General features: G+C 47.0%; 1 protein-coding gene across 1 annotated transcript; it reads right to left on the reverse strand.

Moving 5' to 3' along the window:
* Positions 1-472: 472 nt before the first annotated feature.
* On the reverse strand, positions 473-29,392 carry FKBP9 (FKBP prolyl isomerase 9). The gene is made up of 10 exons (XM_075212590.1): positions 28,580-29,392; positions 18,848-18,993; positions 18,168-18,357; positions 15,917-16,062; positions 13,991-14,180; positions 11,331-11,476; positions 9,893-10,079; positions 7,172-7,317; positions 5,710-5,873; positions 473-2,050 (listed from the first exon to the last, which is right to left on the reverse strand). Exons 1-10 carry the CDS (start codon positions 28,834-28,836, stop codon positions 1,868-1,870), a joined length of 1,755 nt encoding a protein of 584 aa, XP_075068691.1. The 5' UTR covers positions 28,837-29,392; the 3' UTR covers positions 473-1,867.
* Between the last annotated feature and the right edge of the window lie 42,697 nt (positions 29,393-72,089).

Consider the following 72,089-nt stretch of genomic DNA (forward strand, 5'->3'; position numbering starts at 1 on the left):
CTCATACTACTGCTGTGCAATAGATGCAATGGCAGCTGATATCCTGAAATCACTTAGCATTTGGTTCTTAAAATGAAAATCGCATTACTGGAATAGCTTGCTTAGGTCTGCACTGCAATCTATTACTCCCATGATAACATGAAAGCTTTGTAATAAACCGCTTATAGAATTGTACCGCTTGTAATATATTCCTACATGGCTAAACCTTGTTATACAACAACTTCCAGGCATTTCAAAAGAGCACGATCGACTTGGACAATTTTGGGAGTTCCTCAATATCTGTAGTGCGGAATGTTGTAATCTAATCATTTCACAGCACAGACTTTAACTTTTCTTTTGGGAAATATAAAGCATACTCCCAGTGATCTTCAACAATCAATTGGCATTTATTTTGACATGTCCTTGGGAATATGAATAATGTAGTAAAAAGAGAAGACTACAAACAGAATAGTAGATCTACTGTACACCAGGATTTTTTGTAAAAAAAATGTATATTTATTGCAAACATTTTTCTTGTGATTGCAAATACCTATATGACCAAACTGATTTGGTCCAGATGCATCTGATCACATTACTACCTAATGCCATTTACATGGTGAAAAAACGTGTACAATATTGTGAAACAGGGATGCTCACAGAATTTCTGTATAGAAGTAGATACAACATGTTTTTAAAGGAACAGTTAACCAAAAATGCAAGTTGCCTCATATAAAAGATCTACTTATCACGTTGATAAATATGTGTTAATGTTCTAATATCTTCACAAAACTTGGGATATTTGTCATGGTATTGACATGCAGCTGGGCATAAGGCTCATTGTTATCAGCCAGTTCAAACCAAAAAATGTTGTTTGCATTTGCTTCAGTTAGATTACTGAAAGGAAGTCAGAGTTGTCATTGAAAGGAACATATTTTTCCTATGCACAGCTATGTAAATTATCTTCAGTTCTGATAAGCTCCTGTAATAGTTACATCTGTTTTTGTGAATGATATCAGCTTTTTAATATAAGCCAATTTACATGTATTTTATGTATTCCCATCAATATATTAAACTTGATTTAGTGGTCCTTTAATTTTGCCTGTGTTTCTCAATAATGTATATAGTGAAATTATTTTTTTTGTGGCTTTTCTACCATTTTCAACCTCTTGCCTAATTTAATTCAAACATGTTCTTATATGTAGTTAGCTCGTTTTTCCATTTGAAAATTAATATTATACGAGGCACCTCCAATGGCAACATTGGGGGTTGAGTATGTCCAATGAAGCCAGTTACCAGCGCTGCAGTGTTTTCTGACCAGTGCATTGTCGGAATATATAAGAAGCCGGTAATGCAACAATGAGGGTGAAAACAAATGTTAGGAATACTAGGACCACAATGAAGAAACCAAGAGATAATTTACCTGATCTAATACTGATTGTCGGCACCTAATAGAAGTAAAAGTTCTATTTGCAGTATATGCGGGATGGTTAGGGTACCCCACATATGCCTAGTGTTTGTAGGAAGGTAAATCATCAAATGACTTGTTAAGTGGCAGAACATATTAACAATTAAAGTACTGTCTGAGATTTCCTGAGAAGGGCCACATCTTGTAAAGTAGTATCTATGGAGAATCTCAAGGAAGCAAGATCAGGGTTTTGTTATTAAGCAGCAAAAAGGATACATGAGTTCTTGTTTTAAAACTAGAATTTCTGCTCCAACTAGTACCAATATACCTTGTCACAATCTGAAAAAAAATATAAAAGTCTGGAATGTTCGGCTTTGCACCCATATTCTCACATTAAACAAAGCACACATTGTTTTATTTTCCCACCATCCACGCAAGTGTAACGCTTTCACAGTGCATGCAGACACAAACTCCATCCGTCTGTTACAGTTCATCATGTCGCTCTTTATCCTCTTGGTCTTTTAATTTAAACTCTGCTTCTGTGATCTTGCCGTCTTCATTTCGATCCTGATTTTTGAACATATTCTCAATAATCTTTGCGGCATCAAAACCAGGGGCTAGCTTTCCTTTCCCAGCTTCAACCTGGGCATGAATATAGTCTGAAAACTGGAAAAACAAAGATTTAGTATTAAGACTTCCCTGATTTGGGTTCATGATCTTAACAACATCAGACACATTATTTACTAAACAGCAGCATGTAAATCCACTGTTTGCCATTAAGGGCAATTAATACCAATATGTGACACTTGTTTCCTCTGCAGCAGGTTGCCATGTTAGGAGGGGGGGTGCTTCTTTAACAGGAGAGACCGTGGCTGCAGCAACTTGGCAGATTTGCTTTTCAGAGTAGCACTGTGTGGATTGGTTGATTACTACAAAGTTGCAGGACCAGTGATGGACCCAGTCATTTTAGCTACTTACTGTGACATTAGTACACAGTGTTAAATATGTGGGACGTGTAATACTTAAAATATGTACTGAAATATCTGGTAACACATTAAAGGCTAAGATATAATACCCTAAATTACTGAAATTGACTAAATTAGTTTAGCATTCCGCTGAATCCAAGATTAAATCTAAAAAGCATTTTAGCAGAGCAACTTAACCACTTTATATCATTCTAGGTTTGGAAAGTAATGAAAGACAATAAACACAATATTGGCTGTTGATCCGCGGATCTTCTCCTCTGCTTGCGTCCCGGTTACCATGGCAACAGCTGGGACGTCACTTACAGCTTCCAGGTCCAGGATATCACCATTGCAATGACCAGGACGCTATCACTGACAGCGCCGCGTCCTGGCATTTAACGCAGCCGGGCGCAGGTACAGATTAGATTAATTTTGTGTTTACAGCCTCAGGTGGCTGATTAGATCTCCAGCACCTCCTCAATTCTGATTGGGCATTCAATGGGGCATATTCAATTCCGATCCGATCCGCGGTAACGCGCGTTACCGCGGAAAATGCTCACTACTGCCGGTAATACGGTATCGCAATAATGCAGATTTTCGTACGCAACCCTGTGGGCTGCGAACGAAAATCCACGTTATTGCAGTACCGCGGATTAGGTTCGCGGCCGTTCCGGCGCGATCGGAATTGAATATGCCCCTATGTTTTTAAAACAGGGATGGTTTAGCCTCCCTGCTGGTTATAGGGTTCACTACCCGTTTTGTTGCTGACCTGCTCATTGTCTGCTGACTTCTGATTGAACTCTTATTGTGACCCTTGCCTGGAATTGGACCTCTGCCTGTACATTGAAATTTGCTGTTTTGCTTGTTACCCTGATCCTTTGGCCTGTTTTCCTGACTGCTCTGCCTGCTTCGGACCCTTGATCCCGGCCTACCGCCGACCACCCTCCATTATCGTGGGAACTGCCTCCTGTTCCAGCTGCGCTACGGCCGCAATAGATAAACCTTTACTACGCTGAGCTTAAGACCTGGGGGCATCCAAGTACCTGTGAGCACACTCAGTTCTATGGGAAAGGCGGCTGCTAAAGACCCTTATTACCTATTGTTCTAAAAGTTTATCTTGGTAGCCTCTAGTCATAACATTGGTTTGCAGTTTTCTAAATAAAACACTCTACACATTTTTGGATGTGATCAATTAATATTTTGGGTTGTAAGACTTATTTTAGTGTGTTTTGCCAAAACCAAGACCCACCTTTTGAGCTTGCCAGATTCTTTCCACTTATTTAACATAACAGACCCACAGTTTGTCACATGACTAATCAAAGTGGTCCATGATAACAAACGTGATGAGAATATTTAATTTACACAGCTGAAGTCAATGTAAACAAGATATTAAACATGTTTGGGTGGGGAGGGCCTTGCTTTTGAGATATCTTACAATCCATTGGGAAAAGTGAATATCTGGGACAAGAGGAGATATTGTGGTTTAGAATGGAGATTGTAACAATAGTGTACCAGTGTCAGTAATATGGGTGGGAGTAGGGTAGGCTAGTAAAGAGGTGAGGTTTCAGAGAGCGTTTAAAGGTTGGGTGAGAGTGAGTAACTTAAAAGGCAGATACACTCCTAAGATCATATTGTAAGTGATTATTTGTGGGGTTTATTTATTCTTCAAATATGTGATATAATGGGTCCTAAAATGTTTCTTTAGGGAAGCTCCTCTTCTATAGAAAACCTTTAAAAATGGCTGTACTGTACAGAAGTTGAGCAGCTACACATGCCATTTATAGAGTATATGGGGCATGCTTAGATATTAAAGCCAGTTTCATATTTTTTCTTAAACACTGTCCTACGTGTGATGCATCCTTGTTAGGATACTTCTCCATGAGAGTAAAACTATTGTCTGTAGTACCAGCATTGTTTATCCATAGTTTTCAGGGGTCACAGTTTAAACTGTTGGGAAATGCTGAACACAAACTGTCCACAATAACAATACATCGCCACACCCAGGATTTGTCACCCAATAATACAGCAAGGAAATGGTTCATGTAGCACATACCCCAATCTCACATTACAAGTCACGGACTTGAACAAATTAATAAAGAAGACATCCACAATGCCTATTACAGCATACTCTTTTTTTACTATTTATATTTTTACAAAAAAGCACCACAGACTTTCAGCGGAATCATTGTGGCAGCTTCTACTCACTAGAGTTTAAAATTGTAGAACTAATGTAAGTTAGTATTTGTTACCCATTTATGGACAGATGTCTCTGACAGAGTTGATATGCATTTTATATTTTTTGTGCTTAGTGACAACTAACTATATGCCAGAACTGCATATACTCATGTTAGTTTATCATTTATCATGTTTATGTTAATTAGTTTTATAATATAACAAGCTTTACTTGCCTTATGGTGTGTTAAGTCCACCTTTAAAAACCATACTCAGTACTGTATAAAAGTGGTGGTAGTCATTTTCCCAATGACGACCACACCAACAACAATGTCATCGACATGAAGATACCGATGACGAGGATTCCGAAGGTGAGTATATAACTACATACCTTAATGTAGATCTGCACCATTTCCGATAACTGTTGTAGCCGAGACAAGACAAGTCGGCGTGTGTTAAGGCCGTCATTCCTCCTGATGGGTCCGCCTTAAAAGCGGCAATGCCACTGTTATCAGGGGGAATGACGGCCTTAACACACGCCGACTTGTCTTGCATCGCAATTCTCACATGTCGGCTACAACAGTTATTGGAAATGGTGCAGATCTACATGTAGTTATATACTCACCATCGGAATCCTCATCATCGGTATCTTCGTGTCGATGACATTATTGTCGGTCTCTGAAGGATCGCATATGCGTACCACACCCTATAAAAGTGATGTCACCCAGAATATGTATCAAGCTATCCACTATGAAGGACACCCAGGGGTAGAGTTATCAAACTTTCTAAAAAGGAAAATTGAAGATGTTGCCTACAGTAACCAATCAGATTCTAGCTATCATTTATTTAGTACATTCTAGAAAATGACAACTAGAATTTTGGTTGCTATGGGCTACACATCCACATTTCTTTAGATGAGTAGTCCTGTTGCAATCAATATACTAGAATCTGATTTTTCTCTGTACAATGAGCATTAATAACTTTCACCCCCAAAAATGTTAATCCTAGCTGTATGAGCGCTCGCTCAGGCCTTTAGAGTTTACCTGATTTCCACGTTAGATAACCCTCTTAAGTTGCTTTGGGCTTTGTGAAAGTTGGGTTATTTCTTGTGTAGGCCTTCTAATAAGGTTATAGTGATGAATTGCTCTGCTTCTGTAACACTTGCACACAACCATATCTGACACTTACCTCATTTAGAAATATCTCCCCATCTGTGTTTTTGTCAATGTCTTCAAAGAGGTTCGGTGACACTTCTCCATTCCATACAAACATGTAACCATCAGGCAGGCCTGGTACCAGCTCCAGAAGCTCAATGTCAAACACTAATACGGCACTTCCTGGCACTTCCCCCTCTGCCATATGGTGGGAGAAAGAATGCAATTAAGTAATAGCGCCAAACTGAAGCTCAATAGCTGCCACTGATGTAAAGTAATGTGCACACATAGCGAAAATACAGATTGTGTGGGCTGAACTAGTATATTGATGGAATAAGAGGATAAAAGGACCCCATTTAAATGGTACAACCATTGCGCTAGAGCTAAACTGAGAGCCTGGCTGGTGTTAGCAAAAAATAACCGGTGAGACTAGCAGTGGACAGAATGGGGTTAAAATGTATTTTATAGAGTGTTTCAAAATCACATAAACTGTCCATGGTGGTAGAGCAGATAAATGGACCAAAACATACATACAAGGCTGTTTCTCCTCTCCCATACCAGCACTCAGATATAACCTTTTAACTGTTTACTGTACCATCATGTACAATGTGTGTGATTTTAAAATGCCACAAAAGATAGATTTTAACTCCTTACTGCCCACTACTTGTCTCTATGGTTATATTTGTCTTTGCGAAAGAACGCAAAGAGAAAAAAATAAAAATATAGAATTAATGTCACCTGTTAATAATATAGGCATTAATGATGAAACAGTAAACATTTTTAAAAAAGGTCTTTTTTTTTTTTTACCCATGAAATACAATTATTAGGATGTTCTTAATGTCTGCTGAACATAAAATTAATTTTTACATCTCCTGATTACAAACACATTTTATAGCATACGAGACGTCATCACTACTGATGAGGACTTCGACTAGCCCTGTAGCTGAAGCAAGAGATACGGCAGAATAACAAGTAACTTTGAGATGCTCAGAGCCTGATTTGGACGCACTGCATGCCCTTCAGTTTTGCATGCCTCTACTGTATGTTGACTATAGCAAAGCACCCCTTCCCATCCCCGTTCACTCCCCGAAATCGTATACTGAAGTAAGTGTCCTTTGTGTTCGAAGACAGACGGACAGGGCTGTATTGACGAATGTATCTCCCGATTCTGGGCATGACCAGAGTGATTCTGTGTACAATACACTCAAAATTGGCAGATACCTGCCTTGACCAGTCAAGCCCTAAATGTGCATGTAAACAAATGGCAGTGTACCTAGATCTAAGCAGCACTTAATTTGTTAGCACAGAGAAGTTGACTGTACAATTCATTGGGGTTTATATTCTACAAAGTAAAAATATACAGAAATCAGTAGCAGCCAATTAGATATTTGCTTTCATTAATTTAACTTGTAGCAAATGATTTAATGCTAAATGTGATTTCTGTCTGCTCCTGCACATTATTAGTATATAGCAGGGTGATTTACTAGCACACTTACCTACTCCGTCTTCACCATAACCCATATGGGGAGGAATAACAACTGTACGCTTCTCACCAACACACATGTCTTGTAGACCCATGTCCATTCCTAATACCACCTGTCCAGATCCAAGAACTATGTTGTACGTTTTACCGTATTGGTGCCTGTGGAAATAAATTGGCATTAGAGACCATTCTATACTAGTAGGTGTGCCTGTATGTGTACACTACTGTCACTTACACACTCATCTACCATCAGGGTAAAATTACTTTCACTGTCCTAGAGGTAATATCTATTAGAATTTATAGAAGGAGGTTAAATGCACTGGCAATTTCGATGTAAAACAAGAACCTAACTGGTTCCAATCCCAGAGTCAGGTACTTTTGGAAACCTAACTTTCTGCGACACCAAATGAAATTGTAATTAGAAAATAATATTTTGCCTAAAACAATCTGTGCACAAATATTACATGATAAACCTGTGAAAAACTGAGGACAGTCCATCCAGACTATTTTTGATATGCCACTTGGCCTATGATTAATGCTACACACTTATACTGCTTATGATGCAATTTCTCATAATTATAGACTGTATCAAAGTAATACAATATTAAATAAAAAGTTGAGTTTGAATATCCAGAAATAAATTGCTATAGCTTACTGTACTGATCCAAAAATGTGACTATGTGTTGTCATCAAATATATGCATTCTAATACGTCCTTCTTTCATGTAGACCCAGAAATATTCCTGTCCAACTTAATATGCCAAATATTCTGCTACCTTATCATCTACCCTCAAACCTTCCCCAATTACAACTTAAACACACCCTCCTCTACCCAGTACCTGCAGTCCTGTGCTCCTCATACAGTAACTACAGGAGATGCAAAGACATTACACTGTGTACTTCCTCCTCCAGAGACTGTATGAGAACAACGTTAGTGACTAAATGCAATACAGCTTCCCTGGGAGGTTAAGGAAGTAGTCCCCATAATTTTCAATGGGGACTACGGTTTTGGTTAAATTTATCAAGCACCGAAAAGCTTAGCTTGACCTTGATCTGAAGATGGCGTTAGACATTCAATCCTATGAGGAGAGCATCGCAAAAATGAGACGGATGATAAATAGGCCCCTTAAAGAGGCCTTACTGTGCACAATATTTGACAATACTTAAAGGGGAAAGCCACACAGTTTTTTTTGTCTTGACAATATATATCCCCCAATGAAAAATTAGAATATTTGCGAATATTATTAACAACTTTTCTGTTGCCTTCTGGTAGAAAAATAAGTGGGGAAACGCATTAGGATTTCCAGTACTACTTTGCACAGATAAGGTATTTTAATCTATTGCAGATCTTTAGTTTTGAACTGCAGGTTGATTTGAGCTAAACATTACTTAGCTCACTCTGCTCCTTTGTGACATGCAGCACAGTGATACCATCATTTCAGCTGCAGCTTATTTGGACTGCTGGCACTTTGATTGTGATTCTCAACGTTTTGATACAATTGCTACAGAGGGAACTAATATACACAAAGACAGCATTCTGAATGATCAATGTGGATTTTTCACATTGTCCAGTGGGACTGTATGTGACTAGCTCATTCCATTGTGTGGAAACATAACTCATCTCCAACTCTAATTTAACCACAGTTATACCGTGTGGATGATTTTTGGTTTAAGGAAGAGTGGAAGAGGAAACTGTTTGGTCCCTGAATATTCTTCATACTTGCCTATATTATTGGCCGAGTATATGATCAATTGTTCTGGATAATTACCACAGGTCCCTGATTAGATATTGTGGGCACTTTGAACAGTTTCATTTCTCTCAAAATTATTTATGAATGTATAACATGCAATTTCTTTGAAGTAGAACAAGGTCTTACATATCTGTAATTTATGTTTTTGTTTTGTTTTTTCTTAATTTGAATTTAAATATTTTTGTTTAGAAGATTGGCTGAAGATTATATTTTAGACTGAGATCAGGACTGGTGGACTCCGTTTCAAAATACAAAAGGAGTAGGAAGTTACAGACAGACATAACTATTTTCTGTTTCTATAAGTTGTTTATAAAAAAGAATAAAATAAATGGATAGTTCCAATTCCTGTTAGATATTTTTATTTGAAATACTGCTTATCTGTCAAAAAACATCAATTTGTGTTTTTTTTCCTTAGTAATGATTACTGCCATATATGAATATGTATATATATATTTCTGTAATTATAGGACATAACAAGATGGGAGGGGAAAGAGCGCACTTCCTTACTGCCGTATTTCATGTCAGAACTCATCTCTCACTATTGGATATTCGTCTTGGTCAGACACAATGTAATTAGCTAAACAAACCCTAACATTGTGTGCCTAAAAAGAGGTGTTATCAGACGAGTGGACCCCCAAAGGAGGACAAACAGGGACACAACACCTGAGGCAGTGGGAACACAAGGTTTGGTACACTATAACATTCATCATGAATGCTCCTACAGAACACTGAGAAGAAGAAGAATTTAATGCTTCTGAATAAGATAGTCATGTTTCTTAAGCTGTTCATAAAGAGCAATAAAACAATGTCACCTGTAAGCTACCAAAAATGACCACAGTAAAATTGTTAAACTGCATTAGATTTTACACTACATTTTAACATTATATTTTGATACTATACCTCATTTGACGTAGACTACACATACTCTGTAACAAATGACTTGTTGATATGCCCATATACTATTTCTCTATAAAGTGTCCTTACGTTGAATCTAGTACAGTGCCATCCATGAGAGTTGCATTATAATGATACTTCAAATAGTCCCCCTTCTTGCTCAGGACAGTGCAGTTGCTTGGTTTAAACTGCGATGTGATGCTGACAGAGTCATCGGGGTTGTGGAAATCAACGATGAGGATATCGAACACTAACACCGCAGATCCTGGAATTTTTCCTTTGATGACAAGAGTACCAATATTACAAATGGTCTATAAGTTACCGCAGTGGTCTTTCAGAATGTCAGTAAAAGATGATGTTAAATGTAACATCATTAATCAATTTTAATGTAACAACATTAAATATAACATTTATATATATTCGTCTAAACTGTGCTCAAGCAAAATTGAGACCACTCTGCATAAACAGATAGAAGAGGGGGAGATAAGCCACACAGGCAGTCAGAGGCGTACAATGCTAACTAAAGTGGAGTCGTTTTTTTTTTAGAGGGTTACATTTCTATCTCTAACTGTTTTCTCTCTTTTTGATAGGTCTACTACTGTCTACTACTGTCTCTACACCGGTGACTGTCTTGGAGAACTGCGACCTGTGTACCCTATGCAGCTTAGCCCAGCTCAGCCCAAAAGAGTCCCTGGTGAATACCGGAGGTAGTTTGGACTCCGCGCCTCCCTGTTCAGTTGCGCTAACACCAGTTAGCGGACATCTCTGCAATTCCGTGACAAGGGGCAACACCTCCCCTTTTACTTTGTAGAAGCTTTAGTAAATCTACCCCCTGGCCTCTTATTCTCTCCTCCCTAGTTGCTGAAAACTGAGGAGGTGGTGATGATTAGTGACTGAGTTTGTATAATGAATTTACTTGGTTAACCAATGGCATTTTGCACTGAATGTTTTCCCTACCTTCAAGGATCAGTGAGCCTACCAGAGTCTGGTTCTTACAAGCAAGCACAAGTAACGCCACTATGTCACCAGCTACAATTCGGTTACTAACCTATATATCCGGAACTAAACATAGAACACCATACCATTTAGTGTGGGTTGTCAATTATCCCCTTTACTCCAAAGCAACAATATAATTACCAACTAATAGAGTAATTCATAATTGTTCTCCGTCATCCTGTTTATCACATCAGCCACAGTATATAATGACTTAGACTGTGTTCTTAACAGACAGCACTACAGTATGTTGCATTTGCATTGAAAGTGAACTTTAACTTTGACATTTTTTATGTTAATTTTTTTTTTCTTTACCATTGATTGGGAATTACGTAAAATGCAGTCAGATGATGAGGTCATTGAACAATAGCACTTGCATTCATTCGCCATAGGATCTGGAGTCTAACTGTGCGGCCAAACTGTGCATGTGTGGCCAAACTGGAACATAAATGGGTCGCAAAGTACTCAGGGCCAGCATCTAGATCTGCCTGTGTACAGTAGTTAGGTGCTTAAGGACATGCTAAATAGCACCTACCTGTCCCCTCTTCACCATAGGCAAGATGTGGTGGAATTGTCACCTGCCGCCTCTCTCCCATGCACACTCCCAGCAAGCCTTCATCCATGCCAGCAATCACATAACCCTTTCCAATGTAGGTGTCATAGGTGTGGTTTCGAGAGTAACTAAAACCAAGGAGAAATTTCATTAGCTTTGAAGAAATGATAAATTAATCAACTTTAACTTGACAGAAATTAAAAAGTATACAGCAGGTACAGTAAAAAAACTGACTTTATGAATGTGGTAATGCCTTTTGTTAACGCAATAGTTTTCACAGAATTTAAAACTGACCGATGCAAGGGATATAATCAATTTTCTAAAGCAATACAAAAAAGGAACAAATATATTGACACTACAACTCATGCTAAATAATGCTTATATATCTAAATAACCAGACTAAGGGGGGGGTATTCAATTGTTGCTCCGGAACGCAAAAAAACGAGCGCGTTAAAACTATTACCGTTTATACGGTAAACTTGCGCGTAAAAACCGTTAATACGGTAGTTTACTCGCTGAATTTCATCTCGCAGCTCAGGGAGCTGCGAGATGAAATTCAGCGAATAATTACCGTATAAACGGTAATAGTTTTAACGCGCTCGTTTTTTTGCGGTCCGGAGCAACAATTGAATACCCCCCTAAAGGTGTTAAATAAAACATTTTTATTTTACATTCTACTGTGATTCATTTTATATTATTATTGGTGAACTGATTGGGCTTTCATTTGTAGCATACTTGTGCAAACATCTTGTTTTATTTTATAGCCACTGTATAGGGAAGACCAGGCAAAATGGGAGAGAAAAAAAATCACACTTCTATGATTCTCATTATTCCTCTCATGCAATTAAAACAGGCCCAGAACAGTGGCGGATCCAGAAGGGGGCGATCTCCCCCCCTAGCAGGGGCTTGCCGCCGGCGGCTGCACAGTATGTGCAGGCCCGCTCGGCAGTGACAGTGTGCTGCCCGGCTGCTCTGATTGTGTTTAAAACACAATCAGAGCAGCCGGGCAGCACATTGTCACTGCCGAGCGGACCTGCACATATTGTGCAGCCGCCGGCAGCCTTGAAGTCAAAAAGGGGGCGTGGCCTAAATCGCCCCCCCCTAAATCGCCCCGGTAGGATACTTTTCTAGATCCGCCCCTGCCCCAGAATGTTACCACAAAATAAAAGAATGCATAAATATGTGTATATTATGTAAGCTCTGCATGACCAAAGGTACATGGTTACATTTTTTTTTAATGTAAAATATTCTGCGACTGTACATGGGAGATTATGACAGCAGTAAGGGAAGACAGGGCCAGTGGTAGCCACACACAAATGAGGGGATGTCTCCTCTTTATGGTTTTGGGCAGCTTTTATTGCGGGTGAAACTCATACATTGTTGTATGAGTGTGTGAAGCCTACAAATTGAATCGGCGTCACTACGAGTGGGTGACATGCCCGTATGTCCTAACATCCAGGGGGTCAGATCTATATCCAATTTGGCTATGCACATAGACTCTGATGTAGATCTAACGCCAATTTTCATAGTGTTAAGTACGCAAATGTTTTCTGCAGGAACAAGCACCTGTCAGTAGGCATATCTTTTGCAGGTGCTTGAGGGTTGAGTATATGTAATATAAAGTTATAACAAATATTTTTTTTTTTTAAATGGCATGACACTAACCACAAGGAATGCTCTGGCAGCCATGGGCATGCTTCTACTTGTAGTTCTAGGTTAACAGGGGTGCTGGAAACACTTTTGGGGGAAGAGGGCATACTTTTTTTTATATTATTTATTATTTTTTAAATTACATTTAAAACCAATTAATAGCATTTTATCATGCTTTACGCATACACACATTTACATGTGAATACGTAAGATACATAGGCCACAGCAAATGGAGTAGATGCAATATTTTTGGGTGCATGTTTTTTAGTGTAAATTTTGCCCATTTTAGCGCCAGGCCCATATTGCATAGAGTGACAAGAGATAATATTGTTTTCTAATCACTACTTTTATTTGCTTGTTCAAGTCTCAGAATGAATATTGAAAACCACTAAAGTATAAGTTAGATTATTAAAAATATGATTTCAAAAATATGATTTATTTTCCTGTTATGCTATTGCATGTATAGTTATTATTTCCATGAAATTAATGTTGGAATTGATACTATGTATTTCCTTTTCAAACTGTTTTGAAAGAGTCTATGGTATTGTCATTTATTTGCCCTCTGACTGCTTAATAAAGGACTGGGAGGGTCTGAATGCTTGTTTCCCAGATTGCAGTTCATAAAATACATTGCATACTGAAACCGAGTGCTCCTTTCTACTAAACCTCTGGCATTCACAGTGCCAATACCGTATTTGCACCATTACGGACGCAGAAGTGAGTCCAAGTTACTGTGTTTGCATGATAGTAATACTATTAACAGAACTTTGTGGCACAAAAGTTCAGGGGATGAATAGAAAATAGGAACATATAAAGCCAATGTCACTGTAATTCCTCAAGTTTCAGATAATTTCCTTTTAAAGTCAAATTATTCTTGCAGTAGCAGTCATGTAGCATTTAGGAAAATCCTGCAAAGTAGGTAAATTATCAAATTTTACAACTATCATAAAGTATTCAGATTTTCATTAGTGTCAAAATGAATTTTTATAAACCTGGAGTCGAAGAAGGTGCCATCCAGCAGTGTTCCATTATAATGGTATCGGATGTAGTCACCGACCTGAGTTTTCCTCTCACAGTTTTCTGGCAAATACTGGACCTCAACGGTGATGCGATCTTTTGGGTTGTGCAAATCCAATAAGACTACATCAAAGACAAGTGATGCCTGGGAGGGAATATCTTTACCTAAGAAAGCAAAAAGAAGTTAAACAGAGTCTATGGGGTATATTTACTAAACTGCAGGTATCAATCAATCAGATTCTAGCTGTCATTTTGTAGAATGTACTAAATAAATGATAACTAGAATCGGATTGGTTGCTATAGGCAACATCTCCACTTTTTCAAACCTGCAGCTTGATAAATTTACCCCTATGTGTATTACTAATAGGCCTTTCATATATTTTCAAAGGCATGAGGCATGTTACTGACTCCAAGTGATTGGAATGGCTGCATTTTTGTGTATTTTTATTTAGCGCACAAAATGGCTGCCTCCCAAGGTGAGGGCTACCCTTTTATTTACTTCAATTTCATACTCATGACACAACCACAAAATCACTGCTTCCACTGTATGTAGGTTATAAATACACTTTAAATATTTACATAGTTTGTAAGGTTGAAAAAAGACACAAGCCAATCAAGTTTAACCTTTCATAAATTCTAATTGCACTGATTCTGAGCAAGGCAAAACTAAACCCTCATTGTGACAATTATCAATATAGGGGGGAAAAATCCTTCCTGGCCCCCAAAAAACAGAGTCGGATAAATTCCATGGAACAATCACAACAATAATGTCCTCTAAGTAGGTAAGTGCTGCAATCCGTTATTAAATTTGCCATCACCACCTCATGTGGACCTCAGCTTAACCACCCTTACAGTAAAGAACTCCTATCCATACATATGGAGAAGCCTTTGCATTGCTATAATGCCCTAGCCCTGGCTGGCACAGCCTATTGCTGATATCAGCCTTTTCAAGGGGACTCCACGCTTTGTGTCTCCCCGGTTTTGCCGATACCATCCTAGGCTCACAGCGCTAGTGCGGAATTTACTTTTTGCTGGGGACCACATTTTTTTTTCATGTATTTTATAATGCCAGTGCAGGATATGTGCTGATAATCAGCACATATTTTGCACCAGCAGCCGCAAGAGACATATTCCTGACAGGTGTATCAGTGGCTGCATCCTAATCTACATAGTATATGAACTGTGTGAAATGCCCTTACTGTACATGGGCTTTGCTATCCCTCCTCTGTTCTGCATACAGACTTAGACATATGCCATGTTACTGCGCAAACACCAACTCTGCGTGAGGCCCTCAGTTAGCAGTCAATAACCAGAACCAACAATGGACTAGAATGTAAACAAACCAGCACACAAGAAAGCCCTTGTTTGCAGAGCTACATGAAGTTCTTTGTTGAGAACGCTTACAAATATTAGCTGTGACAATAGAAAATAGGAGTGAGATAACTCACAGAACTATATTTACAGGTGCGCTCACTGGTCAGTGTAGAATATATGTGGTTGCAAATTTGTTGTTTTAGGCAAATTTGCATCTGAATGCCACAACAGATGTGTCAAAAATGTGTCTGTTTCAGAAGATGGAATTAAACATTTGTAATTCGTATTTGCAACAAAGTTAAAATAAAATGTGTGTGAATCGCATTCAGTGGTGGTACGGAAAGAAACACAATCCTCTCGGAGAACACTGATAAACAAATCTATGTTACCAAGAGATAAGTAGGTATCCTGTATCATTTCTCAAACTGCTTCACCCAATCAGAACAAAAATGTAAAAATTTGCAGAGCATCTTTTGTCATCAGAGCATTGTATCCAACATACATGTTGTTTTAAGTCTGGGAAAAGATATGATTAAAACATGCACTATTTACTACACTAGGGACTTGTCAGGTAATTCTTCACTTACCATCACCATCTACCCCATATGCAAGAGATGGAGGAACTGTGATTATACGTTTTTCCCCCACGCACATTCCCAGAAGACCAGTATCCATTCCAGGGATCAACCAGCCAATTCCTACATAGGTGTCATAAGTTTTCATGCGATTGTGACTAAGAGAAGAAGAAAAAAACAATGTTACTGTATATATATATATATATATATATATATACACACATACATACATACATATACATACAAACATATATATATATATACATATATTATATATACATATATTTGTGTGTATATCATCATCATTTATTTATATAGCGCCACCAAATCTGCAGCGCTGTACAAAGAATATTTGTCATTTACATCAGTCCCTGTCCCATTGGAGCTTACAGTCTAAGTTCCCTAACACACAAATAGGGCTAGATTTACTAAGCTGCGGGTTTGAAAAAGTGGGGATGTTGCCTATAGCAACCAATCAGATTCTAGCTGTCATTTTGTAGAAGGTACTAAATAAATGAAATCTAGAATCTGATTGGTTGCTATAGGCAACATCCCCACTTTTTCAAACCCGCAGCTTAGTAAATCTAGCCCATAGACTATGTTTAATTTTGTTGGCAGCCAATTAACATACTAGTATGTTTTTGGAGTGTGGGAGGAAACCGGAGCACACAAAGGAAACCCACGCAAGCACAGAGAGAACATAAAAACTCCACACAGATAAGGACCTGGGGCCTGGTTCATTAAGTAATTAAGAAGTTTCTTATTTAAGTCTCCTGGACAAAACCATGTTACAATGCAAGGGGTGAAAATTCGTTTTCTGTTTTGCAGATAAGTTAAATACTGACTGTTTTTTCATGTACCACACAAATACTTGATAGCTTATTTGTACACTGAAATTTAAAGTTGATATTTGTGTGCTACATGTATTTAACTTATGTGCAAAACAGAAAACTAATTTTCACCCCTTGCATTGTAACATGGTTTTGTCCAGGAGACTTAAATAAGAAACTTCTTTATTTAATTTAAGTTCCTTACTGAAACAGGCCCCTGGTCAGGAATCTAACGCATTACCCCAGCACTGTGAGGCAGAATTACTAACCACTAAGCCACTGTGCTGCCCGGTGGCTCAGTGGTCAGCACTTCTGCCTCCCAGCGCTGTGAGTAATATATAGTAATAAAAACTTATTTTTTTTGGTAAGCACATACTTATTTTAGCTTCAAATTTAGATAAACGTATCTCCATAGCACTATTAACATAAAATATCATCACTGAAGACACACATTCCAACCCTGAAGATAAAATGCAGACGAAATTATTTTAGGAAATCTGTCAAAATGTAATACTAAAAGACAAAACACTACACTAGTTCTTTTCTCAGAGCAACTTATGAACAGTTATATTTAGTTCCATAAAATATAATGGGCTGCTGAGAATCGTTATTAATCCTGTAACAATAGAGTAATACAGCATGGCACAGGACATCATATATTGTCAAGGAGCAGTACAGGCAGAAAAAAGGATGGTTTAAAGAGACACTAACCTTAAAAATTGTCTGTGCTTAATATGCCTAAGCACAAAGTAACATACATTATAGATACAGTTGTATGTTATCATATTTTCGGACCTGTTTACAACCACAAGTACATAATATCTCACAACCAACTATGTCATACATAACCTTTGCAATTAGACCACAAGCTATTGATAACTAGTGGATGGGTGATTTGGACAGGCACTCTTTTTACTGAGTATCCCCAAACTCCCATATGTAGATGTTTTCCCCTGTTAGGGGGTGTTTCTGCAGACCATCATCTTGGTGTGTACCTAGATAAGACAAGTAGTCGCAATTGTTCAGCAAGAAAGGTAATGCTGAACAACATTTTATGTGGTTCTTATATGAACATAATGTTTTCAGTATTTTTGTTGACGAGAAGATATATTTAATCATCTGACTTTCTCACAGTCCTACTTCCTGTATTCAACTTCAAATTTATGCAACATTTTGCTTCATAATATAAACTCTAAGTTCTCTAAATAATAATCACCCTAAGTACGAGATGTTTCTCAGAAAAGAGCACTTGTAAGATTTGGTTATGTATATGGGTAACAGTATAGCTGTGTAGATTTGTTCCCATGAACACAACATTTTCTGGCTGCAAACCAATAAAAAGACATTGCCCTTCTGATGTTGGGTTTAGTTAAAATTTACTACTATAGTCAAACCTTAATATCAATAATAAAAAGGGTGTTTTAAACATAAACCTGGAATCAAAAAGTGTTCCATCCATCAAGGTTCCATTGTAGTGGTAGCGAATAAAGTCAGACACTTCTACTGTTCGAGAACAATTATTTGGTTTATAATAAGTCTCCACTTGGACTTTATCTTCTGGATTCCAGATGTCTACCAGAAGGACATCGAAGTGTAGCACTGCATCTGGGGGAATGACACCAGCTGTGAAGAAGAAGCAAAATTATAATTATAGCACTTACATACCATTTACATACTAGCACTAAGTAGTTTAAGAATGAGGACTATATTTAAAAGAATATTAAACCTAATATATTAATTGATGTGTATTAAAGATCAAATAAGGCCAACATATAGCATAATATATGAATTTTAAGTCATTGTTTAAGTGGTCTTTTAATGTGTGGATATTACAGGTACCACTGTAAATAGACTGTTCAGTCTTAACCTGACATTTCACTGCAACTATTTGTAAAAGTTTTTCATTGCCAATCAATTATGCAAAGCATCAAATCCTCCACAATTTTTACCACAGTGTCTTGCTGGGGTCTGATACAGGTCAAAAAGCTAATACAGAACAAAGTAGTTGAGACATCTTGTTTTATTAAAGAAGCCCCTCCATCCCAACATGGCAAATTGCTACACATTAAAGGAACTTATATCTCTATACAAGGCATGGAGGTAGGTTACTTACCCACTCCTTCACTCCCGTAGGCAAGATTGGGTGGAATCTTCACTAATCTCCTCTCATTTATACACATTCCAATCAGGGCTTTGTCCATTCCTGCAATGATGTGCCCTTTTCCCACAAATACATTGTAAGTGGTGCCTCGGTCATAACTACAAAATAAACAGTTGTGATTGTTCAAGTACATCTGTTTTTTAATAAAGGATTGTATAGTAGATCACACCAAGAACAAATATGCCAGCACTACTTTAACACAAACCTGCAAACTTGAATACAGTGCAACTGTTATAGAAATGAAAATGCAAAGAGTGCTATAAAAGTAACGTATTAATCAGACACCACAAACATTTTCATTTGGCACACCATTGCAGTAAAAATCATAGTGTGATAAATCAGTGTGATGTGTGAAGTGTGAATTAGCTTTCAATTATAGTAAGCATTACATATGTGAAAAAACATATGCTTGACATGAATAAATAGTTTATTCAATATGTGCACACAAGAAATAAGTTGTCATCAGCCTCAACTGTCTCCTCACATGCCACCAAATGACCTCATCCAATATAACTTACCAAATATGTTTCTTTCTCTATATATATATAGCTGTGGTAGTCATGTTAGCGATACTGATAATTCCAACTTCAAGAATGCCTATAAGATGGAAATCCAGACTTACTATAAAAAAGACATCACAGACATGACTCCTATATATTCAATGCGGGGAGTTGCAAGTTACGTCATTTATCATGCCAACAGTGAGAGATCCGGATTTAAACTGGCAATGCCAGGACCCGACACCTTCATCATCTAATTTAAAAGTTAGGTTTAGGCATAGGGTTAGAATTACAATTAGGATAAAGGCTTCTACATTATACACGCCGGTCCCGGCATTGCCGCTTTAAATACAGAAATCTCACTGTTGCTATGTTAACTGACGTCAATTGCAACTGACAGCATTTAGTGCAATTGGAATATATAGGAGGAATGTCCGTGATGTACACTGTCTTTTTTATTGTAAGTCTGCATTTACTTTTTATAGGCATTCTTGGAATTGGAATTATTTCGAAGATATAAACTGTGTCGGAATTATCAGTATCGCAAAATTGAACCCCACCCATATAGAGCCTATATACCTGAATGTAACTCACATGCCATTATATAAGCTCAAATACCATAAGCCTAAAATGCTGCTAGAAAGTTTGGGAACCCTTTAGAATTTTCTGAATTGCTGCATAAATGTGACCCTAAATCATCATCATTTATTTTTATATATATATATATATATATATATATATATATATATAGCGCCACTAATTCCGCAGTGCTGTACAGAGAACTCATTCACATCAGTCCCTGCCCCATTGGGGCTTACAGTCTAAATTATCTAATATAGACACACACTCACATACTGACACAGACAGACAGAGAGGGAGAGACTAGGGTCAATTTTGATAGCAGCCAATTAACCTACCAGTATGTTTTTGGAGTGTGGGAGGAAACCGGAGCACCCGGAGGAAACCCACGCAAACACAGGGAGAACATACAAACTCCACACAGATAAGGCCATGGTCGGGAATTGAACTTATGACCCCAGTGCTGTGAGACAGAAGTGCTAGCCATTAGGCCACTGTGCTGCCCCTAAATGTGATCAGATCTCAACTAAGTCATAAAAACATACTTACCAAGCTCCTTTCTGGTACATCCCGAATGGGAGGTCAAGTGTCCAGTATGCTGGGGGAAGGTGCTTTTACACTTAGATAGCTAATGTATTATGGCAAACAGCTCCCTGCCAATATTGTCTGGCAGGGCCGCCATTAGGGGGGTACAGCCAGTACAGCTGTAAGGGGCACGAACAGACAGAGACCTCCCTCTGTCCGAGCCCCCTGGACAGTCTGTGCTCCTTAGTCTGACTGACCACCTTCCTATCCCTCGAGATGCGGCGGCTCCCAGGCATTGATAGGCTGAGACAGCGCGTTGCAGTAACATCATCACTGTACGTAGTGATGACGTCACTGCGACGCTCCCAGTCTACCAGTGACTGGGGACCGCAGCATCACTTCAAGAACAAGGTAATTTAATTGGGCATTTATTATGATAGGAGGGATGGAGTATTTATTATTAAGGGGAGGAGAGTGGGCAGAATATTTACTGTCATGGGATGGAAGCATTTAATATGATAGGGGAGGGGTGGAGCGGAACATTTATTATGATAGGTGAGGGGGGTGGAACATTTACTGTGACGGGGAGGGGGGAGCGGAGCATTAACTTTGATGGAGAGCGGGGAGCAGAGCATTTACTGTGATAGGATGATGATGGGGGAGCGGGGCATTTGCGGTGATAGGTAGGGGGGGAGCGGCGCACTAACTGTGATGGGGAGTGGGGGAGCAGAGCATTTACTGTGATAGGATGGTGACGGGGGAGCAGAGCATTTACTGTGATGGGGAGGGGAAAGCGGAACATTTACTGTGATGGGATGTTGAGGGGTAGTGGAACATTTACTGTTATGGGATGGTAACGGGGAGTGAAGTATTTACTGTGATGGGGAGCGGATCATTTACGGTGATGGGGAGGGGGGAGCGGTGCATTAACTGTGATGGGGAGTGGGGGAGCGGAGCCTTTACTGTGATATGATGGTGACGGGGGGAGCAGAGCAATTACTGTGATGGGGAGGGGGAAGCGGAACATTTACTGTGATGAGATTTTGAGGGAGAGTGGAACATTTACTGTGATGGGATGGTGAGGGGGGGGAATTACTGTGATGAGATGGTGAAGGAGGGAGCATTTACTGTGATGGGATGGTGACGGGAGAGTGGAACATTTACTGTGATGGGATGGTGAGGGGGGGGGGAATTACAGTGATGGGATGATGAGGGGGGGGAAATGACTGTGATGGGATGGTGAAGAGGGAGCATTTACTGTGATGGGATGGTGATGAGGGAAACAGAGCATTTACTGGGATGGTGAGGGAGGGGAGCGGAGTATTTCCTGTGATGGGATGGTGAGGGGCGGAGTGGAGCATTTACTGGCATGGTGACGGGGAAGTGGAGGATTTACTGAGATGGTATGATGAGGAGGGGAAGCGGAGCATTTACTGTGATTGGGAGGGGGAGCTGAACATTTAGTGTGACGGGGAAAGGGAGGCATTTACTGTGATGAGCGAGGGGGGAAATGTACAGTGCAGAGGGAGGGGTGTTCATGTACAGCGCAGAAGGATGGTGAGGGTGTGCCCTGTCAGATTAATTAGTACCGAGCCCCACAGATTCTGATGGCAGCACTGCTGGCTGGCAGTGGTAAGAGGAGTCTTACCACGTCTCCAGCCAGTCTGGTTCATTCTGAACGTGCTTTGTCAGTTCACACAAGCGCAATGAATTGACAGCCCGAACCTTGGCTTCCGGTTCCACTTTCGATAAAATATAAGGTCAAATTAGAATTTGAAATGTAGAGAAAAAAAAATGTAAAGAATTAAGGAATAGAAAAAAATCTATTAAAATAAGATATATGCAAAAAGTGAAATGAGAATTGAGGAGGAATATGTACTACCGATATCCTTCTTACATATGCTTCCACATAGTTTAAATTGGGAATCTTTCTCCGGAGAGGGCGGGTAACTCCTTAATTATATTGGGAGAGGCCTTTACTCAGGAGAAAACACCGGACAAAAGTATTATCTACCAATAATAATAAACAGATTCCAAAGAGAGCATAAACAGCAGATTAGTACAATACATGAAGAATGAATGAGTGTTCAAGGGGCTACAAGCTCCATTAATAATACTATGGACATGTGATGTTTGTTGATGCTTGCTGATTTCCTTCTTTATGTTTACTTCATTGGATTCTCCAATGGGCATTTATTCTAAATACTTTTGGAGAATCTGGGTGGCTGCAATTACGGAGCTGGACCCATATGGAACTGTAGTCAAGTTGTACTAGGATTTTACATAGCTTAAAGATTTCCCACAAAAATCTGATCAATTTTGCCAGCTCTGGATATAAGACGTTTGGCAGCAGGAAGCACTTTCTCAGTTTTGAATTTAATGTAGTGTCATAAGAATACAGCAGTCTCTAATTGAAAAACCATGACATTCTAGAAATGTTTGTGCAATAGCCCTAATAACTCACAGAATAAACAACAAATGCTATTTTTTGTGATTTTAATTTATGTAAAATTGAGGGAGGGCTGCATAAAGGATACACTTTAAGGGGTATATTTACTAAACTGCGGGTTTGAAAAAGTGGAGATGTTGCCTATAGCAACCAATCAGATTATAGCTATCATTTTAAAGAATGTACTAAATAAATTATAACTATAATCTGATCGGTTGCTATAGACAACATCTCCACTTTTTTAAACCCGCAGTTTGGTAAATCTAGCCCTAAATGCAAGTGAAATATTCAGTTTTCCAGAGAGAAGATCAAGATGGATTCACAAGCATTCTGTTAGCCAACTATCTAGCCCTCATGTTTCCAAAACGAACAAAAGCAGGCAAACCATTTGACACTTATTTTATTTATTATCGTTTATGTAGCGTCATCATAATACGCAGTGCTGTACAGAAAATATTGAACCCTTTACATCAGTCCCTGCCTCAATAAAGCTTACATTTACATTTCTCAATCTGTGAGCTGGTTTGGACAACAGGAGTTCCAAGGAGTTCTGTGCTACAAAGAGACCCAAGTCTACTACACTGGCCACCTAGACACTAGAGGATGTAACATTCCTGAATACTAGATCAATGCCAAGGAATTACCTTGACCATATGAGTAGGGAACTTCAGTAGCACAAAGAATGTTGTTTTCTGTGTTATTACACTACAGCAAAAGGCGTAAACAGCCTAGCCAGCTATTTAATTGAGAGGGACACAGAAGTAAGTTACCACACCCTAGGATTGTTATTTTCTTTCAAACAGTTTACTTCTACCTTTGTTTCCTCCATTGAATAAACCTACATTTCCAATTGTAGATTGCCTAGAGTATTTATTTGCAGCCAGCACCTACAATTTAGTCAATGACCAAAAGATTGCTACCTTTCACATATCTACTATATAAATGCCTAGTGGCGTGTGTGAAAAAACCCAAAAAACAAGCTGCAGCGCCACCTGCTGGGCAGAGTTATACACTGACCTATATATTTCTTGAAGGAGAACTGACAGTTGGGAGTGGTTGGTGGTTGCCGGGGGTGACAGTGGGGAGTTTTTAAAACCTTAAGTAGCTTGATGAAGGATGTGGCGATGAAGATGAAGGATGAGGTGATGGAGAAAAATGATGAGGTGGTGACATGTGGACAAAACCACATTAAAAAAGGGCGCTTGCATCGGGAAGTAACGCTCTTCCCCTGTGGAGGCCTGGGCTAGGCCCAAATGCATGACAAGAACCTTTTTAACACCTTAAGTAGCTTGATTTGACTAGAATGCATGAGTATCATGCACGGGTTAACTTGTACACTATATGGAAAAAAGTATTCGGACACTTGACCATTACACCAACAGGGACTGTAATGACATCGTATTCAAATACATTTACTTTAATATGGAGTTGGTCCCTCTTTTGCAGCGATAACAGCTTCAACTCTTCTTAGAGGGCTTTCCACAAGATGTTGGAGTGTTTCTGTGGGAATTTGTACCCATTCATTCTGTACAGCATTTATGAGGTCAGGCACTGATGTTGGACAAGAAGGCCTGGCTCACAATTTCCGTTCCAGGTCATCCCAAAGGTGTTCGATGTGGTTGAGGTCAGGGCTCTGTGCGGGCCAATCAAGTTCTTCCGCATCGAACTCATCAAACCATGTCTTTGTAGTCCTTGCTTTGTGCACTGGGGCACAGTTATGTTGGAATAGAAAGGGGCCTTTCCCAAACTGTTCACACAAAGTTGGAAGCATAGCATTGTCCAAAATGACTTGGTATGCTGAAGCATTATCCTTCCTCCCCCAAACTTCACAGTTGGAATAATGCAGTCAGGCAGGTACTGTTCTCCCGACATCCGCTAAACCCAGACTTACCCATCTGACTGCCAGACAGGGAAGCATGATTCATCACTCCACAGAACACGTTTCCACTGCTCCACAGACTAGTGTCGGTGAGCTTTATACCACTCCATCCGATGCGTGGCACTGGTCTTGTTGATGTGAGGCTTGCATGCAACTGCTCGGCCATGGAAACCCATTCCATTAAGCTTCCGCCACACAGTTTATGTGCTTACATTAATATCAGTGAGAGTTTGGAACTCTTCAGCTATGGAATCAGCACGACGTTGGCAACTTTTACGCACCATGCGTCTTAGCAGTCGTTGACCCCGCTCTGTGATTTTGCTTGATCTTCCGCTTAGTGACTGAGTTGCTGTTGTTCCTAAACGTTTCCACTAATAATATCACTTACAGTTGACCGTGGAATATCCAGCAGGAATGAATTTTCACGAACCGTCTTATTGCAAAGGTGGCATCCCATTACCATGCTTGAAGTCACTGAGCTCTTCAGAATGACCCATTTTGTATCACAAATGTTTGCAAATGGAGACTGCATGGCTAAGTGCTTGATTTTACACACCTCTGGCAACGGGTCTGCTTGAAACACCTCAATTCAATAATTAATAGGTATAGCCAAATAATTTTGTCCATATAGTGTAAAAGATCCCATACCTTGAGAGAAATTGAAATTGTCTGTAAAGTAATATCTACACCATGATTTCAATTTTATTTCAATCTCCTGGAACTTGCATATACATTTGGAAATGTTATCAAGAGATTTTTATAGAAACCATCTTTGCTGATCATGTTTGGGTGACCCTTTCAGATAACTTTTTTGTTAGAGTATCATCAGCAGCAGCTATTTATATAACGCTACTAATTTTGCAGACCTGTACAGACAACTCACTCACATCAGTCCCTGCAGCATTGGAGCTTACAGTCTAAATTCCCTAAGAAATACACATACACACAGACAGTGAGAGACTAGGGTCAACTTAATAGCAGCTAATTAACCTATCAGTATGTTTTTGGAGTATGGGAGGAAACCAGAGCACCGGGAGGAAACCCACACAAACACATGGAGAACATACTAACTCCACACAGATAAGGCCATGGTCGGGAATTGAACTCATGACACCAGTGCTTGGGAGCAGAAGTGCCAACCACTAAGCAACTGTGCTGCCAAGTATGCAGACAAATTTCAGCATAATGATCTGAGCAACTTTGACAGGGGCCAAATAGTGATGGCTAGAAGATTTGATCAGAGCATCTCTAAAAACACAAGGTATTGTGGGGTGTTCCCTTATGCAGTGGTTAGTACCTACCAAAAGTGGTCCAAGAAGGACAACTTATGAACCGGCGACAGAGTCATGGGTGCCCAAGGCTCATTTATGAGCGAAGGCTAGCCCGTCTGGTCCAAACCCACAGAAGAGCTACTGTAACACAAACTGTTGAAAAAGTTAATGCTGCATATGGAGCTACGTAGCCACAGACCGGTCAGCATGCCCATGCTGAACTGGACCATGGAACAATGAAAGAAGGTGGCCTGGTCTGATGTATCCTGTTTTCTTTTGGTGCATGTGATTGTGCGTCGTTTACCTGGGGAAGAGATGACACCAGGATGCACTATGGGAAGAAGGCAAGACGGCAAAGGCTTTGTGATGCCCTGGGCAATGTTCTGCCGGGAAACCTTGGGTAATGGCATTCATGTGCATGTTACTTTGACATGTACCCTCTACCTAGACATTGTTGCAGACCAAGTACACCCCTTAACGCTAACATGAGATGGAGTTACTTTGCTGCGAAAAGCTTTGACTAGTGCGAAAAGTTTTGACTAGTGCTGTTTTTCACATAGAGGTCTATGGGGGGTTAAGGCCAGAGAAGTCTCTGATTTCTCAGACGTTAACCCTTTGTTAAATAACAAAGAGTGTGGAGTTTGTATGTTCTCCCTGTGTTTGCGTGGGTTACCTCCTGGTGCTCTGGTTTCCTCCCACACTCCAAAAACATACTATTAGGTTAATTGGCTGCTATTAAATTGAGCTTAGTCTCTCTCGGTCTGTATATGTGTATGTTAGGAAATTCAGACTATAAGATGCAATGGGGCATGGACTGATGTTAGTGAGCTCTCTGTACAATACTGCGGAATTAATGGCGCTATATAAATAGCTGATGATGATGAATAACAAAAAGTGATGAAAGAGCCTTTTGCCAGAAGTTTATGCTGGCATGTTCACCACTTGTTAAATAGACCCCTTGATATATGGTGTATATTGTCATGACCTCAGTATTGTATGTTTCACTGGCAGGTAGTGTAACATAGCTCCATTATGCAAAATAAATATCCTGCAAACATTTTGGGGCCTATTTATTATAGCAATTTTTCATGTAAATTCCCCCAAAAACAGCTGATGCAAATTTAAGTATGATCAATATCTATATCGGTGCATCGCTGCTTTGCAATATTTGTTTTGAAATATATTGCAGTCCCCATAGATGTCTATGGGGGCCGCAATTTACCGCAATTTAATAGGCTGGCATACATTACCATATGCGTAATTTTTCAGCTCTGCTTTATGGGGAGAGCATTGCTGTAGAGGGATCTTCGGATCCCTCACCGCATCTTACTGCTCTCCCTTTTGGTCACTATCACAAAGGTGATCACTTAGCGATAGTGACCATAGAAATAATAGGAGGTCTTTGAAGGAACAGCAGTTTTTCATGACTGGTGTTCCTGTTGAAGTTTTTTAAGAAATAATAACAATATTTCAATCCTTATCTTTGTGATAAGGATTGAAAGGGATCATGTTAAAAATGCAGTCATTAATAAATATGCCTCCTATGCAGAATCTGCCATACTATGCAAATGGGAATATATATATATATATATATATATATATATATATATATATATATATATATATTTATTAATAAATATGTTTAGAACTTTTTTTTTTTTATAACATCTGGTGTGTACTATATGCTTAAATAATCAATCTAAATATTAGGCCTGTTGAAATTCTCGGCTACCACTGTAAAAACTATTCTGTCACAGTGAACAGCATCTCCATCTGAAAATCACAGGCACATGTGGAGACGTGGACAATCTGTAGGAATCATGTTTCAGCTTGCCCCTTTGAGCCAAAAAAGTTGCTGTAAATCTGGAACTTCAGTAAAGAAATGAACGTGCTGCAAAATATTCTTTTCATTCAGATTAATGGTATTAATAATTTTTACAAAATGAAAATATTATGGCCCATGAAAGGCCTATGAATTTACTGAATAATTTTAAACTGCCCAAACCTTACATTAAAGATAAATGAATGACCAAGGAACGTGATTATCATAGCGGCTCAGTTATAGCAGCATTAGTCCAAATTGAGTTATTGTGTGAGCTTGTGATCTACTTACTGACTGGTGAATAATACTTATATTGCTTGTTACAAAAATAATATATGTAATATAAAATATGTAAGCTTTGCACTATATTACATTTACCAGATTTAGACAGCAAGAGGGATTTATTTTACAGGCCTGACAATCAATTTATGTCCACACTTTAATACAGTAGTTTCCCAGAAGGTAAGATTAGTGTTGACTTTTAATTAATTAGCCAGCTCAAACTTTTCATTAGTTGCACCGATACTGAAGTAGTTTCTACACAGCTGAGGACAGATGCACTTGGAATACATTTGCCACAAATTGACAACATTTAGCAATCCCTTTCAGTGGAACATCCGCTATTAGTATTTAAAAATCAGGGTTCAGATCTTCCCTACCTGGAATCGAACTTGGTCCCATCCGGGAATGAACCTAGATAATGATACCGCACGAAGTCTCCCTCCTTGACACTGCGCCGGCAAACTTCTGGCTCCCAGCTCTTCTCGATGTGCAGCTGATCTCCGGGCACCGGTGGGGCGTCGTTGCAAGTCACAAAACTGACCAAGAAGACGGCCTGCAGGGCCAGCACCGGCCAGCGACAGACCGGCATCCCGATATAGGCAGCAGTAGGGGCTGTTCTTACTTTTACACCCATGATAAAGTGGTCAGTCAAGGAGCAGTGTCAAGGGGTATTCAGGCCAGGGATCAAGGCACAGGAGTGGAAGAGGAGAGCCCCGATCACGCAGGGATGGAGGGATAGAAAGAGGGAAAGGGGGAGGTACCGCCAGTCCGCTCTCCAGGACTTGGGAAGAGAAGAATGCGGTATGAAGTGTCAGGAATACTCAGAGCTCAGCAGTAACCTCTGCTCCCAACACCCACTGCAGGCATGTACAGAAAGTGCTCGGGGCGAGAAGAGCTGCAGTTCTCCGAGCTGGTCTCGGGATGGGAATCTAGAAGGTTGTGTAGAAAGTATGCAAACGTGTTGAAAACATGTACGGGCAGGAATAAGAATCACAGACGGACATTGATCAGGATTTGCTCTATTAGTTATATGTATGGAGACGTTTGCCTTTCAAGAAATGAGCTACACATGTACGATTATAAAATAACAGTAAAGTATCAAATAGGGCTTGTGACAGCTAAGGGAAGTGTAATGTTAAATCGTATTAATTATGCACAAAATAGTGGTGTAACATTGGGTATGGCTGGACGTAACATGTATGCAAACGTGTAACACCACGCAAAAACCAGACCGTACACACAGGACCCTAGACGCTTAGAGAAGGGAGGAGACCATAGTCAGATGGAGAGAGGAGGGGCTGTGTGAGCCCAATGCCTTTGCATGTACAGTACAGAAAATTGGCATTTGTCTTAGAATTGAGTTAATTTCTCAAAGAACAAAGATTTAGTTCCTTACAGCCAAATCAAATGTTTAAAAGTTTTATTGTGTGTATGGCAAACAGGAGATAAAGAAGTAAGTCCAGGCTTGGTGCTCTCCTCATTACTACTCATCCTACGTGGCTGATGTGTTGGCAGTAGTTTTACATGGGGGCTGGAGGGGGAGATTATTGTGCCAGCCTTTCTTTCACACTCACTCACTCATTGGCCATCCTGTCAGCGTTCCTTATTTTTACCAGAGGGTTCAGCAATTTTGATTGGTCTATCTGCTACACACAAGCTGCAGGGACCTGAAATAGGTTTACTATAGTAAGGTATTACTAGTTCTGTTTCACAAACACACCAATATACTTATAGATAGATAGATATTATAAATAAAGTGAAGTCAATGGCATACGAACACACTCCACATGACAACCCATAGTAATGCTCAACAAGTAATATCAAATCAAATATGTGTGTATATTTGAGTTATACAATGGATAATTCAAATTTGAAGCAATATATAGGTACACATCACATAAAAATAGGGATGTGCACCGGCGACTTTTGAGGTCTCGTGTTTTGTGTTTTGGATCCGGATTTTCGTTATTTTTGAGGTTCGGATTTGTCTCGCAAAACACTTGACGAAAGGTCTCGGTTCGGATTTAAGGTATTGGATTCGGATTTTTTTTGAAAAAAACATAAAAAGTTTAAAAATCAAGTTTTTGGGCTTATTTTCACTCCTAGGCTATTATTAACCTCAATAACATTCAATAACAAGCATTTCCACTAATTTACAGTGTATTGTGAACACCTCACAATATAGTTATTAGTCCAAAACGTTGCAACAAGGTATCTTTCTGGACTGCGTAGAGGAGTGGGTCACCACAATATATATTAAAAACCCTGAACTTTTATGAATCGCACCAATAAATGTACCTGGACTGCGTAGAGGAGTGGGTCACCACAATATCTTAAAAACCCTGAACTTTTATGATTCGCACCAATAAATGTACCTGGACTGCGTAGAGGAGTGGGTCACCACAATATCTTAAAAACCCTGAACTTTTATGATTCGCACCAATAAATGTACCTGGACTGCGTAGAGGAGTGGGTCACCACAAGATATATTAAAAACCCTGAACTTTTATGATTCGCACCAATAATTGTACCTGGACTGCGTAGAGGAGTGGGTCACCACAAGATATATTAAAAACCCTGAACTTTTATGATTCGCACCAATAATTGTACCTGGACTGCGTAGAGGAGTGGGTCACCACAATATCTTAAAAACCCTGAACTTTTATGATTCGCACCAATAAATGTACCTGGACTGCGTAGAGGAGTGGGTCACCACAAGATATATTAAAAACCCTGAACTTTTATGATTCGCACCAATAATTGTACCTGGACTGCGTAGAGGAGTGGGTCACCACAATATCTTAAAAACCCTGAACTTTTATGATTCGCACCAATAAATGTACCTGGACTGCGTAGAGGAGTGGGTCACCACAATATCTTAAAAACCCTGAACTTTTATGATTCGCACCAATAATTGTACCTGGACTGCGTAGAGGAGTGGGTCACCACAATATCTTAAAAACCCTGAACTTTTATGATTCGCACCAATAAATGTACCTGGACTGCGTAGAGGAGTGGGTCACCACAAGATATATTAAAAACCCTGAACTTTTATGATTCGCACCAATAAATGTACCTGGACTGCGTAGAGGAGTGGGTCACCACAAGATATATTAAAAACCCTGAACTTTTATGATTCGCACCAATAATTGTACCTGGACTGCGTAGAGGAGTGGGTCACCACAATATCTTAAAAACCCTGAACTTTTATGATTCGCACCAATAATTGTACCTGGACTGCGTAGAGGAGTGGGTCACCACAATATCTTAAAAACCCTGAACTTTTATGATTCGCACCAATAATTGTACCTGGACTGCGTAGAGGAGTGGGTCACCACAATATCTTAAAAACCCTGAACTTTTATGATTCGCACCAATAATTGTACCTGGACTGCGTAGAGGAGTGGGTCACCACAATATCTTAAAAACCCTGAACTTTTATGATTCGCACCAATAATTGTACCTGGACTGCGTAGAGGAGTGGGTCACCACAATATCTTAAAAACCCTGAACTTTTATGATTCGCACCAATAAATGTACCTGGACTGCGTAGAGGAGTGGGTCACCACAAGATATATTAAAAACCCTGAACTTTTATGATTCGCACCAATAAATGTACCTGGACTGCGTAGAGGAGTGGGTCACCACAAGATATATTAAAAACCCTGAACTTTTATGATTCGCACCAATAATTGTACCTGGACTGCGTAGAGGAGTGGGTCACCACAATATCTTAAAAACCCTGAACTTTTATGATTCGCACCAATAAATGTACCTGGACTGCGTAGAGGAGTGGGTCACCACAATATATTAAAAACCCTGAACTTTTATGATTCGCACCAATAATTGTACCTGGACTGCGTAGAGGAGTGGGTCACCACAATATCTTAAAAACCCTGAACTTTTATGATTCGCACCAATAAATGTACCTGGACTGCGTAGAGGAGTGGGTCACCACAAGATATATTAAAAACCCTGAACTTTTATGATTCGCACCAATAAATGTACCTGGACTGCGTAGAGGAGTGGGTCACCACAAGATATATTAAAAACCCTGAACTTTTATGATTCGCACCAATAATTGTACCTGGACTGCGTAGAGGAGTGGGTCACCACAATATCTTAAAAACCCTGAACTTTTATGATTCGCACCAATAATTGTACCTGGACTGCGTAGAGGAGTGGGTCACCACAATATCTTAAAAACCCTGAACTTTTATGATTCGCACCAATAATTGTACCTGGACTGCGTAGAGGAGTGGGTCACCACAATATCTTAAAAACCCTGAACTTTTATGATTCGCACCAATAATTGTACCTGGACTGCGTAGAGGAGTGGGTCACCACAATATCTTAAAAACCCTGAACTTTTATGATTCGCACCAATAATTGTACCTGGACTGCGTAGAGGAGTGGGTCACCACAATATCTTAAAAACCCTGAACTTTTATGATTCGCACCAATAATTGTACCTGGACTGCGTAGAGGAGTGGGTCACCACAATATCTTAAAAACCCTGAACTTTTATGATTCGCACCAATAATTGTACCTGGACTGCGTAGAGGAGTGGGTCACCACAATATCTTAAAAACCCAGAACTTTTATGATTCGCACCAATAAATGTACCTGGACTGCGTAGAGGAGTGGGTCACCACAAGATATATTAAAAACCCTGAACTTTTATGATTCGCACCAATAATTGTACCTGGACTGCGTAGAGGAGTGGGTCACCACAATATCTTAAAAACCCTGAACTTTTATGATTCGCACCAATAATTGTACCTGGACTGCGTAGAGGAGTGGGTCACCACAATATCTTAAAAACCCTGAACTTTTATGATTCGCACCAATAATTGTACCTGGACTGCGTAGAGGAGTGGGTCACCACAATATCTTAAAAACCCTGAACTTTTATGATTCGCACCAATAATTGTACCTGGACTGCGTAGAGGAGTGGGTCACCACAATATCTTAAAAACCCTGAACTTTTATGATTCGCACCAATAATTGTACCTGGACTGCGTAGAGGAGTGGGTCACCACAATATCTTAAAAACCCTGAACTTTTATGATTCGCACCAATAATTGTACCTGGACTGCGTAGAGGAGTGGGTCACCACAATATCTTAAAAACCCAGAACTTTTATGATTCGCACCAATAAATGTACCTGGACTGCGTAGAGGAGTGGGTCACCACAAGATATATTAAAAACCCTGAACTTTTATGATTCGAACCAATAAATGTACCTGGACTGCGTAGAGGAGTGGGTCACCACAATATCTATTAAAAACCCTGAACTTTTATGAATCGCACCAATAAATGTACCTGGACTGCGTATAGGAGTGGGTCACCACAAGATATCTTAAAAACCCTGAACTTTTATGAATCGCACCAATAAATGTACCTGGACTGCGTAGAGGAGTGGGTCACCACAATATATATTAAAAACCCTGAACTTTTATGATTCGCACCAATAAATGTATCTGGACTGCGTAGAGGAGTGGGCACTGGGCACCACAATAAAATATATAAAAAACCTTCAACAGATCTGCATTACACTACACATACGGCTGCTCCTCCATCCTCTCCATCATATACATGTTGGAGTTTTAGCGTGTGACAACCTCTTGTTTTTGATAATGTCAGTGCATTTTGAATATTTTTCAATTTGCCCCACACCACTGAATGTACTTTATCTATGATACGCATCTATCTATCTTGACTGCGTAGTGTGGTGGCCCCGGTACACAATTTGGTACCGGGGCCACAATAAAATAAATACACCCTCCACGTGTCAGAATTCCACCAAACAAGTATCTGGACTGCGTAGTGGGGTGGCCCCGGTACCCAACTTGATACCGGGGCCACAATAAAATAAATACACCCTCCACGTGTCAGAATTCCACCAAACAAGTATCTGGACTGCGTAGTGGGGTGGCCCCGGTACCCAACTTGATACCGGGGCCACAATAAAATAAATACACCCTCCACGTGTCAGAATTCCACCAAACAAGTATCTGGACTGCGTAGTGGGGTGGCCCCGGTACCCAACTTGATACCGGGGCCACAATACCTCCTCCAAACATGCTACAGACAATTCGTCATTGAGATCCCATTAAGTATGTTAAAGACAGACAGGGTCCAAGTGTTATTAGTTGACTTTGTAAAGAAAAAAACTGTCCCTGTTGCACATAGTCGTGCAATGAAGACTTACTTTTTCATTTAAAGGCACGATCTTTCAAGTGTAGTGTTTGTAAGTCTAAGTCATATTATACTTTTGGTAAAATTGGTTTTTTTGGTTCCTATTTATGGTAATTAATTAGTAATAGAATTAAAGTAGGAAATAGAATTAAATAGAATTAAAGTAGGAAATAGAGTGGTATAGAGTTGTAGTGTGGTATAGATAGAGTGGTCCACACAATATAATAATAAAACCCTCAACTGGTCTGAATTCCACCAAACAAGTATCTTGACTGCGTAGTGTGGTGGCCCCGGTACACAATTTGGTACCGAGGCCACAATATAATTTAAAAACCCTCCACGTGTCGGAATTCCACCAAACAAGTATCTGGACTGCATAGTGGGGTGGCCCCGGTACCCAATTTGATACCGGGGCCACATTACCTCCTCCAATTTCCAAGTGTAGTGTTTATAACATCTTAACACTACACTAATTCTAGCACGTCAAAACCTCTTGTTTTAAATAATGACAGGGCATTTAACTTTTGATTTAATTTATTGAATTTGTTGGCATTTTCTTTTACTTTTTGAACATGGCAAACGACTGTTGAATGGTCACATAATGCCAAAAAAAAAGGTGCAAGATGGAATTGTCCTTGGGCCCTCCCACCCACCCTTATGTTGTTGAAATAGGACATGCACACTTTAACAAACCAATCATTTCAGCGACAGGGCCTACCAAACAACTGTGGCTGAAATGATTGGTTTGTTTGGGCCCCCACACCAATAAAACAATTCATCTCTCCCTGTACAAACTAAACAGGCTCTACTGAGGAAAGATGTCGTCCTTATCCTCAACCTCTGATTCCTCTCCCCCTACAGTGTGTACTTCCTCCTCCTCACACATTATCAATTCGTCCCCGCTGGACTCCACAACCACAGTCCCTCTGTACTGTCTGGAGGGCAGTGCTGTACTTCATTGAGGAATTGATTATTCATTTTTATAAACATCATTTTTTCAACGTTGTGAGGAAGCAACCTCCTTCGCCGCTCACTGACCAGGTTCCCCGCTGCACTAAAAACTCTTTCCGAGTACACACTGGAGGGGGGACAACTCAGTTAAAAAATAGAGCCAGTTTGTACAGGGGCTTCCAAACTGCCTTTTGGAGTTCTACCACGTCACTACCTCTAGTTAATTTAGATTGCAAGGCTTGTAAATATAAATACTTTGAAGATAAAAAAAAGCAGGCTGCACAGACTGTGGAGCTAGAAAGTGAAATTAAATGGACCACGTTACTTTGGTGGCTATCTATGCCCCCCCCCCGCCCTACACTTGTAGTTGAATATAAATAAAGCAGCCTGCATAGACTGTAGAACTAGCAATTCAAATATACAAAGAAATGGACAAAGGCAGTTTGGTATCTGTCTGCATCAGATCCCCTCTCCACTAGGAGTAAAACAGAAAACTTTTCAGCCGTTATATAATCTAGAATATAAATAGAAATTGAGAAATGCAATTTGGTATCTGTCTGCATCATAATCATCAACATCCTCCTCAGCGCCAGCTACATCAATATCCTCCTCCCAGTGCACAACATTCACACCTTCATTAGCCAAATCTGTAACTGGACTGTGGGTGATCCTTCCAGCATATGCAGAGGGCGTGCTGCAAATGCTGGATGGAGTCACCTCTTCCCGTACAGTGATGGGAAGGTCAGGGTTCACAACCAACAACACCCTTGGACTCGCCTTGGGGATTTGTGATGTCATCTGTTTAGAAGGCAGAGTTCTTTGCTGTTTTGTTGTTGTTGCTGACAGCATAACTCTCTTAAATTTTTTGTAGGGGGGGGGAGGAGGGCTTTGATCCTTGGGTGAAGTTGGACCACTAGTCATGAACACGGGACAGGGCCTAAGCCGTTCCTTGCCACTACTTGTCGTAATTGGCATATTGCCAACTTTACGTTTCTCCTCAGATGATTTTAAGTTTCTTTTTTTGCTGTTTTTTGAGAACTTGGGCTTTTTGGATTTTACATGCCCTGTACTAGGAGATTGGGCATCGTGCTTGCCAGACGACGTTGATGGCATTTCATCGTCTATGTCATGACTAGTGGCAGCAGCTTCAGCATTAGAGGAAGTGGGTCTTGATCTTTCCCTACTTTATCCTCCAAATTTTTGCTCTCCATTATATGTAGCACAAGATACTGCAGAATGTGTGAACTTGGTAATATTGCAGTACCAATGGACTTATAATGCTGGATTGGTTTTGCAAATTTGGTTATAATTATTATATATTTTTTTTTATTTTTAATTTTTTATTTTTTTTTACTTTTTTTTTATTTTTTACAAACTTGGGAATAATGGGGAAATAACTATGCCCTTAGAAGCACAGAGCACAGGACACAGCACCACTGGACTGAACAGGACACGGCACAGGACCCAGCAGCACTACGGAACTCAGCAGGACAGAGCACAGGACACAGCACCACTGGACTGATACTGCAGAATGTGTAAACTTTGTAATATTGCAGTACCACTGGACTTTTACTGCTGAATGTGTGAACTTGGTAATATTGCAGTACCAATGGACTTATAATGCTGGATTGGTTTTGCAAATTTGGTTATAATTATTATATATTTTTTTTTTTTTTAAATTTTTTATTTTTTTTTACTTTTTTTTTATTTTTTACAAACTTGGGAATAATGGGGAAATAACTATGCCCTTAGAAGCACAGAGCACAGGACACAGCACCACTGGACTGAACAGGACACGGCACAGGACCCAGCAGCACTACGGAACTCAGCAGGACAGAGCACAGGACACAGCACCACTGGACTGATACTGCAGAATGTGTAAACTTTGTAATATTGCAGTACCACTGGACTTTTACTGCTGAATGTGTGAACTTGGTAATATTGCAGTACCAATGGACTTATAATGCTGGATTGGTTTTGCAAATTTGGTTATAATTATTATATATTTTTTTTTTTTTTAAATTTTTTATTTTTTTTTACTTTTTTTTTATTTTTTACAAACTTGGGAATAATGGGGAAATAACTATGCCCTTAGAAGCACAGAGCACAGGACACAGCACCACTGGACTGAACAGGACACGGCACAGGACCCAGCAGCACTACGGAACTCAGCAGGACAGAGCACAGGACACAGCACCACTGGACTGATACTGCAGAATGTGTAAACTTTGTAATATTGCAGTACCACTGGACTTTTACTGCTGAATGTGTGAACTTGGTAATATTGCAGTACCAATGGGCTTATACTGCAGGATTGGTTGTGAAAATTTTGTGGTAATTAAAAAATATTAAAGTAGTTTTTGGTATTTTATAAAAAAAACTTTTTTTTATTTTTTTAAACACAGGGGAATATTGGGGAAATAACTATGCCCTTAGAAGCACAGAGCACAGGACACAGCACCACTGGACTGAACAGGACACAGCACAGGACCCAGCAGCACCACTGACCTCAGAAGGACAGAGCACAGCACACAGCACCACTGGACTGATACTGCAGAACACAGCACAGCACAGCACAGCACAGCACAGCACAGCACAGCACAGCACTAAACAGCACAGCACTAAACAGCACAGAACTAAACAGCACAGAACTAAACAGCACAGAGGACCACCTAACACACCCTCCCTCTACCCTGATCAATGCCCGAGTGAAGATGGCGGCGACTAGCGGGGAATTTATAGGATCCGAGTATCGCGAGATCCGACAACGGGATTATGAGTCAGAGCCTCAGTTTCACTTTTGAATTTGGCGCCAATACCCGGATCTGTCTCGGATCCGACTCGGATCCGCAACGTTCGGGTGGGCTCGGATTTCAGAAATCCGAGCGCGCTCATCCCTACATAAAAATAATGGTAATCCTCAGTTTTAAGTTGTTTTGTGTAGTATATTTAGTAAAACCATCCACACATACATAATGGACCTCATTTAGAGTCAGACGCAAAGTCCGTTTTAGGCGCATCCAACAAAAAAACACTATCATGCATGTGCAGAAAGCACCAAATCCGCCTGCATCTTGGACACTTGCGGCTAAAACAGACTTTGTGTCCGACTCTAAATGAGGTCCATTGTCTGAAAACATTGTCTGTGTGGGAAATGTTTTTCTCTGTACACCAGATTTTCAGTAAGTAAGGGTAGCGAAGGGACTCTACAGTGTGCCACTCAGGGGCTTATGTTAAGTTGAACTTAAGTCTTGGCACATAATGTCCTTTTTTACATTTTGGCACACGCAAAAAAACACTCATTTCAGAATTAGTGCTTTCTGCGTTGCCCAGAAGTAAACAAGCATATTATACGTCAAGAACAAAATTTGCATTCAACATAACATAAGCCCCTCAGAGCCTAAAGTGCCTGATTATGGAATAAAGGCTTTCATAACATCTATAAAAATGAGCTACAATAGCAAGGTTGCATGCATTAAGGGTAATTTCCTAAACCGAAAAGCTGGGTTTTTTTTGCTATCGTGTGCCTTTTTTTTGTACAATTGCTGCATGTTTTTATGGAAATGCACATATGTTGTTGTAATCTGATCATGATCAGTTATTCTTAAGACTGCACATTTTTTGAAATGTCACTATTTTAGCAGGTGTATGCAGATATTTCTTTAGACAAGCAAAGCAGTCAGATGTACGAGTACAGTTCATAGAGGAATTGTATTAATATGCACATATAATAGTGTTAATAAAAAATTTAAATTATGATGCTGACTAGCAAAAAAGTATATACACATATATGCATGGTCCTTGCATTTTTACAGTTCATAAGTTGTACCCAATGTTTAAAATTTTGTCGGTTTAGGATTTTACTATTTGTGATATGCATTGCTTCCTATTTAGAAATCCAGCTTAAAACACAGGCCAAAGCTGTGTTATTGTAAAGGTGCAGGGTCAAACGCAGGATTTCTAGATGGGGGTTTCCAAAAGTCAAATAATTAGAAAAGTACAATGTATATAAATGTAAAAACAGATAAAAATGAGGCATAAAGTAGTCTGTATATTAATGTAAAAAAAAACTCAAATTGGACCCCACCAACAATTTCTTGAACACTTCTCTGCATGGCTCCCTCAATTCTTATCTTCTGACATCCCCACCATCATCATTGGTGATTTCAATATCCCTATTGCTAATCCACGTTCCAATGCTGCTTCAAAACTGCTCTCTCTGACCTCCCCCAGTGGATTGAATCTGCTACTCATCAGGATGGCCACTGTCTTGATCTTGTTTTCTCTAGACTATGCTCAGTTTCTAATTTCCTTAACACTCCTTTCCCCCCTCTCGGATCATCACCTTATTAGTTACTCGCTCACTCCCAGTTTCCAGTTCTTAAACCTCCCTGCCTTCAAACCCTTCCAAGTCTCCTCATACCCACAGGAATATTAACTAATATCAACACCTTCTCTCCCCAACTTCTACATTCTTCTCCCCTGATATGGCAGTTCCTCATTTCCACCAAACCCTAGCAACTGCCCTTGATCAAGTGACTCCAGCGACTTTTCATACTCTACATAGACTTTGTTGTCAACCATGGCACACTAAAGTAACACGAAATCTACAAAAACTTTCTCGTAAAGCTTAACGTCACTGGCGTAAATCTTGTACCTCTAATGATTTCAGCGCATATACTGCTATCTACCACTCCTATCGAAGTGCTCTGGACACTGCTAAACAAGAATACTTCCAATCTCTTATCTATGCTTAGACTTCTAACCCCAAACGCCTTTTAAACACATTTAAATCTCTTCTCAATCCTTCCACCCCAAACCATTCAGCTATCATCAGTGCCGAGGATCTTGCTTTCTATTTCAAGGACAAGATTGATAAGATCAGACTTGAAATGGTATTATCTCCCTCGACTAGCAATCGTCTCAATTCCTTCCCAGTGTCACAATCAGAAGGTCTTGGGAAGCCCAAAATGATTTCCCGATTTGACACTACCCCCGTTAAGGTGCGGAGTCTAACAGAGAGGGAAGCTTTCACCAGAGGCTCCCGCAAGGGAGCATGGACTTGGCGGCTCCCTAACCGCAGGTCGCGGTCCTCTCAGAGGGTAATGGGCGAAATCTGAGGGAGAGCTTGAAGAACAGAGAAACTGGGGAGCAAAAAGTAATGAGCAGGCAGGTGTGTGCATGCTCAGTTCAGCCTAGCAAGTGAATGCAGAGGGAAACAGGTGAAAACAGACCATAATGCAGGTTTAGCTGGCGATATGTGTGACAGTACCTCCCCTTTTAAAGGTGCACGTTGGACACCTAAGACCAGGTTTTTTGTGATTCTTGGAATGAAATCTTCTTACAAAGAGTGGAGTATTGACATCAGAATAGTTAATCCAAGACTCTGGACCGAATCCTTTCCAATCTACAAGGTATTTGAGTTTCCCACGAGAACATTTGGAGTCCAGAATCTCTTTAATCTCAAATTCATCACCCTGTGAAACAGAGAGAGATGATGGACGCACTCTGCTGGATGAGAACCGGTCGATGATAAGTGGTTTCAGAAGAGACACATGGAAGGTATCTGAGATGCGAAGGGAAGTAGGAAGCTTGAGTTTAACCGATGCATGGTTAATGATCCGAAGGATTGTAAATGGACCGATACATGTAGGTGCAAATTTCATGCATGGTACCGTGAAGCGGATGTTTTTCTTGGACAGCCACACTTTATTGCCTACTTTTAGCGGAGGGATGGCCCGAGGTCTCTTGTTCACAGTATGTTTATAACGGGAGGAGGACTGTTTGAGACACTTAAGGGTTCGGATCCAAATAGAACAAAAATTTTGATAGAGATCATCAACTGCCAAAACTTGGGTGGGTAGGAAGGCAGAAAATCTTGAAAGATTTGGATGGTGACCATAAATGATAAAGAATGGAGTAGAAGAGGTTGACTCATGATAAAGGTTATTGTGAGTGAATTCCGCCCATTGTAGCAGGTCAGACCAATTATCCTGGGAAGCTGAGCAGTAGATCCGGAAGAAAGTCTCCAGGTCCTGGTTTACTCTCTCTGTCTGACCATTTGATTGTGGATGATAGTCTGTAGAGAAGTTAAGTTGAATGTTGAGAATCTTGCACACAGATCTCCAAAATCAAGAGGTAAATTGGACGCCATAATCTGACACGATCTCAAATGGGCAGCCATGAAGGCGAAAGATTTATTTTACAAACAATTGAGCTAGCTGGACGGCTGAGGGTAAACCCACGAGGGGTACAAAATGGGCCATCTTGGAGAAACTGTCCACAATTACCCATACTGTGTCGAATTTCTTGCTAGGAGGAAGGTCTGTAATAGAATCCATAGAGATGAATGACCATGGTTTGGATGTAAGAGGTAGCAGAATCAAGGGACCTGCAGGTTCCAGCCTAGGAGTCTTATGCTGTGCGCAAATATTGCAGGCTGCTAAAAACTGCCTGGTATCAGTGTGGAGGGTTGGCCACCAATAGTTCCTGAAGAGTACCTCGATGGTCTTAATAACCCCAGCATGACCGGTAAAATTGAGGTATGAGCCTATTGGAGTATCTTCTTACAAAGAGATGTAGGAACGAAGGTCTTGCTTGAAGAGGAATAGTAGAGGTGGTAGTGGATTAGATGGGGAGAAGACTCCAAAGGTTCAGTTTCGTGGAGGAATGCTCGAGACAGTGCATCTTCTCTTTTGTTCTTGGAGCCAGGTTTAAAGGTAATACATAAGTTGAACCTGGAGAAAAAGAGAGACCAACATGCCTACCGTGGATTTAGACATTGGGCAGTTTGAATATAAAGCAGGTTTTTATGATCAGTGATGATTTTACCAGGTAATTAAGAGCCCTCTAGAAGATATCTCCATTCCGAGATTGCTAATTTCATGGCTAGGAGTTCCTTGTCGCCAATCGCGTAGTTCTTCTCTTGGGCAGAAATTTACGAAAGAAAAAAGCACAGGGGTGAGACTTCCTCTCAGAAGGAAAATGTACTGAGAGAGTACCGCTCCTACCCCCACTGCTGAGGCATCGACATCTGCGAAAAAAGGTAATGTTAGGTCCGACTGTCTGAGAATTGCCTCTGAAGACCAGAGTCTAGTTTCAGCTCCCTTTCAAGTAAGTGCTACAATAGCAGACACTATAGTAGAATACCCTTGGATTAACTGTCTGTTATAGTAGGCAAAGCCAAGGAAACGTTGACTTGCCTTGATACCCAAAGGGAGAGGCCATTCAAGAATAGCTCAAACCTTCTCTGGATCCAATTTCAGGCCGGAACCGGATACAATATAACCCAGGAAAGTTTCTTGGTGCATTTCAAAAGAGCACATTTCGAGCTTGCAGAATAATTGATTCCACTGTAAGCGGGTGAGCACTTCAGCCACTTGCCTTCGGTGAGAGGGTAGATCACGAGAGAACACCAGGATATCGTCCAGATATACCACAACGCAGGAATATAATAGATCTATGAAGATCTTGTTGACGAAACTCTGGAACATCGTGGGAGCATTACAAAGCCCAAAGGGCATGACGAAGTACTCCTAGTGACCATCCCTGGTGTTGAAGGTGGTCTTCCATTCGTCTCCCTTGCGGATTCTCATTAAGTAATAGAGAGATTCCCAGGCGCTAGTGTAATGAAAAACTGAGATGATAGAAATAGGCTGTAGGCCAGATTTAATTGACAAAGATATGATAACCAGTAAAGATATGTAGTATACTGGCACACATAAAAACAAATGCAAAGAGTGCAAAATACACAAACACAAATGCAAGAATGCAGTATGGATGGTACAATGGTACAAATGCGTATATGTAGCAGATAATCAAAGTGACAGAGCATAAATGTCAATACACTTAACAGTGATGGCTCAAATATCGAAGTGAGCAATGGTTCACAAACCGGTGTAATAACACCGTGTGCACCGGAGTCCAAGTAACAGCAAAGACTGTAGGTTCTATGAGTCCGTTTATCCAAATGAATGCTAAAGAGTGAACTAAAACCACAGGGTATGATAATGCAAATATCCCATAGAGGTAGTATGCTGTAAATTCCAGTAACTTATACCACTATGTGTGGTCAGATAAGAGTGAGTTCATACATATAGAACATTACCGGTGGTTGCCGATCAACAATTCACTTAGAACAGCAGGGATTACTGACCTAGATCCGGAATAATTGCCCACAGTGATCCTGGTCTGGTAGTCAGGGCTCCACGTGTTGAGGAACAGCTGTCCCGGGTCCTATGACACAGTGGAGAGGAGTTCCCGGCCGCCCGCCCCTCCTCTCTTTGCAGATGTGTATCCGCGTCTCTGAATATTTCTAGGGACAATGCGCATGCGCAGAGGTGCAATCATCGGCGATGAAGAAAAGTTGATTGATGGTGTGCTCATGAGCTGGTGATTAGTGTGTGAATAGATCCTACGCGTTTCGCCCACGTGGGGCTTCGTCAGGGATTGTAGATGTGTAATGGAAGAAGAGTATCTTCAATGAGCTTTATATGGGAGGCGGCCATACGATACCAGTTTCTAATTGGGTCCTCCACTGGATTGACATCTGTATGGGGGTGGCTCCTTAGGTACACGCTCGGTTAGATAATAACAGTCCCAATAAAGATGTTAGGCAGCAATGTGAGCGAGGTGAACCCTCTAATAAGGTACCATAACCTCTTGGATGTATGAATATAAACTGCTAAACAATTAATACAGGTTACAGTTGGATTTTTCAGCAGAATAAACATAGTATTAACTCCTCTCTTAACAGAAAGGTGCTAGCTTATGGAAACATTCGTGGCATGGAAAATAACCATAATAAAGTGTGCATGGCTAAAAAAGTAAACAAGATTGCATTGCAAAAAGTGTCCTAAAAAGAAAGAATATAGATGAAATGGGAGTCTGGTGTTACAGAAAGCTATTAATGTCAATATCAATCATGAGACCATTTGGTGCCAAGGTCTTTAAGTTGTAGATCCACTTGGTCTCAATTTGTGAAATATGCTTAATGTAATCACCACCACACCATAATTTTTTGACCTTACAGATTCCTAGAAATCTTAGTAGTGAGGGGTCATGCTGGTGGTGTGTGGAAAAATGCTCGGAGACACTGTGTGTCAGTAGTTGGTTCTTAATATTTCTGATATGTTCTCCTATTCTGGTTGAAAGTTTTCTGATCGTCCTACCAACGTATTGGTGACCACAAGGACATTGGAGGAGATAGATTACTCCAATGGAGTCACAAGTGAGTTTGTCTTTTATGCTAAAACTTTCACCAGTGGTTCTTGATTCAATTGTAATGGTTGGTTTAGTGCTTAAGGTATTTGTTGTTTTACAAGCCTGGCAACGATTACATATCTTTGTCAATTAAATCTGGCCTACAGCCGATTTCTATCATCTCAGTTTTTCATTACACTAGTGCCTGGGAATCTCTCTATTACTCAATTGTAAATCTGGGGAGTAGGACGAGCCCCTTCCATATCCATATCCAATTGGCTGCATCTATACATAGGTAAAGAAGCGCGGGCCCCATTATCGTGTATTTCGGATTCTCATTAAGTTGTAAGCTCCCCGCAGATCTAATTTGGTGAATATTTGGGCCACTTTAATCCGGTTGAAGAGTTCTGTCACGAGTGGAATGGGTTTTCCCGAATGTATTCCATCATAGATTGTGTTTCAGGAATAGATTAGGGGTACACCCAACCTCGGGAGGGGGGGGGGGGGAGGATGAGAGTAGGGAATCTTGCCAGGCTGGAGTTCAATAGGACAGTCCCGGTGGGGTGGTAAAGTTTCTGAGCTGGCCTTATCAAAGACATCTGATGAGGAAGCATAGTGAGGAGGCAGCAATGTCTTAGGAGATTCAGAAGAGGAAGAACATATCAGAAATACTTGTAGAGGTTTCACTTGAGTGAGACATTGGGAATGGCAGAGAAGACCCCAGGCTAATATCTGTGAGGTAGACCAGTCCACATGGGGGAAATGTTGTCAGAGCCAGGGAAGGCCCAAGATAACCAGTTTAGTGACTTTAGAAAAAATGAAGAATGAAAGCGTCTCGGAATGCAAGACCCCAACCTTAAGAGTTAATGACTTGGTTTGGGATAGTTCCATTGGAAATTCTGCTTTCATCAATAGCTGTGATGACGATTGGCTGAGGAAGAGATTTGGTGGGTAGATGCCTCACAAGAGCACTGGCTATGAAATTGCCGGTTGCTCTCGAGTCCAGAAGGGCCAAAGAACGAATTGGTCCCGAGGACCCAGAATTGTAATGGGTATCAGGCAAATTGAAGATTTGTTAAGATTTGGAGGGGTTTTGATGTCCCCAGCCTGACCTCCCCGGAACAGGTTATGGCTTGATGTTTCTCTGACGCTTGGGACAGGAAGAGATGAGGTGACCTGACTCTGCACAATAGATACACAAATTGTCAGAAATCCTTTGTTGCCTCTCCTTGGATGAGAGTTTCGATCAACCAATTTGCATTGGCTCCTTGGTGGAAGTTGGTGGGAGGAATCGGGAGCCAATCTGACGTGAGGGCGACAAGGAGCATCTTTCTCGGAAGACCTCTCTATGAAGCGAGTGTCTACTCGGTGACAAAGTGAAATTAATGCATCCAATGTTGTCGGGAGTTCCTGAGAGGCTAGGACATCCTTTATCCAGTCTGACAGTCCCTGCCAGAAGGCCAAAATAAGAGCCTCATCGTTCAAATGGAGGTCAGAGGAGAGAGTGTGAAACTGGATCACATATTGGGAAACAGATTGAGAACCCTGACGAAGCGTGAGTATGCTAGAGGATGCAGAGGAGACACAGCCTGGCTCATCGAATATCTTCCGGAAGGATGAGATGAAGGCTGCAGAGTCATGAAGAATGGGGTCATGCCATTCCCAGAGTGGGGATGCCCAAGCCAATGCTTGTCCGGAGAGAAGAGGGATGATATAGGCGACTTTAGAGCGCCCTGAGGGGAAGTTATGTGAAAGCATCTCAAACTGGATTGCGCACTGGTTCAGGAACACTTGACATTTTTTTGGGTCACCGTCAAACTTTTGGGGAGAGGGTAACCTTGAAGTGGAGGTGATGGTTGCTGCTACAACAGAAGCTGGAGGTGCAGGAGCTGCTGCCACGGGAGGAGTGGGAAGATATGCCTAGATGTTATCTAGACAGGCTGCCAATGCTTGTAAACACTGGAGGAGTTGGATCTGGGTGACATCTTGCTACTCAACTCTGCCTACAAGATGTAGCAACATGTCCTTGGTGGTAGGTTCTCTGTCGTGATCCATTTATGACCAGATCATACTGCCACAATCAGAAGGTCTTGGGAAGCCTGAAGTGTTTGCCCGGTTTGACACTACCCCCGTTAAGGTGCGGAGCCTAACGGAGAGGGAGGTTTTCACCAGAGGCTCCCGCAAGGGAGCATGGACTTGCGGCTCCCTAACCGCAGGTCGCGGTCCTCTCAGAGGGTAATGGGCGAAACCTGAGGGAGAGCCTGGAGAACAGAGAAACTGGGGAGCAGGAGAAGAAGTCCAGAAGCAGAGACTACTGATGAAATCCTGAGGGCTTGATAGAATAGGAATACAGATAGATAAGAGTCTCTGCAGCAGCTGTTACTGGTGAAATCCTGTAGAGCAGGGTTAGCACCGTTGAATCAGGAACACAAATAGATAAGAAAGTCTGCAGCACTGTTGCTGGTAGAATCCTGTGGATCTGGGTTAGCGCCGTTGAATCAGTAACACAAATAGATAAGATAGTCTGCAGCAGCTGTTGCTGGTGGATTCTTGTGGAGCTGGGTAGCGCTGTGAATCAGGAACACAAGTAGATAAGCAGGGATACAGGAGCCAGTACTGGAACACATCTATCCAGGAGGAGAGACCTGAAGATCTGGCAACTTGGCTTTAAATAGGCAGAGCTGACAGGCAATTAGCCAATCAAGATGCAAAAGTAATGAGCAGACTAGGTGTGTGCATGCTAAGTTCAGCCCAGCAAGTGAATGCAGAGGGAAACAGGTGAAAACAGACCATAATGCAGGTTTAGCTGGTGCAGTGTGTGACACCCAGCATCCTCTTGCTCTCATTTGTGGGATCAAATGAAGAGGCAGTTTCTGCTCTCTTCTTATCTTCCTACTCTACTTCCTGTCCTCTTGATCCCATACCCTCACAAATTGGTAGGTCCCTGTCTCATGTGCTCATTCCACCTCTAACTAAAATCTGTAATCTCTTTCTACTGGTATCTTTCCATCAATATTCAAGCACACTATTCAAGCACATAGGAGTGATTACTCCTATTCAAAATTCTGACCCAAACTCTCTCTCAAATTACCGCCCCATCTCTCAGCTCCCATGCCCCTCCAAACTTCTCGAGCGAATTGCCTACACTCGTCTCACACGTTTGCTTTCTGCAAACAACCAATTGGATCCTCTTCACAACTTTCTCAACACTCCACAGAGACTGCGCTGACCAAGGTTGTCAATGATCTGATCACATCTAAAACTAAAGGTGATTACTCTCTTCTAATTCGCCTGGATCTCTCTGCTACATTCGACACTGTTAACCACTCTCTCCTCATACAGGCGCTACAATCCCTAGGTCTTCAAGACACTGCCCTATCCTGGTTCTCATACTACCTAAATGTTTAGTGTTAATTTCTCTGGAACAACCTCCACTCCGCTTCCTTTATCAGTTAGAGTATCACAAGGCTCAGTCCAAGGACCTCTGCTATTCTCTATTGTCACGACTATATTGCATACCTGCTATTGTTGGCACAACTCAGAGGAAGGTGTGGAATCTAACGTGCCCCTGGTATTCACCAGGAACCCCCGCAAGGAAGTATGGACTCCGCTGCAGGGACACGCAGGTTGCGGTCCTTCCACGAGTCAACAGCGAGATACAAAGAGGTGTCAGACAAGCTGGGTCGGTAACGTTCTGGTAGTAGAGGTACACAAGGATATCCAGAAAAATGGTGAGGCAAGCCGGGTCGATCACGTTTAGGTAGCACAGTACAAAGGGAGAATCCAAATAGAGGTGGTCAAACGGTCCGGGTCAAAAGGTCACAGGCAGAACAAGGATGGTCAGGAACAAATGCAGAAAACTGGCAATACACACAAAACGCTGGAGGCAGGAAGACCTGATACTCTGGCACTGGTGGGAGGGCCAGGAAGCGTTTAAATAACACAGGGGGCCAATGAGAAGCAGCGCTGCAGCACTGACATAATAGCGCCAGCTCATCTGAGCATAGGGACGCGCAAGCAATCCTGGGGTGGCCGGAAGCGGAAGTTGCTAGGCAACCAGACGCGCTGGAGGAAGCACAGGCGACCGTCCCAGAGGGATCGCGGGACGGTGCCTGACATCTATCTACACCACTTCTCTTGGAAAGCTAATAAGCCCCTTTGGATTTCAGTATCATCTCTATGCGGATGATTCACAAATTTATCTATCCTTTCCTGATCTCTCACCATCTGTGTTGTCTCGCGTTACTGACTGCCTTTCTGCCATTTCATCTTGGATGTCCTCTCGCCAATTCAAACTCAATCTTTCAAAAACAGAATTAATAATATTCCCACCCAACAATAGAAGCTTACTGCCTGACATTTCTGTTTCTGTTGACATGACCATAAATCCCACCCTGCTGCCTAGGCGTAATCCTTGACTCACAACTATCCTTTGTTCCCCACATCAACTCTATATTTACATCATACCGCATACTTCTAAAAAACATTTCCAGAATATGTACATATCTTACACAAGACACTGCAAAAACTTTAATTCATGCACTCATCATCTCCTGCATCGACTATTGTAATTGCCTCCTTACTGGTCTTCCCAAAATCGAGCTCCTACAATCTATTTTGCACGCAGTAGCTAGATTGATTTCCCTTGCAAATTGTTTTACATCTGCATACATCTCACTTTTCTCAAAATATCTCCCAACTCGACACCTCTGTTCTGCACAAGATCTGCGTCTCTCTTCCACTCTCATCACTTCCTCCCATTCTCGGTTACCGGACTTTTTTAGGCTGCACCTACTTTACGAAATTCACTCCCTTGCACCACAAGACTTTCCTCTAGTTTTCAAACTATCAAGCGTTCTCTGAAAACCAACCTCTTCAGACAAGCTAATAATATTCCTCTACCAGCCTTTTAATCTCCGTAGGTTACCCTATTGCCACCCTCTACACAACTAACACAAGACAACAACCCTCTGACCAACATAGTTGTGTGACTGAGCATACAACCCACTAAATACTTTGTAACCTTTGCATTCTAAGTGGACAAATATTCAATATGATGTAGCACTTACCCTTGTGTATCAAACCATTGTCTCATAGATTGTAAGCTTTGTGAGCAGAGCCTTTTTAGCTCTACGTATGTATGTATTACCCAGTATTGTTTTATTTCTGTTTGTTCCCAATTGTAAAGCGCTACGGAATCTGCTGCCGCTATATAAATTAATTTTGATGATGATGATGATGATGATATTAACATTTTTTACATTTCTTTATATTATTAACATAATACCATTCAAATGAATACATCTCTACAAAATTAATACTTAGCGTTATCACTGAGGCATAGGGTACTGTGTGGGCATATACCTCAGTTATGGGACTAGTTCCTGGTAGATTTGTTAGGCTGTGTTCTTGTGAATTTTCTTAGTACCTCTGAAGGGTTGCTATCACTTTGTGTAGGAGATGTGTACACATTCCAGTAATGACCAAGCCATGTTACATGTGCAGGATGAGAGTGGTCTTGTATAGATGTGTGGCTTATAGGATGACTGTGAACGAGCAGAGTTTGGAATAGTAAAATATTTGGCTGTACATTGCAGCAGCTGCATCCATTAAACTACACAAATATGTGCTTTTTCCTAAATATTTAGGGAACCAATGTGCTAATTGTAACTGAATATCTATTTCCTGACACAATTCCATTTGAAAACAATTACACAAAATAGCTGAAGTTTCAGTTAAGAAATATGTAAAATATTTTCAGACATCAGAGAGGGGAGGTTAATATCATAATGAATGAAAACCTGCAAATGAATCACTTCTCAGTTGTAATACAATGACATTCCTACCTTCGATTCATTTCTCCTTCTTTTCCAAAGCTTGCAAGTCAGTTTTACCCAATCTCTTAGTTTCATGGCTTCAGATGTCTGTTTTGTTGTACAAAAATAAATAAATACAGTTATATTTACTGGGGGAAAAAAATTACAAATAGTGTTAAAGTTACTCACAGAGTTCTTCACATCACTCAGCAGCCAAGAAACGTCAGAGCACAGGTTAATTACTTTTTGCATTTTGTGTTTTCCTAAAGCCAAAAAATAATAACAATAGTGACAGCCATTTTGTTCAAGACAAAATTCATTAAAATATAGGCAGGCACCAACATAAATGAGTCTTAGACTGTAGATAAAGTATTATAATTTATTTAATGCAGGCACTAGCTGGAAGGTAAAAGGATTTTAATGGTCAGCAATGTATATTCAAAACAATTCAATCCAGATATATCAGTGTAAAATTTCTATTTATTAAATTAAATATATATTCATAAAAATTCAATAAAAAATATACTCGTAAATTTTATTTATTTATAGGGAACCTGCATTGATGAAGGTGTCAAATAATATCAGCAAACAATCCTTCTGAATCATACTATTATTTGTTACCCATATAGCATGCTGTGGGCCCAATTATATTGTATCTTATACAGACAAATTAATTATTGCAGGGCCTTTCTCTTCTTCCTCTTTAGGAATAAACTATCCCCGGGGTCTGTTATACCACGTTCACATTGATCTAAAAACCTGGGGTATTGCCGGGGCTGATGACCTGGGAATTAGACCCAGGACTTTTGCATGGTTGTTCCCGGGTTTGTCCCGAGTAGCTGCCAGTGGGAACGGTGCGACCTGGGTTTTTCAACCCAGGTCTCACAGAAATGAGCCGATTTAAATGACCTCATCTTTGTCAGCCAATCAAAGCTCCTCTTGTGATGAATTACACTTATTGCTAGGTCAGAACCGGGTTCAGTATGAACTGGGTCGACCCGGGAATACCCTGGGTACAAGGTGCAGTGTGAACAGGGTCTGATGAGCTTGGATGCTCTGTGACACAGTAATATCCCGGGTTGAAAATCCCGGGATATTGCCGAGGCGGCAGTGTGAACGTGGTAAATGTATAAAAAATTCTACTACTTAATAAACATCACCGATTCAAGATCCTGCTTTGATGACTACTTATCTGCTGTAATTCCTGTGACCTGCAGATTAGACCAAATGTAATCCGTTATGCGGCTGTTCTGGGGTGGGGGGACAGCATCCAGTACCAAAGCTTTGCCCGCTGCCCTGCAGCTCTAGTCAGTGGGATACTAGCAGCAAGAGTTATCCAGAAGGACACGGTTCTTGGCATCAGGGAAGGAGCCTAGAGGTGGCAGAAGCAAAAGCCCTTCCTACTGCAGTTAGAGGGCGCAATTTCTGAGAAAGGGGACGTGGCAAGGCAAGTCCAGCCGGTCCCCAGCAACACAACAGATAGGGTGGCATAAGTTGAAAACCGGGAACTAGGTGAACTAGATCCCCAGATAGCAGAGACCTTTTCTCAACAGACAGTACCAGTAGAACCAGTCCCATATTATGTGCTCAGGACTGCCGGTCTAAGGATTCAATTGGCAGCATTAGGAGATAATGTGACTGCAACTGAGCGGGCACAGGTCATCAAGGGTGCCAGCCATGCAGCCCAGTGAGGACACGCCCCCTAGGGGATCAGGACTGTCATCTTTTCCTTGCCCTAATTTTGAGGACAGTATTGGGAATATTGATGAGCACCTGCAGGTATTTGAAAGGACCTGCAGACTACATGCTGTACCCAGAGTACAATGGGTCAAGTATTTGGTGCCAACACTGCAAGGTAGTATAGTGGAGGCTACCGTGGGGTGCCCTCTGAGGACTGTGTGGACTATGATATAGTAAAAAGGGCACTCCTTAAACAGTACATTATTACCCCAGAAATCTATCGTTAGAAGTTCCTGGCCAGGAAGTGGGTGCACGGAGCATGTGCCTAGACCATGGTCGAGGTAATAGACTTAATGTGCCAAGAGCAGTTTCACCGCTGGTGCGCACCGGAGGTGAAAAAATGGGTGCTAGAGGAAGTCAGGCACTTTGGAAGTAGCCGCCCAGTTGACGGATCACTATGTGGCTGTTAGGCCCCACTGGCAGAAGCGCCAGGTTAACAGCCAAACCCAATGGACTGTACAATCATGGGGAGACACACCTCTTCTACTCACCCTCAAAGGGAAGTATTCAACTCTCCAGGCACCTCTCGCCAGCCACTGCCCCGCCCTGTCCCTGGAAGTTATCAGAGACCATCAGAGCTTAGGATGGAGAAGAAGTGCTATAGCTGCGGGAAAACCGGTCACTTAAGGATGAACTTTCACACAGCCCCAGCACCCCAGACTCGTGCCCCTAATCTGAGTCCTGTGGCTTGCTTAACGAAGAGGATGGAGTGTGTCATGTCTGAACGTGACTCAGTGGAGAGAGTCACTTGTTTGTCCAAAAGACTCACCAAAAACGTGGAGAAACATGAAGCCTGTCCCAGTGCGACCCCTGCAAGGAGAAGGACTTAGTGCGGTGGTTCCCAAACTGTGAGAGCGATTGCGACAGCGGGGCAGAGGAGGGGGACAGAGGGCAGAGGAGGGGGACAGAGGGCAGAGGATGGTGACAGCGGGGCAGAGGAGGGGGACAGAGAGCAGAGGATGGTGACAGCGGGGCAGAGGAGGCGGACAGAGAGCAGAGGAGGGGGACAGAGGGCAGAGGAGGGGGACAGAGAGCAGAGGATGGTGACAGCGGGCCAGAGGAGGGGGACAGCGGGGCAGAGGAGGGGGACAGAGAGTAGAGGAGGAGGACAGAGAGCAGAGGAGGGGGACAGCGGGGCAAAGGAGGGGGACAGAGAGCAGAAGATGGGGACAGAGAGCAGAGGATGGGGACAGCGGGGCAGAGTATGGGGACAGCGGGGCAGAGTGTGGGGACAGCAGGGCAGAGGGTGGGGACAGCGGGGCAGAGGGTGGGGACAGCGGGGCAGAGGATGGGGACAGAGAGCAGAGGATGGTGACAGCAGGGCAGAGGAGGGGGACAGAGAGCAGAGGATGGTGACAGCGGGCAGAGGAGGGGGACAGAGAGCAGAGGATGGGGACAGAGGGGCAGAGGAGGGGGACAGAGAGCAGAGGATGGTGACAGAGAGCAGAGGATGGTGAAAGCGGGGCAGAGAATGGGGACAGAGAGCGAGGATGGTGACAGCGGGGCAGAGGGTGGGGACAGCGGGGCAGAGGATGGGGACAGAGAGCAGAGGATGGTGACAGCAGGGCAGAGGATGGGGACAGAGAGCAGAGGATGGTGACAGCGGGGCAGAGGGTGGGGACAGCGGGGCAGAGGATGGGGACAGAGAGCAGAGGATGGGCACAGAGAGCAGGGGAGGGGGACAGAGAGCAGAGGAGGGGGACAGAGAGCAGAGGATGGTGATAGCGGGGCAGAGGAGGGGGACAGAGAGCAGAGGATGGGGACAGAGAGCAGAGGATGGGGACAGCAGGGCAGAGGATGGTGACAGCGGGGCAGAGGATGGGGACAGCGGGGCAGAGTATGGGGACAGCGGGGCAGAGTGTGGGGACAGCAGGGCAGAGGGTGGGGACAGTGGGGCAGAGGGTGGGGACAGCGGGGCAGAGGATGGGGACAGAGAGCAGAGGATGGTGACAGCGGGGCAGAGGAGGGGGACAGAGAGCAGAGGATGGTGACAGCGGGCAGAGGAGGGGGACAGAGAGCAGAGGATGGGGACAGAGGGGCAGAGGAGGGGGACAGAGAGCAGAGGATGGTGACAGAGAGCAGAGGATGGTGACAGCGGGCAAAGGAGGGGGACAGAGAGCAGAGGATGGGGGCAGCGGGGCAGAGGAGGGGGACAGAGAGCAGATGATGGTGACAGAGCAGAGGATGGTGACAGCGGGGCAGAGAATGGGGACAGAGAGCGAGGATGGTGACAGCGGGGCAGAAGGTGGGGAGAGCGGGGCAGAGGATGGGGACAGAGAGCAGAGGATGGGGACAGAGAGCAGAAGATGGGGACAGAGAGCAGAGGATGGGGACAGCGGGGCAGAGTATGGGGACAGCGGGGCAGAGTGTGGGGACAGCAGGGCAGAGTGTGGGGACAGCGGGGCAGAGGGTGGGGACAGCGGGGCAGAGGATGGGGACAGAGAGCAGAGGATGGTGACAGCGGGGCAGAGGAGGGGGACAGAGCAGAGGATGGTGACAGCGGGCAGAGGAGGGGGACAGAGAGCAGAGGATGGGGACAGAGGGGCAGAGGAGGGGGACAGAGAGCAGAGGATGGTGACAGAGAGCAGAGGATGGTGACAGCGGGCAGAGGAGGGGGACAGAGAGCAGAGGATGGGGGCAGCGGGGCAGAGGAGGGGGACAGAGAGCAGATGATGGTGACAGAGCAGAGGATGGTGACAGCGGGGCAGAGAATGGGGACAGAGAGCGAGGATGGTGACAGCGGGGCAGAGGGTGGGGACAGCGGGGCAGAGGATGGGGACAGAGAGCAGAGGATGGTGACAGCAGGGCAGAGGATGGGGACAGAGAGCAGAGGATGGTGACAGCGGGGCAGAGGGTGGGGACAGCGGGGCAGAGGATGGGGACAGAGCAGAGGATGGGCACAGAGAGCAGGGGAGGGGGACAGAGAGCAGAGGAGGGGGACAGAGAGCAGAGGATGGTGATAGCGGGGCAGAGGAGGGGGACAGAGAGCAGAGGATGGGGACAGAGAGCAGAGGATGGGGACAGCAGGGCAGAGGATGGTGACAGCAGGGCAGAGGATGGGGACAGAGAGCAGAGGATGGTGACAGCGGGGCAGAGGATGGGGACAGCGGGGCAGAGTATGGGGACAGCGGGGCAGAGTGTGGGGACAGCAGGGCAGAGGGTGGGGACAGCGGGACAGAGGGTGGGGACAGCGGGGCAGAGGATGGGGACAGAGAGCAGAGGATGGTGACAGCGGGGCAGAGGAGGGGGACAGAGAGCAGAGGATGGTGACAGCGGGCAGAGGAGGGGGACAGAGAGCAGAGGATGGGGACAGAGGGGCAGAGGAGGGGGACAGAGAGCAGAGGATGGTGACAGAGAGCAGAGGATGGTGACAGCGGGCAAAGGAGGGGGACAGAGAGCAGAGGATGGGGGCAGCGGGGCAGAGGAGGGGGACAGAGAGCAGATGATGGTGACAGAGCAGAGGATGGTGACAGCGGGGCAGAGAATGGGGACAGAGAGCGAGGATGGTGACAGCGGGGCAGAAGGTGGGGAGAGCGGGGCAGAGGATGGGGACAGAGAGCAGAGGATGGTGACAGCAGGGCAGAGGATGGGGACAGAGAGCAGAGGATGGTGACAGCGGGGCAGAGGGTGGGGACAGCGGGGCAGAGGATGGGGACAGAAAGCAGAGGTTGGGCACAGAGAGCAGGGGAGGGGGACAGAGAGCAGAGGAGGGGGACAGAGAGCAGAGGATGGTGATAGCGAGGCAGAGGAGGGGGACAGAGAGCAGAGGATGGGGACAGAGAGCAGAGGATGGGGACAGCAGGGCAGAGGAGGGGGACAGAGAGCAGAGGATCGTGACAGAGAGCAGAGGATGGTGACAGCGTGGCAGAGGATGGGGACAGAGAGCAGAGGATGGTGACAGCGGGGCAGAGGATGGGGACAGAGAGCAGAGGAGGGGGACAGAAAGCAGAGGATGGGGACAGAGAGCAGAGGATGGGGACAGAGAGCAGAGGATGGGGACATCGAGGCAGAGGATGGGGACAGCAGGGCACAGGATGGGGACAACGGGGCACAGGATGGGGACAGAGAGCAGAGGAGTGGGACAGCGGGGCAGAAGATGGGGACAGAGAGCAGGGGATGGGGACAGAGAGCAGAGGATGGTGACAGCGGGGCAGAGAATGGGGACAGAGAGCAGAGGATGGTGACAGAGAGCAGAGGATAGGGACAGAGAGCAGAGGATAGGGACAGCGGGGCAGAGGATGGGGACAGCGGGGCAGAGGATGGGGACAGCGGGGCAGAGTAGGGGGACAGAGAGCAGAGGATGGTGACAGAGCAGAGGATGGTGGCAGAGGATGGGGACAGAGAGCAGAGGATGGGGACAGCGGGGCAGAGGAGGGGGACAGCGGGGCAGAGGATGGGGACAGAGAGCAGAGGATGGTGACAGCGGGGCAGAGAATGGGGACAGAGAGCAGAGGAGGGGGACAGAGAGCAGAGGATGGGGACAGAGAGCAGAGGATGGGGACAGCGGGGCAGATGATGGTGACAGCGGGCAGAGAATGGGGACAGAGAGCGAGGATGGTGACAGCGGGGCAGAGGGTGGGGACAGCGGGGCAGAGGATGGGGACAGAGAGCAGAGGATGGTGACAGCAGGGCAGAGGGTGGGGACAGCGGGGCAGAGGATGGGGACAGAGAGCAGAGGATGGGCACAGAGAGCAGGGGAGGGGGACAGAGAGCAGAGGAGGGGGACAGAGAGCAGAGGATGGTGACAGCGGGGCAGAGGAGGGGGACAGAGAGCAGAGGATGGGGACAGAGAGCAGAGGATGGGGACAGCAGGGCAGAGGAGGGGGACAGAGAGCAGAGGATGGTGACAGAGAGCAGAGGATGGTGACAGCGTGGCAGAGGATGGGGACAGAGAGCAGAGGATGGTGACAGCGGGGCAGAGAATGGGGACAGAGAGCAGAGGAGGGGGACAGCAGGGCAGAGGAGGGGGACAGAGAGCAGAGGATGGGGACAGAGAGCAGAGGATGGGGACAGCAGGGCAGAGGAGGGGGACAGAGAGCAGAGGATGGTGACAGAGAGCAGAGGATGGTGACAGCGTGGCAGAGGATGGTGACAGCGGGGCAGAGAATGGGGACAGAGAGCAGAGGAGGGGGACAGCGGGGCAGAGGAGGGGGACAGAGAGCAGATGATGGGGACAGAGAGCAGAGGATGGGGGCAGAGAGCAGAGGATGGGGGCAGCGGGGCAGAGGAGGGGGACAGAGAGCAGATGATGGTGACAGAGCAGAGGATGGTGACAGCGGGGCAGAGAATGGGGACAGAGAGCGAGGATGGTGACAGCGGGGCAGAGGGTGGGGAGAGCGGGGCAGAGGATGGGGACAGAGAGCAGAGGATGGTGACAGCAGGGCAGAGGATGGGGACAGAGAGCAGAGGATGGTGACAGCGGGGCAGAGGGTGGGGACAGCGGGGCAGAGGATGGGGACAGAGAGCAGAGGATGGTGACAGCAGGGCAGAGGATGGGGACAGAGAGCAGAGGATGGGCACAGAGAGCAGGGGAGGGGGACAGAGAGCAGAGGAGGGGGACAGAGAGCAGAGGATGGTGACAGCGGGGCAGAGGAGGGGGACAGAGAGCAGAGGATGGGGACAGAGAGCAGAGGATGGGGACAGCAGGGCAGAGGAGGGGGACAGAGAGCAGAGGATGGTGACAGCGTGGCAGAGGATGGGGACAGAGAGCAAAGGATGGTGACAGCGGGGCAGAGAATGGGGACAGAGAGCAGAGGAGGGGGACAGCGGGGCAGAGGAGGGGGACAGAGAGCAGAGGATGGGGACAGAGAGCAGAGGATGGGGACAGAGAGCAGAGGATGGGGGCAGCGGGGCAGAGGAGGGGGACAGAGAGCAGATGATGGTGACAGAGCAGAGGATGGTGACAGCGGGGCAGAGAATGGGGACAGAGAGCGAGGATGGTGACAGCGGGGCAGAGGGTGGGGAGAGCGGGGCAGAGGTTTGGGACAGAGAGCAGAGGATGGTGGCAGCAGGGCAGAGGATGGGGACAGAGAGCAGAGGATGGTGACAGCGGGGCAGAGGGTGGGGACAGCGGGGCAGAGGATGGGGACAGAAAGCAGAGGATGGGCACAGAGAGCAGGGGAGGGGGACAGAGAGAAGAGGAGGGGGACAGAGAGCAGAGGATGGTGATAGCGGGGCAGAGGAGGGGGACAGAGAGCAGAGGATGGGGACAGAGAGCAGAGGATGGGGACAGCAGGGCAGAGGAGGGGGACAGAGAGCAGAGGATGGTGACAGAGAGCAGAGGATGGTGACAGCGTGGCAGAGGATGGTGACAGCAGGGCAGAGAATGGGGACAGAGAGCAGAGGAGGGGGACAGCGGGGCAGAGGAGGGGGACAGAGAGCAGAGGATAGGGACAGAGAGCAGAGGATGGGGACAGAGAGCAGAGGATGGGGGCAGCGGGGCAGAGGAGGGGGACAGAGAGCAGATGATGGTGACAGAGCAGAGGATGGTGACAGCGGGGCAGAGAATGGGGACAGAGAGCGAGGATGGTGACAGCGGGGCAGAGGGTTGGGAGAGCGGGGCAGAGGATGGGGACAGAGAGCAGAGGATGGTGACAGCAGGGCAGAGGATGGGGACAGAGAGCAGAGGATGGTGACAGCGGGGCAGAGGGTGGGGACAGCGGGACAGAGGATGGGGACAGAGAGCAGAGGTTGGTGACAGCAGGGCAGAGGATGGGGACAGAGAACAGAGGATGGGCACAGAGAGCAGGGGAGGGGGACAGAGAGCAGAGGAGGGGGACAGAGAGCAGAGGATGGTGACAGCGTGGCAGAGGAGGGGGACAGAGAGCAGAGGATGGGGACAGAGAGCAGAGGATGGGGACAGCAGGGCAGAGGAGGGGGACAGAGAGCAGAGGATGGTGACAGCGTGGCAGAGGATGGGGACAGAGAGCAGAGGATGGTGACAGCGGGGCAGAGAATGGGGACAGAGAGCAGAGGAGGGGGACAGCGGGGCAGAGGAGGGGGACAGAGAGCAGAGGATGGGGACAGAGAGCAGAGGATGGGGACAGAGAGCAGAGGATGGGGGCAGCGGGGCAGAGGAGGGGGACAGAGAGCAGATGATGGTGACAGAGCAGAGGATGGTGACAGCGGGGCAGAGAATGGGGACAGAGAGCGAGGATGGTGACAGCGGGGCAGAGGGTGGGGAGAGCGGGGCAGAGGTTTGGGACAGAGAGCAGAGGATGGTGGCAGCAGGGCAGAGGATGGGGACAGAGAGCAGAGGATGGTGACAGCGGGGCAGAGGGTGGGGACAGCAGGGCAGAGGATGGGGACAGAAAGCAGAGGATGGGCACAGAGAGCAGGGGATGGGGACAGAGAGCAGAAGAGGGGGGACAGAGAGCAGAGGATGGTGATAGCAGGGCAGAGGAGGGGGACAGAGAGTAGAGGATGGGGACAGAGAGCAGAGGATGGGGACAGCAGGGCAGAGGAGGGGGACAGAGAGCAGAGGATCGTGACAGAGAGCAGAGGATGGTGACAGCGTGGCAGAGGATGGGGACAGAGAGCAGAGGATGGTGACAGCGGGGCAGAGAATGGGGACAGAGAGCAGAGGAGGGGGACAGCGGGGCAGAGGAGGGGGACAGAGAGCAGAGGATGGGGACAGAGAGCAGAGGATGGGGACATGGGGGCAGAGGATGGGGACAGCAGGGCACAGGATGGGGACAACGGGGCACAGGATGGGGACAGAGAGCAGAGGAGTGGGACAGCGGGGCAGAAGATGGGGACAGAGAGCAGGGGATGGGGACAGCGGGGCAGAGGAGGGGGACAGAGAGCAGAGGATGGTGACAGAGAGCAGAGGATAGGGACAGAGAGCAGAGGATAGGGACAGAGAGCAGAGGATAGGGACAGCGGGGCAGAGGATGGGGACAGCGGGGCAGAGGAGGGGGACAGAGAGAAGAGGATGGTGACAGAGCAGAGGATGGTGGCAAAGGATAGGGACAGAGAGCAGAGGATGGGGACAGCGGGGCAGAGGAGGGGGACAGCGGGGCAGAGGATGGGGACAGAGAGCAGAGGATGGTGACAGCGGGGCAGAGAATGGGGACAGAGAGCAGAGGAGGGGGACAGCGGGGCAGAGAATGGGGACAGGGAGCAGAGGAGGGGGACAGCGGGGCAGAGGAGGGGGACAGAGAGCAGAGGATGGGGACAGAGAGCAGAGGAGGGGGACAGAGAGCAGAGGATGGGGACAGAGAGCAGAGGATGGGGACAGCGGGGCAGATGATGGTGACAGTGGGGCAGAGAATGGGGACAGAGAGCGAGGATGGTGACAGCGGGGCAGAGGGTGGGGACAGCGGGGCAGAGGATGGGGACAGAGAGCAGAGGATGGTGACAGCAGGGCAGAGGATGGGGACAGAGAGCAGAGGATGGTGACAGCGGGGCAGAGGGTGGGGACAGCGGGGCAGAGGATGGGGACAGAGAGCAGAGGATGGGCACAGAGAGCAGGGGAGGGGGGACAGAGAGCAGAGGAGGGGGACAGAGAGCAGAGGATGGTGACAGCGGGGCAGAGGAGGGGGACAGAGAGCAGAGGATGGGGACAGAGAGCAGAGGATGGGGACAGCAGGGCAGAGGAGGGGGACAGAGAGCAGAGGATGGTGACAGAGAGCAGAGGATGGTGACAGCGTGGCAGAGGATGGGGACAGAGAGCAGAGGATGGTGACAGTGGGGCAGAGAATGGGGACAGAGAGCAGAGGAGGGGGACAGAAAGCAGAGGATGGGGACAGAGAGCAGAGGATGGGGACAGAGAGCAGAGGATGGGGACATCGGGGCAGAGGATGGGGACAGCAGGGCACAGGATGGGGACAACGGGGCACAGGATGGGGACAGAGAGCAGAGGAGTGGGACAGCGGGGCAGAAGATGGGGACAGAGAGCAGGGGATGGGGACAGAGAGCAGAGGATGATGACAGCGGGGCAGAGAATGGGGACAGAGAGCAGAGGATGGTGACAGAGAGCAGAGGATAGGGACAGAGAGCAGAGGATAGGGACAGAGAGCAGAGGATAGGGACAGCGGGGCAGAGGATGGGGACAGCGGGGCAGAGGATGGGGACAGCGGGGCAGAGTAGGGGGACAGAGAGCAGAGGATGGTGACAGAGCAGAGGATGGTGGCAGAGGATGGGGACAGAGAGCAGAGGATTGGGACAGCGGGGCAGAGGAGGGGGACAGCGGGGCAGAGGATGGGGACAGAGAGCAGAGGATGGTGACAGCGGGGCAGAGAATGGGGACAGAGAGCAGAGGAGGGGGACAGCGGGGCAGAGAATGGGGACAGGGAGCAGAGGAGGGGGACAGCGGGGCAGAGGAGGGGGACAGAGAGCAGAGGATGGGGACAGAGAGCAGAGGAGGGGGACAGAGAGCAGAGGATGGGGACAGAGAGCAGAGGATGGGGACAGCGGGGCAGATGATGGTGACAGCGGGGCAGAGAATGGGGACAGAGAGCGAGGATGGTGACAGCGGGGCAGAGGGGCGGGACAGCGGGGCAGAGGATGGGGACAGAGAGCAGAGGATGGTGACAGCAGGGCAGAGGGTGGGGACAGCGGGGCAGAGGATGGGGACAGAGAGCAGAGGATGGTGACAGCAGGGCAGATGATGGGGACAGAGAGCAGAGGAGGGGGACAGCGGGGCAGAGGAGGGGGACAGAGAGCAGAGGATGGGGACAGAGAGCAGAGGATGGGGACATGGGGGCAGAGGATGGGGACAGCAGGGCACAGGATGGGGACAACGGGGCACAGGATGGGGACAGAGAGCAGAGGAGTGGGACAGCGGGGCAGAAGATGGGGACAGAGAGCAGGGGATGGGGACAGCGGGGCAGAGGAGGGGGACAGAGAGCAGAGGATGGTGACAGAGAGCAGAGGATAGGGACAGAGAGCAGAGGATAGGGACAGAGAGCAGAGGATAGGGACAGCGGGGCAGAGGATGGGGACAGCGGGGCAGAGGAGGGGGACAGAGAGAAGAGGATGGTGACAGAGCAGAGGATGGTGGCAGAGGATAGGGACAGAGAGCAGAGGATGGGGACAGCGGGGCAGAGGAGGGGGACAGCGGGGCAGAGGATGGGGACAGAGAGCAGAGGATGGTGACAGCGGGGCAGAGAATGGGGACAGAGAGCAGAGGAGGGGGACAGCGGGGCAGAGAATGGGGACAGGGAGCAGAGGAGGGGGACAGCGGGGCAGAGGAGGGGGACAGAGAGCAGAGGATGGGGACAGAGAGCAGAGGAGGGGGACAGAGAGCAGAGGATGGGGACAGAGAGCAGAGGATGGGGACAGCGGGGCAGATGATGGTGACAGTGGGGCAGAGAATGGGGACAGAGAGCGAGGATGGTGACAGCGGGGCAGAGGGTGGGGACAGCGGGGCAGAGGATGGGGACAGAGAGCAGAGGATGGTGACAGCAGGGCAGAGGATGGGGACAGAGAGCAGAGGATGGTGACAGCGGGGCAGAGGGTGGGGACAGCGGGGCAGAGGATGGGGACAAAGAGCAGAGGATGGGCACAGAGAGCAGGGGAGGGGGACAGAGAGCAGAGGAGGGGGACAGAGAGCAGAGGATGGTGACAGCGGGGCAGAGGAGGGGGACAGAGAGCAGAGGATGGGGACAGAGAGCAGAGGATGGGGACAGCAGGGCAGAGGAGGGGGACAGAGAGCAGAGGATGGTGACAGAGAGCAGAGGATGGTGACAGCGTGGCAGAGGATGGGGACAGAGAGCAGAGGATGGTGACAGTGGGGCAGAGAATGGGGACAGAGAGCAGAGGAGGGGGACAGAAAGCAGAGGATGGGGACAGAGAGCAGAGGATGGGGACAGAGAGCAGAGGATGGGGACATCGGGGCAGAGGATGGGGACAGCAGGGCACAGGATGGGGACAACGGGGCACAGGATGGGGACAGAGAGCAGAGGAGTGGGACAGCGGGGCAGAGAATGGGGACAGAGAGCAGAGGATGGTGACAGAGAGCAGAGGATAGGGACAGAGAGCAGAGGATAGGGACAGAGAGCAGAGGATAGGGACAGCGGGGCAGAGGATGGGGACAGCGGTGCAGAGTAGGGGGACAGAGAGCAGAGGATGGTGACAGAGCAGAGGATGGTGGCAGAGGATGGGGACAGAGAGCAGAGGATGGGGACAGCGGGGCAGAGGAGGGGGACAGCGGGGCAGAGGATGGGGACAGAGAGCAGAGGATGGTGACAGCGGGGCAGAGAATGGGGACAGAGAGCAGAGGAGGGGGACAGCGGGGCAGAGAATGGGGACAGGGAGCAGAGGAGGGGGACAGCGGGGCAGAGGAGGGGGACAGAGAGCAGAGGATGGGGACAGAGAGCAGAGGAGGGGGACAGAGAGCAGAGGATGGGGACAGAGAGCAGAGGATGGGGACAGCGGGGCAGATGATGGTGACAGCGGGGCAGAGAATGGGGACAGAGAGCGAGGATGGTGACAGCGGGGCAGAGGGGCGGGACAGCGGGGCAGAGGATGGGGACAGAGAGCAGAGGATGGTGACAGCAGGGCAGAGGGTGGGGACAGCGGGGCAGAGGATGGGGACAGAGAGCAGAGGATGGTGACAGCAGGGCAGAGGATGGGGACAGAGAACAGAGGATGGGCACAGAGAGCAGGGGAGGGGGACAGAGAGCAGAGGATGGGGACATCGGGGCAGAGGATGGGGACAGCAGGGCACAGGATGGGGACAACGGGGCACAGGATGGGGACAGAGAGCAGAGGAGTGGGACAGCGGGGCAGAAGATGGGGACAGAGAGCAGGGGATGGGGACAGAGAGCAGAGGATGGTGACAGCGGGGCAGAGAATGGGGACAGAGAGCAGAGGATGGTGACAGAGAGCAGAGGATAGGGACAGAGAGCAGAGGATAGGGACAGAGAGCAGAGGATAGGGACAGCGGGGCAGAGGATGGGGACAGCGGGGCAGAGGATGGGGACAGCGGGGCAGAGTAGGGGGACAGAGAGCAGAGGATGGTGACAGAGCAGAGGATGGTGGCAGAGGATGGGGACAGAGAGCAGAGGATGGGGACAGCGGGGCAGAGGATGGGGACAGAGAGCAGAGGATGGTGACAGCGGGGCAGAGAATGGGGACAGAGAGCAGAGGAGGGGGACAGCGGGGCAGAGAATGGGGACAGGGAGCAGAGGAGGGGGACAGCGGGGCAGAGGAGGGGGACAGAGAGCAGAGGATGGGGACAGAGAGCAGAGGAGGGGGACAGAGAGCAGAGGATGGGGACAGAGAGCAGAGGATGGGGACAGCGGGGCAGATGATGGTGACAGCGGGGCAGAGAATGGGGACAGAGAGCGAGGATGGTGACAGCGGGGCAGAGGGGCGGGACAGCGGGGCAGAGGATGGGGACAGAGAGCAGAGGATGGTGACAGCAGGGCAGAGGGTGGGGACAGCGGGGCAGAGGATGGGGACAGAGAGCAGAGGATGGTGACAGCAGGGCAGAGGATGGGGACAGAGAGCAGAGAAGGGGGACAGCGGGGCAGAGGAGGGGGACAGAGAGCAGAATATGGGGACAGAGAGCAGAGGATGGGGACATGGGGGCAGAGGATGGGGACAGCAGGGCACAGGATGGGGACAACGGGGCACAGGATGGGGACAGAGAGCAGAGGAGTGGGACAGCGGGGCAGAAGATGGGGACAGAGAGCAGGGGATGGGGACAGCGGGGCAGAGGAGGGGGACAGAGAGCAGAGGATGGTGACAGAGAGCAGAGGATAGGGACAGAGAGCAGAGGATAGGGACAGAGAGCAGAGGATAGGGACAGCGGGGCAGAGGATGGGGACAGCGGGGCAGAGGAGGGGGACAGAGAGAAGAGGATGGTGACAGAGCAGAGGATGGTGGCAGAGGATAGGGACAGAGAGCAGAGGATGGGGACAGCGGGGCAGAGGAGGGGGACAGCGGGGCAGAGGATGGGGACAGAGAGCAGAGGATGGTGACAGCGGGGCAGAGAATGGGGACAGAGAGCAGAGGAGGGGGACAGCGGGGCAGAGAATGGGGACAGGGAGCAGAGGAGGGGGACAGCGGGGCAGAGGAGGGGGACAGAGAGCAGAGGATGGGGACAGAGAGCAGAGGAGGGGGACAGAGAGCAGAGGATGGGGACAGAGAGCAGAGGATGGGGACAGCGGGGCAGATGATGGTGACAGTGGGGCAGAGAATGGGGACAGAGAGCGAGGATGGTGACAGCGGGGCAGAGGGTGGGGACAGCGGGGCAGAGGATGGGGACAGAGAGCAGAGGATGGTGACAGCAGGGCAGAGGATGGGGACAGAGAGCAGAGGATGGTGACAGCGGGGCAGAGGGTGGGGACAGCGGGGCAGAGGATGGGGACAGAGAGCAGAGGATGGGCACAGAGAGCAGGGGAGGGGGACAGAGAGCAGAGGAGGGGGACAGAGAGCAGAGGATGGTGACAGCGGGGCAGAGGAGGGGGACAGAGAGCAGAGGATGGGGACAGAGAGCAGAGGATGGGGACAGCAGGGCAGAGGAGGGGGACAGAGAGCAGAGGATGGTGACAGAGAGCAGAGGATGGTGACAGCGTGGCAGAGGAGGGGGACAGAGAGCAGAGGATGGTGACAGTGGGGCAGAGAATGGGGACAGAGAGCAGAGGAGGGGGACAGAAAGCAGAGGATGGGGACAGAGAGCAGAGGATGGGGACAGAGAGCAGAGGATGGGGACATCGGGGCAGAGGATGGGGACAGCAGGGCACAGGATGGGGACAACGGGGCACAGGATGGGGACAGAGAGCAGAGGAGTGGGACAGCGGGGCAGAAGATGGGGACAGAGAGCAGGGGATGGGGACAGAGAGCAGAGGATGGTGACAGCGGGGCAGAGAATGGGGACAGAGAGCAGAGGATGGTGACAGAGAGCAGAGGATAGGGACAGAGAGCAGAGGATAGGGACAGAGAGCAGAGGATAGGGACAGCGGGGCAGAGGATGGGGACAGCGGGGCAGAGGATGGGGACAGCGGGGCAGAGTAGGGGGACAGAGAGCAGAGGATGGTGACAGAGCAGAGGATGGTGGCAGAGGATGGGGACAGAGAGCAGAGGATGGGGACAGCGGGGCAGAGGAGGGGGACAGCGGGGCAGAGGATGGGGACAGAGAGCAGAGGATGGTGACAGCGGGGCAGAGAATGGGGACAGAGAGCAGAGGAGGGGGACAGCGGGGCAGAGAATGGGGACAGGGAGCAGAGGAGGGGGACAGCGGGGCAGAGGAGGGGGACAGAGAGCAGAGGATGGGGACAGAGAGCAGAGGAGGGGGACAGAGAGCAGAGGATGGGGACAGAGAGCAGAGGATGGGGACAGCGGGGCAGATGATGGTGACAGCGGGGCAGAGAATGGGGACAGAGAGCGAGGATGGTGACAGCGGGGCAGAGGGGCGGGACAGCGGGGCAGAGGATGGGGACAGAGAGCAGAGGATGGTGACAGCAGGGCAGAGGGTGGGGACAGCGGGGCAGAGGATGGGGACAGAGAGCAGAGGATGGTGACAGCAGGGCAGAGGATGGGGACAGAGAACAGAGGATGGGCACAGAGAGCAGTGGAGGGGGACAGAGAGCAGAGGAGGGGGACAGAGAGCAGAGGATGGTGACAGCGGGGCAGAGGAGGGGGACAGAGAGCAGAGGATGGGGACAGAGAGCAGAGGATGGGGACAGCAGGGCAGAGGAGGGGGACAGAGAGCAGAGGATGGTGACAGCGTGGCAGAGGATGGGGTCAGAGAGCAGAGGATGGTGACAGCGGGGCAGAGAATGGGGACAGAGAGCAGAGGAGGGGGACAGCGGGGCAGAGGAGGGGGACAGAGAGCAGAGGATGGGGACAGAGAGCAGAGGATGGGGACAGAGAGCAGAGGATGGGGGCAGCGGGGCAGAGGAGGGGGACAGAGAGCAGATGATGGTGACAGAGCAGAGGATGGTGACAGCGGGGCAGAGGGTGGGGAGAGCGGGGCAGAGGTTTGGGACAGAGAGCAGAGGATGGTGGCAGCAGGGCAGAGGATGGGGACAGAGAGCAGAGGATGGTGACAGCGGGGCAGAGGGTGGGGACAGCGGGGCAGAGGATGGGGACAGAAAGCAGAGAATGGGCACAGAGAGCAGGGGATGGGGACAGAGAGCAGAAGAGGGGGGACAGAGAGCAGAGGATGGTGATAGCGGGGCAGAGGAGGGGGACAGAGAGTAGAGGATGGGGACAGAGAGCAGAGGATGGGGACAGCAGGGCAGAGGAGGGGGACAGAGAGCAGAGGATCGTGACAGAGAGCAGAGGATGGTGACAGCGTGGCAGAGGATGGGGACAGAGAGCAGAGGATGGTGACAGCGGGGCAGAGAATGGGGACAGAGAGCAGAGGAGGGGGACAGCGGGGCAGAGGAGGGGGACAGAGAGCAGAGGATGGGGACAGAGAGCAGAGGATGGGGACATGGGGGCAGAGGATGGGGACAGCAGGGCACAGGATGGGGACAACGGGGCACAGGATGGGGACAGAGAGCAGAGGAGTGGGACAGCGGGGCAGAAGATGGGGACAGAGAGCAGGGGATGGGGACAGCGGGGCAGAGGAGGGGGACAGAGAGCAGAGGATGGTGACAGAGAGCAGAGGATAGGGACAGAGAGCAGAGGATAGGGACAGAGAGCAGAGGATAGGGACAGCGGGGCAGAGGATGGGGACAGCGGGGCAGAGGATGGGGACAGCGGGGCAGAGGAGGGGGACAGAGAGAAGAGGATGGTGACAGAGCAGAGGATGGTGGCAGAGGATGGGGACAGAGAGCAGAGGATGGGGACAGCGGGGCAGAGGAGGGGGACAGCGGGGCAGAGGATGGGGACAGAGAGCAGAGGATGGTGACAGCGGGGCAGAGAATGGGGACAGAGAGCAGAGGAGGGGGACAGCGGGGCAGAGAATGGGGACAGGGAGCAGAGGAGGGGGACAGCGGGGCAGAGGAGGGGGACAGAGAGCAGAGGATGGGGACAGAGAGCAGAGGAGGGGGACAGAGAGCAGAGGATGGGGACAGAGAGCAGAGGATGGGGACAGAGAGCAGAGGATGAAGACAGCGGGGCAGATGATGGTGACAGTGGGGCAGAGAATGGGGACAGAGAGCGAGGATGGTGACAGCGGGGCAGAGGGTGGGGACAGCGGGGCAGAGGATAGGGACAGAGAGCAGAGGATGGTGACAGCAGGGCAGAGGATGGGGACAGAGAGCAGAGGATGGTGACAGCGGGGCAGAGGGTGGGGACAGCGGGGCAGAGGATGGGGACAGAGAGCAGAGGATGGGCACAGAGAGCAGGGGAGGGGGACAGAGAGCAGAGGAGGGGGACAGAGAGCAGAGGATGGTGACAGCGGGGCAGAGGAGGGGGACAGAGAGCAGAGGATGGGAACAGAGAGCAGAGGATGGGGACAGCAGGGCAGAGGAGGGGGACAGAGAGCAGAGGATGGTGACAGAGAGCAGAGGATGGTGACAGCGTGGCAGAGGATGGGGACAGAGAGCAGAGGATGGTGACAGTGGGGCAGAGAATGGGGACAGAGAGCAGAGGAGGGGGACAGAAAGCAGAGGATGGGGACAGAGAGCAGAGGATGGGGACAGAGAGCAGAGGATGGGGACATCGGGGCAGAGGATGGGGACAGCAGGGCACAGGATGGGGACAACGGGGCACAGGATGGGGACAGAGAGCAGAGGAGTGGGACAGCGGGGCAGAAGATGGGGACAGAGAGCAGGGGATGGGGACAGAGAGCAGAGGATGGTGACAGCGGGGCAGAGAATGGGGACAGAGAGCAGAGGATGGTGACAGAGAGCAGAGGATAGGGACAGAGAGCAGAGGATAGGGACAGAGAGCAGAGGATAGGGACAGCGGGGCAGAGGATGGGGACAGCGGGGCAGAGTAGGGGGACAGAGAGCAGAGGATGGTGACAGAGCAGAGGATGGTGGCAGAGGATGGGGACAGAGAGCAGAGGATGGGGACAGCGGGGCAGAGGAGGGGGACAGCGGGGCAGAGGATGGGGACAGAGAGCAGAGGATGGTGACAGCGGGGCAGAGAATGGGGACAGAGAGCAGAGGAGGGGGACAGCGGGGCAGAGAATGGGGACAGGGAGCAGAGGAGGGGGACAGCGGGGCAGAGGAGGGGGACAGAGAGCAGAGGATGGGGACAGAGAGCAGAGGAGGGGGACAGAGAGCAGAGGATGGGGACAGAGAGCAGAGGATGGGGACAGCGGGGCAGATGATGGTGACAGCGGGGCAGAGAATGGGGACAGAGAGCGAGGATGGTGACAGCGGGGCAGAGGGTGGGGACAGCGGGGCAGAGGATGGGGACAGAGAGCAGAGGATGGTGACAGCAGGGCAGAGGGTGGGGACAGCGGGGCAGAGGATGGGGACAGAGAGCAGAGGATGGGCACAGAGAGCAGAGGAGGGGGACAGAGAGCAGAGGATGGTGACAGCGGGGCAGAGGAGGGGGACAGAGAGCAGAGGATGGGGACAGAGAGCAGAGGATGGGGACAGCAGGGCAGAGGAGGGGGACAGAGAGCAGAGGATGGTGACAGAGAGCAGAGGATGGTGACAGCGTGGCAGAGGATGGGGACAGAGAGCAGAGGATGGTGACAGCGGGGCAGAGAATGGGGACAGAGAGCAGAGGAGGGGGACAGCAGGGCAGAGGAGGGGGACAGAGAGCAGAGGATGGGGACAGAGAGCAGAGGATGGGGACAGCAGGGCAGAGGAGGGGGACAGAGAGCAGAGGATGGTGACAGAGAGCAGAGGATGGTGACAGCGTGGCAGAGGATGGTGACAGCGGGGCAGAGAATGGGGACAGAGAGCAGAGGAGGGGGACAGCGGGGCAGAGGAGGGGGACAGAGAGCAGAGGATAGGGACAGAGAGCAGAGGATGGGGACAGAGAGCAGAGGATGGGGGCAGCGGGGCAGAGGAGGGGGACAGAGAGCAGATGATGGTGACAGAGCAGAGGATGGTGACAGCGGGGCAGAGAATGGGGACAGAGAGCGAGGATGGTAACAGCGGGGCAGAGGGTGGGGAGAGCGGGGCAGAGGATGGGGACAGAGAGCAGAGGATGGTGACAGCAGGGCAGAGGATGGGGACAGAGAGCAGAGGATGGTGACAGCGGGGCAGAGGGTGGGGACAGCGGGGCAGAGGATGGGGACAGAGAGCAGAGGATGGTGACAGCAGGGCAGAGGATGGGGACAGAGAGCAGAGGATGGGCACAGAGAGCAGGGGAGGGGGACAGAGAGCAGAGGAGGGGGACAGAGAGCAGAGGATGGTGACAGCGGGGCAGAGGAGGGGGACAGAGAGCAGAGGATGGGGACAGAGAGCAGAGGATGGGAACAGCAGGGCAGAGGAGGGGGACAGAGAGCAGAGGATGGTGACAGCGTGGCAGAGGATGGGGACAGAGAGCAGAGGATGGTGACAGCGGGGCAGAGAATGGGGACAGAGAGCAGAGGAGGGGGACAGCGGGGCAGAGGAGGGGGACAGAGAGCAGAGGATGGGGACAGAGAGCAGAGGATGGGGACAGAGAGCAGAGGATGGGGGCAGCGGGGCAGAGGAGGGGGACAGAGAGCAGATGATGGTGACAGAGCAGAGGATGGTGACAGCGGGGCAGAGAATGGGGACAGAGAGCGAGGATGGTGACAGCGGGGCAGAGGGTGGGGAGAGCGGGGCAGAGGTTTGGGACAGAGAGCAGAGGATGGTGGCAGCAGGGCAGAGGATGGGGACAGAGAGCAGAGGATGGTGACAGCGGGGCAGAGGGTGGGGACAGCGGGGCAGAGGATGGGGACAGAAAGCAGAGGATGGGCACAGAGAGCAGGGGAGGGGGACAGAGAGCAGAGGAGGGGGACAGAGAGCAGAGGATGGTGATAGCGGGGCAGAGGAGGGGAACAGAGAGCAGAGGATGGGGACAGAGAGCAGAGGATGGGGACAGCAGGGCAGAGGAGGGGGACAGAGAGCAGAGGATCGTGACAGAGAGCAGAGGATGGTGACAGCGTGGCAGAGGATGGGGACAGAGAGCAGAGGATGGTGACAGCGGGGCAGAGAATGGGGACAGAGAGCAGAGGAGGGGGACAGCGGGGCAGAGGAGGGGGACAGAGAGCAGAGGATGGGGACAGAGAGCAGAGGATGGGGACATGGGGGCAGAGGATGGGGACAGCAGGGCACAGGATGGGGACAACGGGGCACAGGATGGGGACAGAGAGCAGAGGAGTGGGACAGCGGGGCAGAAGATGGGGACAGAGAGCAGGGGATGGGGACAGCGGGGCAGAGGAGGGGGACAGAGAGCAGAGGATGGTGATAGAGAGCAGAGGATAGGGACAGAGAGCAGAGGATAGGGACAGAGAGCAGAGGATAGGGACAGCGGGGCAGAGGATGGCGACAGCGGGGCAGAGGATGGGGACAGCGGGGCAGAGGAGGGGGACAGAGAGCAGAGGATGGTGACAGAGCAGAGGATGGTGGCAGAGGATGGGGACAGAGAGCAGAGGATGGGGACAGCGGGGCAGAGGAGGGGGACAGCGGGGCAGAGGATGGGGACAGAGAGCAGAGGATGGTGACAGCGGGGCAGAGAATGGGGACAGAGAGCAGAGGAGGGGGACAGCGGGGCAGAGAATGGGGACAGGGAGCAGAGGAGGGGGACAGCGGGGCAGAGGAGGGGGACAGAGAGCAGAGGATGGGGACAGAGAGCAGAGGAGGGGGACAGAGAGCAGAGGATGGGGACAGAGAGCAGAGGATGGGGACAGCGGGGCAGATGATGGTGACAGTGGGGCAGAGAATGGGGACAGAGAGCAAGGATGGTGACAGCGGGGCAGAGGGTGGGGACAGCGGGGCAGAGGATGGGGACAGAGAGCAGAGGATGGTGACAGCAGGGCAGAGGATGGGGACAGAGAGCAGAGGATGGTGACAGCGGGGCAGAGGGTGGGGACAGCGGGGCAGAGGATGGGGACAGAGAGCAGAGGATGGGCACAGAGAGCAGGGGAGGGGGACAGAGAGCAGAGGAGGGGGACAGAGAGCAGAGGATGGTGACAGCGGGGCAG

The sequence above is a fragment of the Mixophyes fleayi genome, chromosome 5 (assembly GCF_038048845.1).
Source record: "Mixophyes fleayi isolate aMixFle1 chromosome 5, aMixFle1.hap1, whole genome shotgun sequence".
NCBI lineage: Eukaryota > Metazoa > Chordata > Amphibia > Anura > Limnodynastidae > Mixophyes > Mixophyes fleayi.

Excerpts from the sequence above, each read along its gene's own strand:
- FKBP9 (XM_075212590.1), bottom strand. The coding sequence starts at position 28,836 with ATGGGTGTAAAAGTAAGAACAGCCCCTACTGCTGCCTATATCGGGATG. Across the intron at positions 18,358-18,847 it reads CTACGGGAGTGAAGGAGTGG|CTGGTGTCATTCCCCCAGAT; the intron begins GTAAGTAACCTA and ends TCTTCTTCACAG. Across the intron at positions 5,874-7,171 it reads TTATGGTGAAGACGGAGTAG|AGGGGGAAGTGCCAGGAAGT; the intron begins GTAAGTGTGCTA and ends ACCATATGGCAG.